This window comes from Lolium perenne, chromosome 4 (genome assembly GCF_019359855.2).
Source record: "Lolium perenne isolate Kyuss_39 chromosome 4, Kyuss_2.0, whole genome shotgun sequence".
Lineage (NCBI taxonomy): Eukaryota > Viridiplantae > Streptophyta > Magnoliopsida > Poales > Poaceae > Lolium > Lolium perenne.
Genome location: NC_067247.2, coordinates 361,950,357 through 362,006,361, shown reverse-complemented (window position 1 = coordinate 362,006,361; position 56,005 = coordinate 361,950,357). Strand labels below are relative to the sequence as shown.

The following is a 56,005-nucleotide window of genomic DNA, read 5'->3' as shown; positions in this document are numbered from 1 at the left end:
ATGGACCTAACCACTTTTCTAAATTCCTAGAAAATATGAGCACATAAAATAATGACATGAATTATACTCTTAACTAAGCAACTAAGTAACAAGAATTCACTTGTAAACAATTTAATTGCAAATATGTACAAGAACAAAACCCTAACTACCCTTGGTAGTTAAAGCTAACCCTCTGGAAAATAATTTGAATACTCCTAGGTCAATATTTTAAAAACTCATATTAGTTGAAGGATAAGTCCCAAAACTCAAATAGAAATTAAGAGTCAAATACGTTAACCCCATATAAAATTATCCTAATATTTCACTATGGAATTTGGAATCACTTGATCACTTTTAGAAGGATTCCAAATAACAGAAATATATAAATCAAAACATAATTTGAATTTTAATTCAAACAAGCAAACATAAAACAGAAAATAAAACAGAAATGGAAAATAGAGAGAGAGGAGTTTACCTATCAGGCCGCAGCAGCCCAAGAACAGCCCAGCACCATCACCACCCTAGTGGCCCAGTCCATCCCACCTTACCGGTTCGATTAATAGAAGAAAAATGACATTGTCGTCTTCTCCATGGTCGATAGCGCGACGGAGAACTCCGACCACGTTCCTCGTCGTCGATAAGATCAACCCGGACGTCGTCAACCCTCCCAAAACAATGCTCTATAATCTCTGCGTCCATCCTATCCTAATTGCACTAAGATTCGTGCCCTAGAACACCTCACCATCGTCAACGCATCCGGGCCACTGCCACCGGTGAAGTGACGATAGAAGCATCACTGAGCTCTATAAATACCACTGGGAGATCCGCCGGGAAACCCTAGTTTCTCTCCACCTCTCCATTCCCTCTCTAACTCACCCAGACTGTCGCCATCGTCCATAACCTATCTCCGGCGTCGAGGAAGAACACGGCGATACAAGCCACCATAGCCTCCGGCGCGTGGTCGAGGAGAAGCGCCTTGGCACATAGGTCATGTGGGAGGAAGCACGCATCAAGGAGAGCTCGGAGCTGGACGAATTTCATCGTTCCCTTCCTCAGTACTTCGCCGATAATGGAGAAATTGAGCTCGTCTCCGTCGCTAATCGATGTTGCCGACCACACCATCATCCTCGGGGTATGAATACGCATCGATAGCACTCTCATTCGCATCATTTGGCTAGCCCTAGGTCGATTTGATGTTTTGGCCGGTCGGCACCGCCGTAGACGGGTTCGCCAGAGTAGCTCCGATGACCTTCAGGTGGTGGCGTTGATGATCACTCACTCAGTATCGCGTCACGGTTCGAATGCGCCTAGCCTCGTAGCCTCTGGAGCCCTGTATCATCATCGATGTCACTCGCCGGCGTTCTCTCCGGTGAGATGACGTGGCTGGTGGGACCCGTTGACCACCTTGACTCGGTCAACTACCAACAAGGCAGCTGACCTAGACCAGACCCCACTAGTCAGTAGCAGTAGCTAGGGTTAGACGGGTACGTTTAGTATTTCTGTTTATTTCAAATTCTAGAAAAATACTAAAAATTTGCAGAAATATATAAATTCATTGCATATCAGAAAAATGCAAATAAGATATCAAAATGCTCAAAAAAATAAAATCTATTCAATAAAAATATAATATGAAAATGTTTGTCAAAATAAAAATTCAATTATTTAACCTTTATTAATTATGCCTTTTCTTTTATCCATAATACAATTTGAATTCAATAATTAGTTAAGTTTCAAAAATAAATAATATATATTCATTAAGTGAAGAAAATATTAATATTAATTTTCTTGATCATATTTTCATTAACTTAAATATTAGTGGTATTTTTTAAAAACCTAATTTGCAACTTTACCATTTACCATTTTCTTTAAATAATAATAAAGCAAGAAAATGTTAAAAGCTAATATTATTTTGGTACTCAAAAGTTGTTCATTTACTTAAAGCTTTTCTAGTTAAAAGTTATTATTTTAAAATTTTAATAACAACTACAAAACACTAATTCCTGAATTAAACCCTAAATAGTATTTATCTTAATTATTAAATCTTTTAAAATAATAAAATGCTAAAACCATTGTAAATTTATTTCAAAGTAGTTAATAACTTCAACTCTATCATAAAGTATTATTTGTATCACAATTTAGAAACCTAGTTCTAATGTAAGTAAGAACCTTGATCTCATTATTCCATGTGATAATCCTAAATTGTTTTCAACTCTAAAATCCTAGTTATTTATAACATGTGATCATATGATTTGCATCATTGCTCATAGAGTCATCCTAATAGAATTGATGCATTCTCATGATCTATTAATATAAAACATGACAAATGGGATGATTCTTATAGAGAAGTGGATATGGCACAATTATTCTCTTTTGCCAAAGACCAAGAACAAAACATGGCATCAGTACAACATGTAAACAGTGATAATATATATGATATGTTTCACCTGCCACTATCTATATTGGCACATCAACATCTCCATACACTATATGAAGAAATTCAGAGTATCCAGATCAATGAGGAAAATGATGACTGGTCACTTAATGGGGGAGCATTATATTATTCAACAAAGAAGGTTTATAATCTGCTTATTGGTGAACATACAGCTCACAAAGCAAGTACTAGCATATGGAAGACATGCAACATTCCCAGACAGAAATTCTTTGCCTGGCTGTTACTACAAGGTAGACTAAATACAAAAGACATGATGAACAGGAAGAACTTCTATGTTGAATTCACAGATTGTGTCCTCTGTGAGGAATGCCCTGAAGAAGACCATATGCATCTATTTTTTGAGTGCTCCTTCAGTATGAGCTTTTGGTGGGCACTGGGTTTGGAATGGAACACTGATCTTTCAATCAGTGATATGATTGCTGAAGCAAAAGAAAGGTATCATATGAATTTCATCATGGAGATTATCATCACAGGATGCTGGAGCATTTGGGATTAAAGAAACGATGCAATCTTCAACGATAATGCACCTAATCTCTCTCGGTGCATGCACAAATTTAAAGATTATGTAAATATCAATATGCACCGAGCCAAGCCTATTCTTAAGGAGGGCATGCAATCTTGGCTAGATACTTTATGAACTCTAGATGATTGGACTCACTTTGTAAATACTGCTTTTTGCTCTCATATATAAATGAAAAATGACACGGGAGGGAGCTCTTTTCCCTAATGTTTTTGTGTAAAAAAAATATAACATGACCAACTCACATGAAGTCATCATTTCATGTCTTCATTTTTTAATAAACCTTATATGATCCACAAGTGTCACCTAGGGTAAACCCTAGCTTGTTGCTCTCATAGTAACACCATTGATCACCATTCCTTAATACCACACCATTGGAATCACCTTGATAATCGTCCTTTGATATGATACCCTATGGGCAACCATAGTAGTAACCATGCATAGTAATTTAATTTGTTGTCCATGTTTAGATTGACCATGCCTATATTTGGTGCATATGGACCCATTCTACCTAAGAACCAACTAGTCCCTATTAGTGAACTAAATGAATCCAATAGTAAACCCTAGAAGTAGATAGCTCCTATTTGTAGTAATTCTTGTTTTTTATTAAACATATTCTTCAAAAGTTATTCTTTTGAAGTCAATATCAAGCAAACCATAGAAGCCAATAGTTCTTACTTGAAATACTTCTTATTTATTATGTAACTTGTTCTTCAAGAGTTATTCTTTTAGTACATAACAAGTAATCATCAACCATGCACTATAGAACTTAATACTGGCAACTACTCTTTACATATTATTCAACTACAATTCATTTGTGTGTATGCTTGTTATGTTGCATTATATAACTTGTTTATGATATTAATATAACCAAACCCTAATAAGAACCTTGTTTGAGAACCATTCTAAAAGTGCAACACACCCTAACGAAATATTTACAACTCACCAATCCTAAATCATCGGGGTTAAGTTACGCTTAGGGTGATTGCATCTCATAATATGCATTATAGCATCTTTGCTAGTTCTTTAAACATTGTCCTTACCGGACAATGATGGTATTTCAGAATTTGGAGTTATCACATATCAAAGCTTTTGCCTGCATAATCTTGCAGTCAAGAAAGGCAAGTTCATCGCTTGCTCATGTCATTTGATTATCTTTATCAAACTATATGCAAAGTACTATACTTATCACTCTTGCATTGAAAAGCAAAATATTATTTTACAATTATGAATATGACTATGTGGTGGGAAATGGAACCATGGTACGTATGTGTTGATGGTGGAGTTTCCATTGCAAGGGTTCTACTCATCTAGGACTAATCACCAATGTCGTCTAGTGATTCTAGCACCGTACATATCGCGTTAACCATAAGATCTAATAATGGCTCCGGGGAAGTCAGCTATATGTTTTTCCTCTCGCATATCAACAGATCAGTAATAAGGGTTGCCTATATCAGTTTATCTATTTGGTAAAGGTGAGGATATCGATCCGTAATAGTCTACCAATAGATATAGGAGATGGCAGACTTGTTAAAGGTCTATGATGGATTGTAAGGGTTTTCCAGGTTAGTCTATCTATAGTGTACAGGACAGGCATGTAAATTGTTCGAAACAACCTACCTTAATGGTAAAGGTGGAATAAATGCCTGGGTCAGTCTACCTATAGATAAAGGACATGATAGACTTACAAAAGGGTGCGTATGTGGGGTCGTGGAGAAGGCGGTGATTGGCTTGGTTCTTATACTGGGCCTCAGACCTAGGAAGTGTGGACGGGAAAGATTTCGCCCGGTTGGCAACAAGGATAAGTTCTCTTGTGGGAAAAGTAACACACCTCTGCAAAGTGTATCAAATTATGGCTGTTACTCCCTGTTCCGTGAAGGGAACTACGAACGCGTCAGGAAAGGAACTCCGTGAAGTTCTGGTCAGCCTGTGAAGACTGACGGGCATAGTTTTCAGAATAAAATAAACCTTTTAATGAAATGTTTACGAAAACTTACATTCGCATATGACTTTCTGGTCTGTGGCTGTAGCTAGTGCATGATACACCTATTTCCTATAATGAACTTGTTGAGTACGCTCGTACTCATCCCTCTTTGAATCCCCTGCTTAGTTATGGAGTCACCGAAGGAGAAACTACCGTGGAACTCGAAGACAAAGGAGTCAACTACAACAAGATGGAGAACCCAATCAAGGAAGTCAGTGAAGTCAACTTCTACGTCAGCGATAGTGGAAACTTAGATTAGTAATAGAAGGAAACATTTCTCCTAGTCCTAGCACCTAAGTAGCTAGAAATCTATAGCAAGCCAAGTATCTCTAGAGGTAGAGTTAGCAATAAGTTAGACTACAAGTCGTTCTTCTGGAGCTTTATTTACAGTTTTACCTCACTGTAAAGTAGGAGACTATGTTGATCTTCTGTAAACAGTTCGTAGACATGCCTTGGACTCGCATATGTTTCTGTTGTACCACTCTAAGGGATGTAATACAAGTGAAACGATTTGCTGGGTCACCGCACGTTTGCACATAGATCCATAATGATTGCCCATACAGGGCAAGAGCGGCTTCATGTCGGACAAGCTCGGCTTCACGTTGGCGGCCATTTTTGTTTTCAAGACATTGTTGACCGGCCACATGACATGGTTGACCACTCTCCACCATTTGGACCGTTTTTGACGTTGCAGATTTTCATCTAGTAGAATATATGGTATTTTTTATTTCCTCTGTCCCAAATCAATCGACGGAGATTTGTCTAGATATGTACGTATCTAGATGCGTTTTAGTGGGTAGATACATGAGGAGAGATAGAAACGATGATCATAGATATTATTTATTTAGACAGATTAGGAGATATTTATTTAGATAGATTACAATATTTATTTGGATATATTGCGATATTAATTTAGATAGATAGAGATGATGATATCCATTTATTACTCGACGTAAGATGGGGGTTGCGTAGAGTAATGTACACAAGAACAACTGACGACGAGCTCAGGGCATGCAGACAGGGAAAGGCGAAGGCAAAGGCTACCCGCATAGACCCACAACGGCGTCGCGTCACACGTGCCACGTGATCGGCGGCAATACGTTGTCCCGTCGGGTCAGAAATAAAAGGGCAGAGGGCTGGCTACGCTCCACTGTGTGCCTTGGAGTAGAAACCGCCATTGTCTCCACCGCTTCCCTCTCCTCCCGGACAACTCATCTCGATTTCCATCTCCCCTCTCCCTTCCCTGCGGCGAGACTAGCCGCGCTCCGCCCCCAAACCCTATCTCCCCCCCCCCCCCCCCGCCCGCCGGTGGTCCGCTGCCACGGGAACAGAGAAGAGGAGCTGGGCCTGCGTCGATCGCCAACCACCGCGCACGCTGCCCTCCCCACCCAACTTCCCCTTCCGCAATAAATTTCCCCTACCAACCTCCTCAGTCACGCGCCGCTCATCCCCGCGGCGTGGCCTCGACGAGCAGCTCATCCGCTCCGAAAAGATATGTCAAGGTCGTCCGAACACATCAACTAGATCCCCCCACCGCTTCCTTAAGAGCACTACAACAGTGCCACTCATGTTAAAACAGGTGGAAATATCAGCTTGACTAAACTTTGAGGTTTTAGTTTTAGAGAGGAAAATTACCTAAGCTTTTGTGGCGACGATCATACAGGTGGCTCATTTTAGGATTGCTAGGCCCCTGCCAATACCTAGACAATTCCATCCTAGAGCCCTGATGGCTCTAGTGCCGCCTTAAAGTCTGGTGCCACTCCTTGTATGTCAGAAGCTGACAAATCTTCATTCAAATGCACCAGCCAGATGGGGCTTGATGCATGGAAAATGCATACATGAACTTTGCACTTTATTGGAACATATTACCACATATTTGTATCTTATACAATGTTTCTCATGTTTTATGATGTTTTAGGGGATTTTCTAAATAATTCCCTCTCCCTCGGTTCTAATTCTATTTGGTAGAAAATGTCTCTTTTAGTGTTTTTGACTTTACAGGAGCTACGGGACTCGAAAAAGGGCAAGGTCAGGGGCCATGCTTCAGAAATTTTGAGACGAACAAGATGGGCTGAAGAGGGACACAAGGACGTCAACAGGCTGGGAAAGAAACCTGGTGGCGCGCCTTCCCTCTCCGGGCGCGCCACCTATGCTCTTTCCCATCTCGAGCGTCCGTTTCGTGTGATCTTTTTGCCCACCAACTTATTTTGACCTAAAAACCACTATATATGACCCCCGGGGGTTTCGGCGAGGCTACGGTGGCATAGATAAAAAAACACATAAACAGAGAGTCAGCAGGTCGCAGCCGGCGGAGATCGAAGGGGGGAAACGCTGCCGAACTCGCCTCTGATAGACTCCACCCCTCCTCCGGTGTGGGCATCATCAGCATCTTCATCATATTCATCACCATCTACAACAACACCATCTTCATCTACCACTTTTAATCTGTTGGCAAACATGATGTGTGAGCCAATATATTGTTTTTCCCATGATCTCTATGTTGATGTTTGAGTAGTGACTTGTAAATGGAAATTGTGAGATAGTTTGTGATGGTTCCATATAAGTATTTGGTGTCTTCTATGATGATGTTTTGTACTGATATATGAGTGCACACATATGTTGTGGGGTGCATAAGGTTGTTCCCGTTGCATGTTGATAGGATGAGGGACATCTGGAGCCTGACAGAAATCATGTGCCAATTCTTAGATGCATGTTGTATTAATTCATGGTTAATCAAACGGGGGGGGGGGGGGGGGGTATAACTATGGGGATCTTTAAACTTACAGCGGTGGTTGAACTTTATGTCTTAATAATTCCTTTATTTGCTCATACATATGGTCTTAGGATCAATCACTAGGGCCGTTGTGGGTATACTTCATAGGTGTACCATCGACAATGCCTAGATCAGGCAAGCCCGGGTGGCCCATAGACGGTGATTGGTGGCACATGGCCCATCGGGCGGCCGAGTTGCTGTAGATCAAGAAGGATGAAGTCCAGCCCGGGAACAGGAAGCCGGATCCACCGACCGACCCTGGAAGTCGGATCCGGTCTGGCCCATCAGGGGTAGCCAGATCCAATACGACGTATAAGGAAAGGCGGATCCTTGACGTACACGGCAATGTAATATACCATATTTAGGCAACTTGTATTCCGGCTAGGACTCTCCATGTAAACCCTAGATCTGTGCGCCTTTATAAGCCAGATCCTGGGAGCCCTAGAGGCACAACCACAACTCATTGTAACAACGCGAAAGCCCCATATAATTCCAGACAAGCAACAGTAGGCCCTATCATCGTGCAGGTGTTACGAAGCTAGGTAAATCGCGTACCACCGTCCCGAGGACTCTCCGCCCGATGGCCCCTACTTCTTCTCCCCCTCATGAGGATCCCTCCTCCGAGGTACCGTCGAATAGGCAACGACAAGGGGTGTATTGGCACATGTATATGGCTTCACCTATCCATGGCTCCTCTCTAGAAGAAACTACAAAACACTATCTTTATGCTTCACTAATTATGACAACCACACAAATGAAGTGGCAATTTGCTAGAACAATTACTCTCTCAAGTTACTCCACTTCACTTCATCTCATTTACTTTATTGCACTTTACTTTTATTGCATTAGTTTTACTCATTCCATTTTAATTTCAGCACTTGTATTTTCATAGTAAAAACCTCTTCACACACACACACCATATCTCCTAACTTTACACAGAAGGCCATATAAGTGGGTTATAGGGCTTTAGAGAATAGATAATTTACCTTCAGTTCCTCGTGGGTTCAACACTCAAATACTTATCAAATTGTACTGCGGTGATCCCATGCACTTGGGGGTTATCAGGGCTACACGGTCCAACGAGGGCATCATGTAGGACTCCAGCTTATGCACCACCCCCTTCGCATTCGAATGGAGAAGTGTGGAGAGCGTGTAGTAGCAGTTGGTCAAATCTAGGATTTTTCCTTATCGACTAGTGAACATATGGAGAAAGTGGGGAGTGCGGGTTGTAGAAGTGCGTGATTTAGGGTTTGAGTGGGAGCCGTGGGACGGACGGAGTGTGAAGTTGGGACTAGGATAAAGGTACATAGGTTTGTCTTATAGGCCCTAGAATAATTGCGGCCAACTATGTTTTAGCGTATTTTGTCTTTTTTAACTACACTAGAGTGAAATTTTAAATCTCTATGTAGAGTTGCAAGCACTATAACTATCTACCGATGAGAGTATATATACAACTATTTTTGTTTGTGTCCTTAGTTCTCCACATTTCCAATTCAAATTTGTACTCCGGTATATCCACATTCGAATCCGAGATGGATCAATATCCGCTCAACGTCTGAATCCAAGAAAAATTATGGTAAAGGATATGGTACGACCAAAATCTGATCCGATCCGTTTACACCCCTATCCGACAAACTCGGCTTCGTGTTGGTGGTCATTCTTGTCTCCAAGACAATGTTGACCGGTCAGCAGAACACAGTTGACCACTCTCCACCATTTGGCCTGCTTTTGACGTTGCAAATTTTCATCTAAAAGATACGACATTTTTTTTTAATATTTCCCCGTTTCAAACTAATCAATGCAGGTTTTTCTAGGCACACATGTATCTAGACGCGTTTTAGTGCGTAGACCTATAATGATCGTCCATAAAGGACAAGCTCCTCGGATTCGTGTTGGTGGCCATTATTGTTTCCAGACGTTGTTGTCCAGTTAGTTAGCATGACACGATTTTCATCCAGAAGAAGTCACAATTTTTGTTATTTCCTACATTTCAAATCAATCGGCGCAGATCTGTTTAGGTACGCATGTATCTAGACGTGTTTCATTGCGTAGATAGAATGGTGAACGGAGTAATTGTTTATATAGATAGATTATTAGAAGATATTTATTTATTTAGATAGATTACGATATTTATTAGGACATATCGCGGCATTAATTTGGATAGATAGAGATGAGGATATCCATTAATTACTCGACGTTAGATGGGGGTTGCGTAGCGTAATGTACGCATGAACAGCTGACGACGAGCTCTCAGGGCAGGCAGGGAAAGGCCAAGGCTAGGGGCATAGACACAGAGCGGCGTCGCGTCACGCGTGCCACCTGATCGGCGGCAGCCGCAGGCCGCCGTCCCGTCGGGTCATAAATAAAAGGGCAGCCAGGCTAGCTGCTCCTCCGCTGCGCTGCCTGCCCCGGAGTAGAAAGAAACCGCCATCGTCTCCCGGACTACTCACCTCGATCCCCCCCTGCCCCGCCGCGAGGCTAGCCGCGCTCCGCCCCCAAAACCCTAGCTCCTCCCCCGCCCCGCCCGCCGGTGCTCCGCCGCCGCGCGAGCAGGGCCTCCGCCGATCCCCAACCACCGCGCGCACCGCCCCACCCAACCTCCGCTCCTGCAATAAATCTCCCCACCACCAACCTCCGCGGCGGCGGCACCGACGCCACCGCGCCGCTCACCCCCGCGGCGCGGCCTCGACGAACAGCTCACCCGCTCCCCCATGGACGGGTCCAAGGCCCCGAGCGCGGCGGAGGAGGCGGGGGACGGGTCCCAGGGGGGCGCTCGCGGGGACACGAGCAAGTCGCCCGCTGCCCAGGACGGCGGCTCCAGCTCCGGCGCCGGGTCCTCGAGGGTGCCCGCCGCCTACGGCTCCTACGACAAGTCGCCGGGGGCCAAGCCCAGGGTCACCTTCCACGATCCCACCATCCCGCGCCCGCAGGATCAGTACAAGATCATGGTCAACAACCACAGCGTGCCCTTCGATCATGTCTGGCTAGACCAAACCGAGGACGGCAGGCCTATCCACCCCTTGGTCAGTGTTTCATCTCGCTTCGCTTCGTTTCGTTTCGTCCGTTAGTTGGTTGGTTTTTCCATGGAATCCGTTAGTTAGTTAGTTATATCTGTCTGTTTCTTTTTTTCTTTGGCTTGGTTTGTTCGGCTTGGAGAACCCTTGGATCCAACTGGGAGTTGAAACTGTAATACCTGGAGAGATTTCTTTGTTGTATCGGTAGTCAGCAGTAATTGGTATCAACAACACGTAATTGTATCTGATCAAACGCTAATGGTCCTTTTCAGTCCCTTGGTTTCTTGTGGTTTAGATTCTGTGGAATGAGCATAAAAGCAGTTCCATCTTGTTTTCAATTTTGGGGGGATGCATCACATATGTACATGGACTCCACAACATGGGGCCATGATAACATGTCTCTTTATTCTAGAGTGGAAGTTCGAGATGCCATTTGCATTCAGAATAGCAGAGATGCATACATTTGCTTATCCTTTTTTGCTGGACAATTCATTACTTAGCTCGAAAAGGACCAAAAAAGTAAGAATCTAGTTTCTTACAAGACAACTTATGTGGCCGTTGGTTTTTGAAAAGGTAAAGGCTCAGGAATCTCCTCAATATAGATTGACCTGTACCACTTAAAAAGTGGTATGGTGTTCTGCTTTTCCAACTCATGCCTGTTTGTTCTGAGTTGTACATTGATTGGCTTGTGTGCATGTACTAAAAACTGATGTAAATATACTTGTCTTGTTGCAGGAAAAACTAAATGCGGAACAGTTTATTGACAGAAATGCTCCTGAAAGTGAACCAGTAAGGCCAGCTGATGTAGAGGATACCCCGTTTACGCTAGTAGAAGACCAGAAAGGCTTGACAGCATTAGTTAACAAGTTGAAGGATGTAAATGAATTTGCTGTAAGCATTTGTAATTAAGTATTGTTTAAATTTCAAATTGATATATATCGTACTTGTTTGCTGCCTACATTGTCCTGTATTAAATTTCAACTTTTCAAGTCTGTAGTCTCGCGTTCCATGCAGTTCTTCTTGGAATTAAAAGAAAATGCTTCTGTTGACATTTGTTCCTGCTGTCAGAATTTATACTATGCTCATAAGCCATGCTGTAATTTTGTCAAAGTAATCCAAGTGGAACATGGCTGAGTTTTTGTCATATGGTAGCTGTTGTGGGCTCTAATTGAGTTTGTCAGGCATATCCACTATTGAGAGAAGTCTTAATCCATTCTACTTTAGAATTCAATGAAATCGATATATTATAGTCTCTTCTTACTTATGCTGGGTAGTTACTTCCATTGGTTCCCTTCCCTGCCTTGTTTTACAGTCGGATTACACTGAACTGTCTTCCTGCCATGAATTACACATCTTAAATATAAACAAAATTCTATTTATGTACTTTTATGCTTGGGTCATTTGGCTTGGAACAAGACAACTTCCAAGGCCTTGGTGACTGCTAGTAACGTAACATTTGCTTCATTTTGTGTGCTGTTTTCAGGTCGATTTGGAGCATAATCAGTATAGATCATTTCAGGGTTTGACCTGCTTGATGCAAATTTCAACAAGAACAGAGGACTTCATTATTGATACCCTTAAGCTACGCATAATAATCGGTCCCTACTTGACAGAACATTTTAAAGATCCAACCAAGAGAAAGGTTTTCTTTGACTATCAGATTATGTCGGTCTTTACGCACGTAAATATCCTTTTAATCCTTTTCCCATTTGTTCTTGGGAAAATAGATAATGCACGGGGCAGATCGTGATATAATGTGGCTCCAACGGGACTTCCGACTATATGTGTGCAATCTTTTTGACACAGGACAGGTACTGGTTAAAATAGGACTGCTAATACCATGATTCTTGATTGTGTGTTTCTGTTTGTCTGTTACTACATTCTCCTCTGAAAGCTATTTTTTGTCATATTAACTTAAGTGTGACTTTCCGGTCCAACACCGATCAGGCTTCAAGGGTCTTAGAGATGGAGCGAAACAGCCTAGAATACCTATTGCGTCACTTTTGTGGAGTCACAGCAAATAAAGCGTACAGCTCATTTACCCATGAATTCTGGACTGATCTTCTTTATTATTTGTTGTGAGATTTGTTTCTGACCAAAGTAAGCATTTTCTTGTAGATATCAAAATGCAGATTGGAGGTTAAGGCCACTCTCTGCTGAAATGATCAAGTATTGTGCATATAAACCATATATTCCATGCCCTTTAGTTTAGTCGTTGTCATTTCTTTCTCACTATTTATGTCTATATATTCATTTGAGATTACCCCTGCACAGGTATGCTAGAGAAGATACACACTTTCTGTTCTATATATATGACTTGATGAGACTTAGACTACAACAGGAGTCTACATCTGAACGGGATCTTCTTCTAGAGGTTAAACTTATGCTCTATTGTTTTCCTTTTGGTTTTGATATGTTGAATTCATATAAATGAGCATTGTTTGATGGTGCTTGCTTCCTTGAATCAACCCTTAATTTAGAACTAACAGAGCTTAAAAATAGGCAAGTTGCCACATGATATGTGGTGTCCTTTGTATTCACACAAATCTGTGATCTGCATTTACTGATGATTCAGAACCAACTTATTTTCATTTTTGGCTGACAACTGTATAGGAACGGGCATTCTGATCTGTAGTTTTTGGTTACCGCAGGTTCAAGAGCGCAGTAATGAAATTTGCTCACAGTTGTATGAAAAGGAGCAGCTGACAGATAAATCTTATCTCCACATATACGGGTTTGTGTGCTGTTACTTTCAATTGCTAAACTTGGTTTCTTTTCAGGGAAATCATTTTTTTATATTCAAAATATGTGCTTCACCTTCATAATGTGTGTGCTTATCCCATTAACTCGAGTGTGTTACTACAGGTTGCAGGATCATGAATTGAATGCAAAGCAGCTGGCTGTTGTTTCTGTAAGAAATTACATTCTTCGTTATGTATCCCTCATTATTATTCTGTTTTGAATAGACTTGGCATGGTAACATATTATGTGGCACTTTCCTTATAGATGGTTTTATAGTTGTCTGGTATCAAATTATCTGTTGATCGACTGCTAGCAAGATTCAATAACTTTTGACCACTTAAGTAATCTGGAGTAGTATGCAATGGAGTATAAAAACTTTGTTTATTCTATCGAGCTAGAATTATTCAATCTGCATTCGCATGAAATGACACTACGGTAACATTCTTTTCATACTCAGGCTCTATATGAATGGAGAGATTTCGTAGCTCGTGAACAAGATGAGAGCACTGGTTATGTATTGCCAAACAAGGCTTTGATTGAGATAGGTATTACTGATTTCTTTGAATCTTGCTGTGCTGCAAAACTTTATGTATTGGCTTGGCTAACTCTTCTTTTAAATTCAAAAGCAAAGAATATGCCTACAACTGCTGAAGATTTGCGAAGAATCGTGAAATCAAAATATCCAGTTGTTGATGCTAATTTCAATCTAATTTTGGAAATCGTATGGGATGCAACTGAAAATTCTAATGCCTTTGAAGCAATAGCTGAGCAATTAAAGAAGGTCCAGCTTGGGCAGGTCAGTTAGGCTGAATTTGTGTATTTTATTTTCTCATTTATGTGTTAAGAGTGATAATGGGTATAACATTGGTGCTTAAGGACTTACTTTGAAATGTATGTAATCTTTTGCAGTTAGACTTGAATAATATACTGGACACTGGTGAAGTTATTGAAATGGCTCCTAGGGGTGCTGATAATGTTAGGATCAGTCTTGATTCAGCTGATCAATATTCCGTAGCTCCTTCATCGACTGCAAATATCAGAGTTACTTCTAACAGTATGGATAATGTTAGGATCAGTTTTGATTCAGCTGATCAATATTCTGTAGCTCCTTCATCGACTGCAAATATCAGAGTTACTTCTAACAGTACGGATAATGTTAGGATCAGTCTCGATTCAGCTGATCAATATTCTGTAGCTCCTTCATCAACTGCAAATATCAGAGTTACTTCTAACAGTACGGATAGTTTTACTACTGATGCTACTTTGACTGGTAGCATGTGGCTACACGACAAGAAGAAAACCATACCATCATCTGAAATTAAGACCTCCAGGACCCTATCAGGCCTGAGTAGACCATTTAGTAAGGAAGCGATGAGCAATAATAAGCAAGTGAGACATATTTTTAGTATCTGTAATTTCTGTATTCTTGTGGGGTATTTGATTATAGATTTTTTTTTTTCCTTTGCAGGAGACTTTTGGAGCTCTGGTAGCCGATCCAATACCTGTCATGCAGACACCTGTCATGCAGACACCTATCATGCAGACAGGTTACTTTGGAGGATATTCAAATGAGCAGGTATATGCTCACAAGCCAGAATAGTGATTTTGGGGTGTTTGTAAATGTTCATTTAAAATACTTAATATTTGCTTATTGATGTATTTTCTTTTGCACTGCTGTGACGAGTTACAGATAGCACATCCTTGGTCTTGTGCCAGTCCGACACTTGGTGCCAATTTTTCTGAATATTTGCCTGTAGTTCTATTGATTATCAATATAGATTTTGCAAAGGAAGCATTCACTGTAGGTTGACTTTAGTATTGATAGGAAAGAATATATGCCCGTACATTTGCAAGTTGCCCTTTCAGTTCTGTTAACTCTTATAAGTATTGGAAATGATTGTGACTTTGTGGCGTTGTGTGGCATTGCAGGCTCAAAGCGATGTTGAGTCTTCAGCTTATTACTACACCCAGTTTCCAGAATATAGCAGTTCTGGTGGGTGGAGCCCTCAGGAGCTTCAGGGCATACCGACCTCTGGGTATCATGATGGTTGTTATTACGGCCATCAACCATCGATAAACCAAAGCAGTACAGGAACAGGTCAGCCTGCTGCTAGAAATAATGCAGGGGGTTTCCAGGACTGGAGGAAGCAACAGTCTTCACCTCATCCGTGGCAACCCAAGTGATACTGCTCCGCCTATAACTGTGGCACATAAAACCCCGCTGATTCATCCTGTTGTGCAGAAAGTAGTTATAGAAAAAGAGATTAGAAAACTGAGCCGGTTGGTTTTCGGGACTAACAGAAATGCGAGAATAGCCTGTAACATTTGAGTCGTTGACTGTATGTAGATGCAGGACATGGAAGCTGTCATCTGAACTGTGTCTGTATGTAACAACTGAGACATGGTGTGGTGTGCCATGGTGGATACTGAACTTGCACAGGTGGTATACTGTAAAACTGGTACAGATAGCAGAGGCTAAAGAGGAAACCAAAACTTTAGATACCATTGCTCTCTTTCTTTGTGTGTTCTTTTGATTGTATTATCATATCATGCCAATTGCTAAAGAAAAAAAGTAGGGTCGAGCTGGTATGAATATGTCTTACCAGAATCTTATTAGTAGTCATCTTGGACGGGAGTGAAGAGTGATTGTCTTGTTTGTTTTGGCAGTAGATAAATTGTATACTATTCAACACAAAAGTTAAACATCTCGTGCCTCGAATGCGCAAATGTGCCTAGCTTGCTCACCAAGAGTTGAGTTTAAAATGGCAGCTAGTAGGCTCTCCGGGTCAAATCGCACCACTCTCAGATTCTCCAAGAAGCAGAGATCGTGTTGGCTACTTGTACTACTGGCAGTCTATTCCGTAGCAGCAACGCCCGTTCTAACAAGGTGCTAGAAAAATACAAGTGGTATGAGTAGTATTTTGCTTCAAATACATTAGTTGTTATCTTTGACGACGGTTGCTGCTGTGGTGCGCTGGTTCTTTAGGACCTTAGCACGACGACTTTTCGTTTTTCTACAACAACAAGCTCTACTACGATAAGTTTTGCCCGACTCTGGTGATGGAGGGGCGAGGACAGCGGCGCGCCTTTGACTCGCGTTAGTGTTTGTAATCGTCGCTAGGTGGTCCAAAGACCTACTTGTAGTTTTTATTACTTTACTATTGATAACTATTAGTAGATCGGTGGAATTTTCACAAAAAATAAATACATTAGCAGCTTCTTTCTCGCAAAACTTTGTTGCACTTCCTTGTAAAGTCACCATTTGTTCCACATCAACAGGTGTGTATAGTCATGCAAAATTATGTCGGAGTTGGGACTATCAGTATTACTTCCTCTATTCCATCAAAAGTGTTTTAATTTTGTTAAAATTTGGATGATATATCTAAAGATGTATGATCCAAATTTTTGAGAGATTGTTGGTGAGAAGGAGGGAGTATTTGACATATTTCTTGCGGCTCTTGATAATTTGGCTGAAAAATATGGCAAATTGCACTCGGAAAACCCCAAACCCCCTTTTTTGAGATTTGAAACAACAATCCTAGGATTTTATTTTTGAAACAACATATACAAACCTCGCTATCATGGCAGCCCAAATTTGCAGTCCCCCTTTCCTTTCAAACTTTAATGGAGTTTTTCCAAAAATAAATGCAGTATATTACAGCCACCGGCACAGTACCACTACTCCACCAACCCTCTGACTCTGACGCCTCTCCCTCTATAGATCTCTCTCCCCCCGTCCCCTGCCGCACCAACCCACCCAAAACCCTCTCCACCATGGCCGCCGCCGCCACCTCCAGCCCCCACTCCATGCTCCTCCACCGCCCCAGCCCGGCCGCCCCCAAGGCCGGCCCCGCCGCCGCCGTCTCCTCCATCCGCCTCCCCGCCCGCGCCGCCAAGATCTCATGCGCCGCCGTCGCCGCGCCCTCAGCCGCCACCTCCCCCTTCGCGGCCGCCGGCGAGCGCGGCGTCTACAACTTCGCGGCGGGCCCGGCCACGCTCCCGCTCGCCGTGCTCCAGAAGGCGCAGGCGGAGCTGGTCGACTACCGCGGCTCCGGGATGAGCATCATGGAGATGAGCCACCGCGGGAAGGAGTTCGACGCCGCCATCAAGAAGGCCGAGGCCGATCTGCGCGCGCTGCTCGCCGTGCCCGACACCCACGAGGTGCTCTTCCTGCAGGGCGGCGCGTCCACCCAGTTCTCCGCCGTGCCGCTCAACCTCTGCGCCTCCCCCGCCGCCCCCGCCGACTTCCTCGTCTCCGGATCCTGGAGCGACAAGGCCTTCAAGGAGGCCAAGAAGTTCTCCGCCGCGTCCCTCGCCTGGTCCGGCAAGGACGGCAAGTACACCTCCCTCCCGCCCCTCACCTCCATCTCCCAGAACCCCGACGCCGCCTTCCTCCACATCTGCTCCAACGAGACCATCCACGGCGTCGAGTTCAAGGACTACCCGGAGCCCACCAACAAGAACGGCCTCCTCGTCGCCGACATGTCCTCCAACTTCTGCTCCAAGCCCGTCGACGTCTCCAAGTTCGGCGTCATCTACGCCGGCGCGCAGAAGAACGTCGGGCCCTCGGGCGTCACCATCGCCATCGTGCGCAAGGACCTCGTCGGCAAGGCGCAGCCCAACACCCCCGTCATGCTCGACTACAAGATCCACGCCGACAACGCATCGCTCTACAACACCCCGCCCTGCTTCGCCATCTACATCTGCGGGCTGGTGTTCGAGGACCTGCTCGCGCAGGGCGGGCTCGCCGAGGTGGAGAAGAAGAACCAGCACAAGGCAGGCATCCTCTACGACGCCATCGACGCCAGCGGCGGGTACTTCGTCTGCCCCGTGGAGAAGTCCGTGCGCTCGCTCATGAACGTGCCCTTCACCATGGCCAAGGGGGCGGACCTCGAGAAGCAGTTCATCGCCGAGGCCGCCAAGGAGAACATGCTGCAGCTCAAGGGGCACAGGTCCGTCGGCGGCGTGCGCGCCTCCATCTACAACGCCATGCCGCTCTCCGGTGTGGAGAAGCTCGTCGCCTTCATGAAGGATTTCCAAGCCAGGAACCCTTGATTGCCCATCATCCCTCTGGTATTGCTTTTGTAGGATGCTCTGTCTGTTGTTCCTAATACCTTAAGTAGGCTCTATGCAAGAGCTGGGTCATATTAGTATATTGGTAGTAACTATTTTGCAATGCTGCTGCATTTTGGTTTTCGTGCTTGTGGAATCTCCTTTTCCATTGCTCACCATTGAGATTGGAACTTGTTGTTTGGGAATAAAGGTAGATGGTCGATTGTCTTGAGAGAGTATTTGATGCTGCTTGCTGACTGCTGTATTCCTGTATTGGTTATGTTGCAGTGGTTTAGTAGGATAGCTTGTTGCTCTTCACAACATAAGCAATTTAGATTTGCTATCCATCTGTTGTATTAGTATGGTTAACTATCTTGCAATGCTGCTGTATTTTTAATTTAGTGTTTGCGGAATCTCCTTTCTATAATTCCATTGAGATTGGAATATGGTCTAGGAATAAAGGTAGAGATGGTCAATTGTCTTATGATAGTAGCTGATGCTGTTCACTGCTTATTCCTGTATCATTCATAGCTTATGTTGCAGTGAGCAACTTCAGGTTTGGCTGCTTTTGCCCTCTTCAAACAAAGCAAGTTTGATTGGTTTTGCTTGTATGCTCTTTGCAACAGGGCGTTGTTGGGGATTATATATCTATTGGATAAGTGTCGCAGCTTTGTGTAGATACGGATGCAGGGACTAGTAGATTGGGAGGTTGGTGAGCACTAAGCAGAGTTTCGTGATGAAGTATGCTTGCTGGTTCTAGTGTCCCTTTCTTGACTCTCTCGTCACTGATTCGATTCGATGAATCACCCAAAGATAAAACATATGTTGGATGTGACAACTGTTTGGTGCAACCAAGAACCAAAAACACTTCTAGCTTTGAAGTTAAAAATAGACACCTTCAGATTTGAAGTTCCAACTCGCAGGTTAGCAAAACAGCTGCTGGGGAACTAGAACAGCAATCTGCCTTTTGAAGTTGTGAGGTTGATATGGCCGGTTGATCTCTCTTTCTGCCGATTCCAAAGCAAAAGTAATGCAGTAGTTCTTCTGTTTGGTATCAGCTTCTGATTTGAGTTCCTGCAGTGAGACTGAGCAGTTCGATCACTCCATGTGAGTGCATTTCAACATTATATTTTTCTATCACATGCTAGTGTGTATATTTTTCAGAGACGTGAAGAACCTGAAGTGCAGAGTACCTTGATTGGCCATGATCTTTTGTTATTGCTCTTGTGCTATTGCTTTAGTAGGATGTTCGTCATAAAATAAGTAGGCTCCGTGTCCTCTGTTGCGTCAGCGATGATGTGATTTTCAGGACATACATGTGGGAGAGGATTATATTCTGCATACATAGTAGATTGAGAGGTTGGTGAGCAGTAGACACTCGAGCATTTGGTGATGTGTTTCTGGTTCTGGTGTACCTGTCTAACTGTCTTACTCTCTCGTCACTGATTCGATACGATGAATCACCAAATAAAATATACTCCTATATTGGATGTCGCAACCAAATAACACTTTCAACTTTAAAGTAGAAAAACACACTTGGCAAACATCCGCAGGGGAAGCAAAACATATGCTACCTTTTAAAGTTGTGAGGTTAATATTGTATGGCCTGTTGATCTCACTTTATGCAAATTCCAAGTAGGCAGAAGTATTGCACGAGTACTTCCTTCATACCAACTTCCGATTTGCGTTCCTCAATTGAAGCCGTGAATTTTGTTTTATCATCACACCATGCGAATGATTTTTTCCCTTCATTATTTTCTATATCGTGTTGAAGATAAAAATGCCAATACATTCGGGCCTGAAAAGGCCGGCCCATCCAATTGAAGCCGACTACTGTCGTTAGCTTACCCCTAAAAAAAACAAATATCCCTGAGCCTGTGAGCCATCACCGCCCCGGCCTTTTCCCGAACGCCGACCACCATGGCCGCCGACCTTAGCTCCGACCTCCCCAATGGGGCCCCGGCCGCCGCCGACCGGAAGAAATCGCGGGAGAATGAGCGCCGCCGCCGCCGCCGGAAGCAGAAGAAGAACAAGGCCCCGTCCGACGTCGCCGCCGCCGCCGCAGATGCCGCCGACGCGGGCGAGGATGACGTGCCCGATTCCAAACCCCCGGTACGTGCAGCGCCTCCTGGTACCCTAGGGTTTGGGTGGGCTTGATTAGCGGCGGTCGTGCTCGCCTGTCGCAGGGGGTCTGACGTCGGGTTATGCTGTGCGCGCGCGCAGGTGGAGATCGAGGTCGAGTACGTGCCGGAGGAGCCGGACCTCGCGGACGGCCTCCTCGCTGACTTCAAGAGCATATTCGAGAAGTTCACCTTCAAGGACTCCCCTGCCGCCGCCGAGGTGTACTAGCGTCTCTCGCCCCCATCATTCTCAGAAGGCGAAACCCTATGAAATTTGTAATTCGGCCGCTTTGCAGTGGAGTCGATTCTCACTAGTTTGTAAGTTGCTGATAGGATGGGGAGAAGAAGGATGAGGCTGGCGCCGACGCGGCGAAGAAGGGGTCAGGGTCGGATTCCGACGATGACGAGCAGGACGGCCAGCAGAAGAAGAAGGAAGGTGGCATCTCCAATAAGAAGAAGAAGGTTTGTATAATTTCTGTCTCTGTCTTTCTGTTGTTAACTTACCTGTTATGATCGTTTCTACTGTGTTGCGAGCTGCTGAAGATAAATTTTGTGTTTGATCTGTGTTTTAAAGCTGGAACAAAGGATGAAGATTGCAGAGCTGAAACAGATATGCAACAGGCCTGACGTCGTTGAAGTAAGCCACCATCCTCTTCATCGGTATCATGCACCTTTAATAGCTTGAATTGGTGTGTTGCTGTTGCATCCTATCACGTTTGTCCATCTAGTGTTTCTTTGCCGAGAGCTTCCAAGGCTAGTATATGGCTAGATCTGAAGTGAATCCACAAATTTGACAAAAATGTACCACTTCGCTCGTAATTAGTTGATAAAACTAAAATTGTGTCGTTGAATTTGTTTTGAAGCCATGAACTAATCTCATCTGGTAATATAGTTACCATTGGCTGCACATTGGGTAACAGAAGACTTTGTTTTGTACTTGGTCTCTAACTGTGAGATGTATTCAGCATTATTCAAGCTTTTTGTTTTATCTGAGTAAATAATGTTTACTAAGTTTCAAGGCAACTTTGAAACTAATGTTAGGGTGAATTGCTGGAAAAATGTATTAGTAACTTGCGCCCCACATAGCTATAAGTAAGCCTATAAGATTAAGATATATTTCTGTTATTAAAGGCTATGATGGCATGCATTGGTGGTGTGAAAAATTAATCATGGTCATAATAAGGTTAACATATACTCCCTCCGTTTTATGAAACTTGTCTGAATTTTATCAAAATTTGGATGTATCTAGACACTATTTAGCATCTAGATACGTCCAAATTTTAACAAAGCTCAGACAAGTTTCATGGGATGGAGGGAAGTATTTCTGTTATTAAAGGCTATGATGGCATGCATTGGCGGTGTGGAAATTTTTTAATCATGTTCATAATAAGAGGATGAAAAAGAAAAGCCTTCACTAAATTATCTGTTTCTCGAACTGCATGCCACGTAAAATTATTTATGGATTGGCTCCAGTTAATGCAACCTTACCTTTTCTGCTAGGTCTGGGATGCAACTGCCTCAGATCCCAAGTTACTTGTCTATCTGAAGTCCTACAGGAACACTGTACCTGTCCCAAGGCACTGGTCTCAAAAGAGGAAATTCTTGCAGGTTCGTAATGCATCTACCATGAATAAGATTACTCTGTTTTACATAATTATTTAAGGAGTACTTGCGTGCACAGCTGAATAATAAGATCGAAACACACTTGTAAAAGTAGTTTCCTGAAATTGTTACAGTAGGGTTGGTTTTGAAATGTGTAACATGCCCAACCCAAAATTCACTCAAAGCTGGGATGGCATTCATGTGTTACTTAGGTTCCGTGTTTCCATTATCCAAATGTTTAAGCTCGGAAACACGACTATTGGGCAAACATGCACTTTACGCTAGTTAGCTCAATTTAAAGTGGCAAAGGGTTAGAGCATCCCCACTCGTTTGGGCTCCCCACGCCCAAATCCGGCGAAATTTAGCGCCGGATGGATGTAGTTTTTGGCCTGGGGAGGCCCATTTTTCCAGCCGCGAGCCCATGGACGCGCACCCACCGCGTGCATAGCGACGGCGCAGTCACCGGGAAGGGCAATCGTCGGAGTTCCCTCGACGCATTGAACCGTCGCGAGGTGGACTGGAGAGCCGAAACGACTCGTCGGGAACGGTCGAAGTGGCCTCGATGCGAGAACCGCCGTAATGGAGCACGAACTCCGCGGAAGAGCAACCGCCGCTCTCTTTCGTCGAGAGACCTACATATACGGTTTTCGACGGGCGACGCCATTCATCTGTTCTCTCGTCACCATCCTCCGTCAACCATCTCCGTCAACCATGAGCGATATCTCTTGGCCATCGGACACCGACAGCGAGGGGAAGCCGCCTGGATGGCGCCATTGGTGGGATCCAGCTGCATCGTCCGGCGACGATTCCCCCCCGCCGGCCAGCGAGGACGAGTGGGATGACGAGGAGGAGGACGAAGAGGCCGTGGAGCAGGCCGAGGAAGAGGCCGAGGAAGAGGAGGAGGAGCAGGAGCAGGAGCAGGAGGAGGAGCAGGAGGAGGAGGACGAAGAGGCTGATGAGGACGACGACGAGGACTCAACTTCCTCCGACGAGGAGGTGACGAGCCGGAAGCGTCGCCGCGACGACGATGAGGCGGGGCCTTCTAAGAAGAAGAAGAAGTAGTTTAGTTTTAAAGTTTTTATATGTAATTTTTATGTTTATTCGAATTATATTCGAAATATATATATAATCTATCTATGTTGCACCACTTGAGAGTTCAAAGCTTTCGTTCGACGAGGGTATTGCCGTAGATCGGGAAGACGAGGGTTTTGCCGTAGATCGGGAAGACGAGGGTTTTGCCGTAGATCGGAGGCCATTGTCGCCGACAAGTTGGGGCCACGCGCGCTTTCGTTTCGTCCGGAGTCCCCGAGCGCTCCCCGGGGGGCCGGGGATGGCGTGGGATCGCCGGATGGATTTAGGCCCAAATCCGGACGAAAACGAGGAACCGGGGGCGCGACTGGGCCGAATTACGCCGTCCGGATGGAAAAAACGCTCGCCGGGGGCCTCGTCGGGGGGACGAGTGTCCGGCGATCCCACGCCATCCCCGGCCCCCCGGGGAGCGCTCGGGGACTCCGGACGAAACGAAAGCGCGCGTGGCCCCAACTTGTCGGCGACAATGGCCTCCGATCTACGGCAAAACCCTCGTCTTCCCGATCTACGGCAATACCCTCGTCGAACGAAAGCTTTGAACTCTCAAGTGGTGCAACATAGATAGATTATATATATATTTCGAATATAATTCGAATAAACATAAAAATTACATATAAAAACTTTAAAACTAAACTACTTCTTCTTCTTCTTAGAAGGCCCCGCCTCATCGTCGTCGCGGCGACGCTTCCGGCTCGTCACCTCCTCGTCGGAGGAAGTTGAGTCCTCCTCGTCGTCGTCCTCATCAGCCTCTTCGTCCTCCTCCTCCTGCTCCTCCTCCTGCTCCTCCTCCTCTTCCTCGGCCTCTTCCTCGGCCTGCTCCACGGCCTCTTCGTCCTCCTCCTCGTCGTCCCACTCGTCCTCGCTGGCCGGCGGGGGGGAATCGTCGCTGCTGGACGATGCAGCTGGATCCCACCAATGGCGCCATCCAGGCGGCTTCCCCTCGCTGTCGGTGTCCGATGGCCAAGAGATATCGCTCATGGTTGACGGAGATGGTTGACGGAGGATGGTGACGAGAGAACAGATGAATGGCGTCGCCCGTCGAAAACCGTATATGTAGGTCTCTCGACGAAAGAGAGCGGCGGTTGCTCTTCCGCGGAGTTCGTGCTCCATTACGGCGGTTCTCGCATCGAGGCCACTTCGACCGTTCCCGACGAGTCGTTTCGGCTCTCCAGTCCACCTCGCGACGGTTCAATGCGTCGAGGGAACTCCGACGATTGCCCTTCCCGGTGACTGCGCCGTCGCTATGCACGCGGTGGGTGCGCGTCCATGGGCTCGCGGCTGGAAAAATGGGCCTCCCCAGGCCAAAAACTACATCCATCCGGCGCTAAATTTCGCCGGATTTGGGCGTGGGGAGCCCAAACGAGTGGGGATGCTCTTACAATGGGGTGGATGTTATTAGAAGGGATGAGGGAAAGTAAAGTCTAAGGTTTTTCCCCTCCCTCTTATACTGATATACAATTCTTGCAGGGATGCTGCAACCTCCTTGGAGCATGGGCTTGATGGTACAGTACTTAAGTGATACTATAGTATAAATCTAAGGTGTTTCAGCTAGTTAATCAACACGAGGCATTTCCTTGAAAGAGATTATGCTCTAGCTAGAATCTGGGCCTTTTGGCCCTCCTTCGTTGCTTGCGCATAGAAGTATATCATTGGCTGATCTCATTGCAATATGCAAATTCATTTTTATACCTTCAGAACCTTAAGTTTAGCTTTTTTTCCATAGTCTATATTATTTATTTCTTGTCAATCAGATTTTACATCGCTATGTTATTTCTTCCAGGGCAAGAGAGGTATTGAGAAACAACCGTTCCAACTTCCTGACTTCATTGCTGCAACTGGAATAGAAAAAATAAGACAGGTAACTGAATATCTTCGTTCTTTGTACCGATGCATGTCCCTTGTCAAGTTGGTAAATATCAGAGCTGTTTGTTATTTGCATATTATTTTATATTTCACAATAGTAAGTGGTTCTCCTAATGCATTCCAGGCATATATCGAGAAAGAGGATAGCAAAAAATTGAAGCAAAAGCAGCGGGAGCGTATGCAGCCAAAAATGGGGAAGATGGATATAGATTATCAGGTCAGAAAGTTCTGGTTGAGACCAATTAAGACGCGTAGAAAGCTCATGCCATATGTACTTTTGTTTTCCCATAATGGGCAAGACAGATGCAAGATGTCTTTGTGACATCGAATAGCATATTTGCTCTGCTTTCTCTGTATTCTGTACATCTATCTACATGCATATTTGGTTTGCGAGGTGTTCTTATAAGCTTCTGTCCTGTAAATATGATGTATGCCACTTATTATGTGCTGTCATTCGTCCCTATATTAAGGCTACTAGCAGAGTAATAGTGATAACGTTCATGTGAAAGTATCCTAACTAATAGGGTACTAATAGAGTAACAGTGATAATGTTCATTTGAAAGTGTCTTTAACTCTTAACTAATATTGGGATGTGTTTATTTTATATGTTCAAATTTCAGACATGTGTTTTCTGGCATGATTCACATGCAGAAAAGCTAAGTCTCACCATAATTTTTTGGTGTGCAGGTTTTGCACGACGCCTTCTTCAAATATCAAACAAAACCAAAATTGAGTAGTCATGGTGACCTGTATTATGAAGGGAAAGAGTTTGAGGTATTTTTGTTTCGTTCTCTTTTGATTTTATGATGTGTCAGAAACAGAGATGTCTGTCTTCAAACGTAGCATACCGAGCATAATGTTATACTTCTGTGCACTCAACAGGTCAAACTTAGAGAAATGAAGCCAGGTATGCTGTCAAGAGAACTTAAAGAAGCTCTTGGCATGCCTGATGGTGCGCCACCTCCATGGCTTATAAACATGCAGGTATTGCTCTTTTTAAAAGAACACCCCAAAGCGGCTGTTCATCTGGTTAACTGCTCTTTTTGTCGCTGGCCAACTGTCAACTCACACCAAATAATTTTGGCAGAGATATGGTCCTCCACCCTCTTATCCTTCGCTGAAGATTCCTGGTCTGAATGCTCCAATTCCTCTTGGTGCTACTTTTGGTTACCGACCTGGGGAATGGGGAAAGCCTCCTGTGGATGAGGTATGCTACATTAAATTGCGTTTTACGGGCTCGGGTGTAGTTAAATGCTTCTCTAACAAACTAATAAATTTATTTTCTGTTCTATTTGCTTGTTTTGACTTACAGCATGGACGCCCCCTCTATGGAGATGTCTTTGGCATCCTACAGCAGGATGAACCTAATTATGATGTGTGTATAACCAGCTATTCTTTCTGTATATTTTCTTTGGTTCGTGTGATTTGATCTGAACTCCTAGTTAGCTGACTGTCGTGCTGCATTGTATTCCAGGAGGAGCCTGTTGATCGCAGCAAGCACTGGGGAGACTTGGAGGAGGAAGAGGAGGAGGAGGAAGAAGAGGAGGAGGAAGAGGAAGATGAACCAATGGAAGATGATGAAATGGAGGAAGGCATTCAGTCTGTCGAAACCATGTCTAGGTGCTACAACAATTCTTTGATGGCTTGATTAAGTCCTTTTTTCTAATGTGCTAACTTATTATGCTTCTTTTTTTGTTAATAGCACTCCCACTGGTATTGAAACACCTGATGCTATAGATCTTCGGAAGCAACAGAGGAAAGAGCCTGAAAGGCAAACCGAAAAACAGCTATACCAGGTCACAGGACTACCCTTCAGTTTTGTGAATTTCAGGCCAATTCTCGTTACAGAGCTTTGGTGTTTCTTTTAGCAGTCTGTAACCTATATTTTGTTCTTTTTCATCTGAAGGTTCTTGAGCAGAAAGAGGAAAGATTTGCAACTGGGGCACTCTATGGATCAAGCCATACGTATGTAACACCAATAAAAACTTAGTTATCTGTACCATGTTTTCTGATGGTTTCATTTATGATTTCAACAATATGCAGAACTCATTTTGTATCTTTGCTGCTTTTACAGGTATGTGGTTGGGGCACAGGATAAAGCTGGCGTTAAAAGGGTGAGCTTTTAAATTTGTTGCACCAAGTATACAAGTACTCCTGAAGTATGCATGCTTTGGTGATTTAATTAAGATTTCTCGTGGTCCTCTTTTGCAGGTTGATCTTCTAAAGAATCAGAAGTCTGACAAAGTGGATGTCACCATACATCCTGAGGAGCTCGAAGATTTGGATGATGTTTTGGCAGCCAAGTAAGAATAGTTTTAGTTACCTGGTGTTTATCGGTCCGTGACTGTCCGAGACATTAACACCTTTCTGTAAAATCCAGGTACGAAGAAGCACGAGAGGAGGAAAAGCTACGGAACCAGAAGGAAGATTTCAGCGACATGGTGGCAGAGGTATCTTTTCACGGTTCTTGCTATGTGGCGGTTCAACTAGAGGCAAGTGCTGATTTTGTTGACCTGTACCTTTTTTTTTCTTGATTTTACAGAACGCGAGCAAGAGGAAGAGGAAGCACGAGAAGGACGGGAAAGCTTCAAAAAAGAAAGACTTCAAGTTCTAGATGTCGCAGTCGGGTTACAATTTTTTTTATTCAGAAGGATGTTTTCCATTTCTTCTTGAAGGCTGTACTTTTAAGATGTATGTATACGTATGCATGTATGAGCTACTACCTCTGGTCTGAATTAATCGACGCGCACTCTGCCTAGCCATTGTTTACTTCTGGCGTTACCCGCGTCGATTAATTAAGAACGGAGGGAGTAGTTGTCTGTCGATCGTCCTAGCAATCAGCCTGTCCGTGGGGCTGGCGATGGAACTAACAGATAGATGATGATGAATATGTATGCGGTTGTAGTCAATAATTCATGTCAACACCTTATTATGCTGAGGTTAATTGTTAGCACAATATAGTTTTGTGGTGAAGAGTAAATCAACTCAGGCCAGTTTTCAGTTGCACGGTTGGTAATTATGGTGCCGGAATTCCTTTTGACTAGTTGAATATCTTTTTAAATCTATCAGTGCTACATGTACAGATATGCTCTACGCAGCTTGTTACCTTCTTCCTTTTTTGGGGGCAATAACTTTGTGATAAGCATCACCTCTGTTCACATTGTAATTGTTATGTATCAAGCCGATCATGTACTCACAAGTCACAACCTTGCCTCAATTTATTGAGGTCCTCATCTAGTCATCTTCCAGTCTGACCTTAATCCGACGAGCCACTCATGGCAATCAAGGAACTCGTGGTTGCTACAGGTCTATTTTAGAGTTCAAATTTTGTGGGATTGTGGGTACATATTGTGTCAAATTGTTAATGGCGATTTTTCTTTGACAAGCATAGAGGAGAAAAGGCTCAGGTGCTAGATAATAATTATAGCAATAGATCCAACAAACTGACATGAGCTTAGCAACTGTTAGGACTTCGGAACAAAAGTTACACTGGTTTTGGGCAACAAGTTTCATGACTAGCGATGAATTTATTTAACTCAAACATAAAATCAGGAACGACCTGTTGCCATGTTGTATTGTAATTTGTAAAATCCCCCCTTTTTTAGTGGTACTCACCGAGGTTGTCCAGCACTTGATAAAAAAGGTTCGCTTCTGCTGGATTCCGTAGTGGACGCCGCACGGGTGAGACTTCGGTATGCGCAGAGAGCTCACTGATGTCGTAGGGCACTTGAACACCTCAGGTGGAATCCTTCGTGGGCGTGAATCTCGCCACTGCAGCACGGTCTCCTCGCCATATGAACAAGGGAGAAAATAATTTAAAAAAGAATCCTGAAAATGAGGCAATCGGGAGCATTTACATCATTCACAGTGCAGAATCTCCTGAAAGGATATGTATTCATTGGCAATCCGGAGCATTTACACCATTCACAGTGCAAGTGACAACACTTTTGAGGCAAACATGTGTAGAGGGGAAGCAAATGAGGATGATCATGAAACTTCCAAGTATTAGAGGCAAACACAGGAAAACCACGGTGAACTTCATACACAGAAACAACCAATACATAAGCATGTCACATACACACCACAAAATCTAATCGAAGTATTGAAGGTCGGCGCGGCAGGGCGCGCGCATGGACCATCTAGTACTCAATCACATGTGGCAGCACAGTAGCAAAAGGCGAAGGGATAGTCCGATTTAATAATCTAAGAAACGAAAGCATGTTTGACTATTATCTCAATCTTCATCAGCATCAAGAATTCCAATGACGCGGGCAATGTGTATCTTCTTTATGATATACTCCTCATAGGACTTCGGCTTTTGAATCTGAAAAAAGGAAATGAATTCACTAGGTAAACTATCCTTTTCAAAAGCACGCCTAAAGCAGACTCGTAAAATTATCACAGTACCCGCTTATTAACTGCATCAGCAATCAACTCCTTAGCTTTATCCTCTTTAACCTGAAGGTAAGCAGACGAGATAACAACCACATATAAGAACATATTCAAGATGGATTCCAATTGTATATCACATGGAAAAGACAGTACTTACTTCTGGGGTAATGGTTGCTGTGCATGTAAGAAACTGAAGGGAAATGAAATTGAAGAGATAAGCAAATATCCACAAAGAAATATATTAAGTACCAACATCAAATTATCTATAAACCAAATAAGCCCACCTCATCTTCCACCATCATCATGGCTTCCTCATGCTCCAGTGCAGCTTTCATCATATGTTGGCGTAACGGAAACATGTTGAGATTATAAACCTCCCCCAGAGCCTTCTCGAAACTCTGAACATTATTCAAGGGAAAAGCCATGCATTGCTAAGCATATATAAAGTGCATGTAAAAAGGAACCACCATAAAAAAGTTGCTTTTGCAGAAGACTGGTGTATATTGCCGAGTACTAACCATTCCCTGAGTGACCCGCCGCCAAATCTCAAAATAGACACCATCATACTCCATAAACCAAAAAATATCATAAGCCATGCTCTCTTTACACTCCTGAATCGAAAGAACGCGACTGTTAGAACACTAAGTAGTAACCATGATAAGCTACATTAAATTAATGTATGTGAGGGATCCTACATAGTAACCAGTGAAAGCTAAACACGAAGTGATCTTGTGAAAGCTAGTAGCAGCAATCTTAATTGCTTGTAAAACTCCGCGGGAAGATATTTTACCCCACTGAACAACAGCAAAGTTATGAGAACACCACAAAAGATATAGAGATAACAAAGTCTTTCCAAGATTATTGTGTGACACATACTTACCTTGACAGATGACCGGTCCATATCTACATAAGGTTCCATCCACTGTTTCCGGAGAAATGAAGTTTTTAGTCCAAAGATATTTCAAAGCATTGTAAAAAGTAAAAATATTTTCATAATATGATCTATGGTGCATACCTTGAGTTGCTTGGATAATTCCTGACAGTACTCCACATACTCTTTTTCCAGCTCATAGCTATGAAGGTATGTGTGGTACTCACTCCACTTGCTGTACCCCTGCATTCAAGGATAGGGAGAAAACTCATTGCTTAGATATCTTTATGTCAGAGTACATAACGTAAGCAACTACATTTTAACTGAAGATATGAAGCTGCAAACAACAATTCTATTTTAACCAGAATAGATGAAGAACTAAAGTAGTGGCTACTATTTATCAGAAAAACAATTCATTTGATTACAAGAAGATCATTACAGGCAGTCAAAGAGTCTACCGGTAAACTGTTATCCTAAAAAAGGAATGTAGTGAGCAGAGCACCAAGCAACAGGTGAAAAGAACGTTTTGATACTGGCACAATATTTGAGTTAGCAATAAGTTACAGCTTCCAGTATGTCAAAATATTATGAACCGATCTGTTTACTAAAGCTCTCTAGTCGTAGCATGAACTCAGTATCTCAGTGTAATTGGTGAAAATCTGGTCTTCATACACTTTTCTGCATTTTTTTTAAAAAAGAGGCCACCCTAATTTTGGGGAATATAATTTGATTGTAGCAGCCATACAGCTGATGTAATACATACAGTTGTGCACAATTGTAAATTGAAGGACTACTCATCCATAAGAACCCATGACTCACATGATTTTTAGGAACTAGGCGTTGGTAGTCATCCAGGAAAGAACATGCCAAGTAATCAGGGTGAAAGCACCAATCAAATCTCCTGTCCTGCTCAAAATGCGTGAAAAACCCCTCTTTCTTAAGGAACTCCTTGTTGCAATCATCCTCAGATATATCAAGAATCCTCTTCAGTTTATCATCACGCAGATCTTCCTTGGATGCTTGTTTTAACTGGAGAGAATTAATGAGATGGCAAATATGATGATCAAATTAGACGCAAACTGGAGCCGGTAAGATAATTCAGCACATGTAGCACAGAACAAGTGAATTGTGGAGTGAACCTTGTGTTTGTAATATCTGAGGCGACAGAGTGCATGGCGATCGTACAGCTTAACAAGTTCCTCGCCTTTCAGCCGGACTTTAAGGTCGATCCAAGGAGGTTGACAGGCCAGACGGTCGAAGTAATGGAGGAACTCCTGCTCGCTGAATGCCTCTCCGATGCTCAATGCGTTAAGCTCCTGGATCAGAAGCTCTGCTTCTTGCACGTCCTTGTCTGGTTCCGTGGTGGCATGTACAGCAGCCTCGTCGGAATTGGATTCTTCAGGGTCCATGGAAGTACCGGCGTCGTCTTTCGCACGGTGCTCCCGCGGCATCTCTTCACCCGAGCACGAGCCCGAGCCCATGGCCGCCGCCCCCTTTCCTCGATTCGGCAACGATGTCTCTAAAAACCCTGATGGATCATCAGTAATCAGCCATGGGAGGGTCCCCGCCTCAAGAGTAGTACAATACAATTGAGCCGCAACCCGCAATTGATGATCGTGGTGGATACGGAGGAACGTGGCAAAAGACTTTGGACACCTTCATCAATAAAACTACAGCTGTACATATACATTTGCAGCAAGGACCTTACAGAAGCGCATAAAAGCAAATGAATCCGTACTGTTTACAAAAAAGACCTTAGAAAGCAAATGAATCAGCCCCCCTGTCACCTCTATCCCACCAGGAGCACGTAGTATGAGTTATAGCCACAAAAATTATACGGAGTACTGCCAGTGGAAACTTCTCTTGAATGTGAACCCAATGGTATAGTTTTCTATATTACTTATATATTGTCGATCCAATTGATGGCCAAAGCTTTTCTTAAACCTTATGCACCATGAGTGAGGGAGTAATATTACTGGGGTAACGGGTACCAGGCTGAGTGTGCAAGTGATCATAAATATTGCTCGAGCTATGGCACAATGCAGTGGACTAAATACTAGACTTACCATGAGCAATTTGAATGTGACAAGAATTGATCATTAGGTTCTTTAGTCCCTGTCTTGATTCGCTATCACCGAGCCAATATGATGAATCACAAAAAAGAAAAAAAAATATGCTGGGACAAAAATACTTTGAACATTTGAAGTTTCAAACCGCACATTGGCTAACAGCTGCTGGGCAAGTAAGCAGGAAGCTGCTGGGCAAGTAAGCAGGAAGCTGCCTTGCGATGGTCTCACTTTCTGCAAATTCCAGCGAGGCAAAAGTGTTACCGTCTTGTCAGCTTATGATCTGAGTTCCTGCAATTCCCCAAGATATTTTTCTATTACATGCTTGTGCGTTCAGTCAGAGGTGTGAAGAAGTTCAAGTGTTCACTTTTCTGAATCAATTTCTATGCTTATGTTGTCCGCTTGAATGTTTCTTTGGAACAGTTATCTATTCAGCTGCGTACACCCGATCATGCCAGTCCTTTGGCATCAAAAGCTTAGTTCTCTTTCTCCCAAGGAAATACAAATCGTAATTTACTAATTGACGAACTATAGACTAGCAAGAAAATCTCTGCCCATGAGAAAAATATATGTTAACCAGTACCATATTTGCTCCTAACCTGCATAATTAATCTAGAGCAGTCTATTGTAGATCACTACCATTTCTGGATATACAATCACACGCAGGCAGCACAGTAGCAAAAGGCTGAGGGGTGGTCCAATTTTATAATCTGGTAAACACTTGTTTGACAATTATCTCATTCTTCAGGATCTTCATCTGGAGGAAGGATTCCAATAATACGAGCAATTTCTATCTTCTTTCTGATATACTGCTCATAGGACTTTGGCTTATTGACCTGAAAAAAGAAATGGGTTTAACTAGGCAGATTGTCTTTCAAAGGCACACATGTAGACGTGATTTCATCTACTCCCTCCGATCCATAGCAAGTGTCCGGGCTTTAGTTCAAATTTGGACTAAATTGAACTAAAGCCCCGACACTTATTATGGATCGGAGGGAGTATCATAGTTTACATACCAGCGTTTGAACAGCCTCTGCAATTAACCTCCGAGCTTTCTCCTCTGTATCCTGGAGCCAAGCAGACCGGATATCACATAAGAGAACATATCCCAAACACTTGCATATCACATACAAAATACAGGTACTTACACCCGATGCAATGTCTTTCGTGCAGGTCTGGTACTGAAGGAAGTAAGATTAAAAGAGATAAGCATATGCACAAAGGAACATCAGGTTACAACTGCAGATTATCTATTAACCAAAACAACCCACCTCCGTTTCCATCCACATCATGGTATAGTCACACTCCAGTGCACCTTCCATTCTATATTGGCGTAACGGAAACCTGTTCAGCTTACAAACCTCCTCTAGAGCGTCCTTGAAGCTGATCTGAACAGTATTCAATCCAAAAGTCATGCGCTGGTAAGCATAGTGTTTGTAAAAACAATGAATCACCAATGAATAGTTGCTTAGTTAAACAGAAGACTGGTGTACAGTGCACATGACTAACCGATTTTTTAGTGACCCGCTGCCAAATCTCAAAATAGAGATCATCGTACTCCTTAAACCAAGTAGCATCATAGCCCATGCTCCGTCGACACTCCTGAACAAAAGATTTCAACTGTTAGATACTGTACTGCATCATAGCCATTGTAAGCTACATTAAATTAATGTATGGAACGAAACCTACATTGTAGCCACTGTAAGCTAAAGACAGATCGATCTCGTGAAAATCAGTAGCAGCGATCCTGATTGCTTGATAAGCTGCCCGGGTAGTTATGTAATCCCACTGAGCAACAATAAAGTTATGCGGGCGTTACAAGATATAGAGATAAAATTGTCATTACATGATATTCGTATTGCCATACTTACCTTCCGAGATGGACAAGTACAAACATAATCTTCCATCCACTGTTGCCAGAGCAAAAGTTTGTTAGTCCAAAGAAATTCAAAGAATTGAACAAAGAAAATAAGATTTCATAAATATGATTTGTGACCTTTAGTTTCTTGGATAACTCTTCACAATACTTGACATACTCCTTTTCAGTCTTATAGCTACGAAGGCAGCTGTGGTATTCACTCCACCTGCCGTACTCAGTACCACCCTACATACAAAAGGATAGGGCGAGATAACCAATTGCTTAGAAAACTTTAGAATGATCGAGTACAAAACGCAAATAACCATAATTTAATTAAAGATCTCAATCGGCAAAAATTGATTTTATTTTAAAGCAGATACAGTAAAGAACTGAACAACGAGGTGAAAGAAAAATTCGTTGGCTGGCACTGGACAGTTTCTAAATTGATATACACAATCCAGTATATAATACTGTGACTGCTTCCTTTAAGACAAATATTACGAAAAAAAACACTAAATATAGCATGAATGCACACGTCCGTGTAATTTATCAATCTGGAGCCTGATATACTTCTTTAAGTTTTATAAAGCACGACAACTTAGAGATTATTTAGCACATATCATGATTTACATTGATCATCGCTCATCAGATCATGGAGACTTCAATGTGATTGTAACAGCCAGACAGTTGACTACAATTGACCAATAATTATAAATTGAAGGACTACTGATGCATCAGAAGTCAGAACATAACTCACATAGTTTCGAAGGACAAGTCGTTGGTAATCAGTCAAGGAAGAACAGAATTCATAATCAGGGTGGATAAACCAATCAAGTGTCATGTCTTTCTCAAAACACCTGAAGAATCCCTCCTCCTCAAGAAATTTCTGATCACAATCATCCTCAGGTTCTTCTCAAGTGATCATCAAGCATGTTTTCCTTGGACGCTTGATGTCGAAACTGTAGATAATGAGATAACCCTTACATCAAATTAAATGTGCAACAGGAGGTTAAACAATGCAGAACATGTAGCATGGAACAAGTAAATGCTAGACACAGAAACACATGTCATGTGAAGACAGATAGTTATTATATACTCCATATACAGATAAGAGTTGTGGACTGAACCTGGTATTTTAAATATCTGAGGCGATACAGTGCATGGAGAACCTCTTGCTTATCCATGGCAGCATCTTCCAGCATGTCACCAAGATAAACCAAAGGAGGACCGCGAGGAAGCCGTTTATAGTAACCAATGAACTCACCACTGCTGATCTGCTCTCCTATGCAGGAAGCATTCATCTCTTCGATCAAACGCTTCACTTGTTCGCGTGTATCTTCTTCCTTGACATGCACAATCTCGTTGTTGGAATCGGATTCTTTGATGCCCTTGCCTGCATCGACCTCCGCTGCGAGGTGCTCGTGCAGCATATCTCCACCCAAGCCTGTGTCAGGCTCCAGCATTGAGCTCTGCTTCTGAAGCATCCCTCCGCTCAAGCCTGTACCAGCCTCGCCTTCACGATCCTGCGCAGTGGTGTTCCCGTGAAGAGCACCCAAGGCGGCAGATCCTCCGCTTGAGGCCGCAGCCTTCTTCTCCATCTACACTCGAGCCCGTGTCCGCCGCCCCCTTCCGGGGATGCGTTGTCGTCGGCCCTCCGCTCGAGACCGCAGCAGCGTTCAGTATCTCCCCGCCGCCGTAGCTTTCTTGTGCACTATCTCCCCACTTGACCCCCTTTCGACGATGCGTCGGCGGCATTCCTCGAACCCCCCAACCTAATCAGCCATGGCCATGGCAGAGCCGTCCAAATTAATCACACCCAAATTCCAAACTGTACACATATTACTCCTTCCTTCGCAATTACCTCAAGTTACGGGTTCAGTTAAAGGTTGACCAAATATTTATGAAAAAATTATCACCATCTAGGACATAAAATCTATTGTGTTAAAATCGTCAAAAAACACATTTTTAAATCACATGCGTTTGATAATTTGAGTGTTATTTTTTTTAGATTTTTGGTAAACTTTACAAAAATTTAAGTAAACCTAGAATGTGATATAGTTATGAATGGAAGGTAGAAACACCATGTTTCGCCCCAAGAAAGATAGGAACACCATATAGTAGTGCTTTTTATGAAAATTCAATTCAATTTGGCTTCCACGTGTATTTGCTCCCTCTACTAAAAATAAATATTTTGAAGTGTCGAATTTTTTTGATAAAAAAAACTGATGCCTGTGTTCCCCAAGTGATGTGGACTAAGTCCAAGGGTGTGCCCGATCTTCACGGATTTGGGTGGAACTCGTGGGGGTAGGTGGATGAACGCGATGAACACGAAGAACGCGAGGGGGAATCGTGGGAATACAACACACACACGCACACAAACCGGTTTTCCCTCGTAGGCCCGATACACCTACTCGATAGAGGTTGCGAGAAAAGACCTTCCGGTAGAAGTCCCGCAAAGAGATCGACAAATCAAAGCTCGCAAGATCTAGAAGGGTGAAAAGACCGGAAGGTTGATAGAAGTGCAAGCAAAAGACCAAATAGGTAGAAGTGCAAGCAAAAGATCAAACAAACGGTAGAAGTCACCAAAGAGATCTTGACAAGTCGATAAGGAGCCCGGGTGGGTACAAGATCATAGATCTAGGTAGGGTTCCCACAAGGGTGAGCTAAGCTCAGGTTTAATTTCACATCAAGTCTAATCTCAGATCTGAGCCAACTAGGCTATTTATAGGTGGGGCGAAGGGATAAGTTACACGCTGAAAAGTGCTGTTGTGCTGAAGTTCGATGGGGCGGAAGTTCCGGTCAACTTGGGCGGAAGTTCCGGTCAGGGGCGGAAGTTCCGGTCTGGAGGGGCGGAAGTTCCGGTCGGGGCGGAAGTTCCGGTCAAGTTCCGGCCTTGTTCCGGAATTGCGCCATTGTCCCGCAGTAACATCCAGTATGGTTTTCGCGGACTTTCGGAACTTGGGCGGAACTTGGGCGGAAGTTCCGGCGGGCGGAAGTTCCGGTCCTCCGAGGCGGAAGTTCCGGTCATGGGCGGAAGTTCCGGCCATCAGGGGCGGAAGTTCCGGCCTGGAGCGTCCAGCTCCTCTTTCTCCTTCTCTTCCATGCTTCCATGACATCGGCCTTGCGTCCTCGGGTCTCCATGGCATCCTCTCTTCTCTCCGTACTTGTCGTCGAGTTCCTATCATCAATATATGTCGGAGTATGAAGTAGTATATCGTCCCAAGTAGGCGATTCGAGGCACGCGTAAAGGAGAAGATTCACCTTAGCGTGCCGTCTTGGCGATGAAGCACATGATGCGGTGAAGACCGAAGGTCGGGCTGCATCATCTCCCCCCACTTGAAAAAGAGTCGTCCTCGACGATAAAGCTTCATGAATGTGTAGAGGAGGTAGATGACACCAACGCTTGAATGTCGCTTCACTTGTCAAGAGCCCTATTAATAGCACAAGAAAAGCCAAACAACACTCAAAGCATAGCCAATGTTCCACGGGTTTTGCAAGAGAGCGCAAGTAGAAGGAGGTCACCTTAGCAAGATGTCGGAGTGCTCTCATTGAAAGATCTTGTGTAGTAGATGTATGTGGTTGAACCCAAACGTTGTTGCTCATCCATATGTCACGTGTACCTTCACACAACAAAGACCAAGCAAAGTATATGTGTGTGTGATAGAGGCGCATATCATCAACGACATGTCCATTCATGTTCACAACACCGTTAGCACAACACAAATTTATCAAGAATAATGCATGTGCAAGGTCAATGTGTAAGAACTCAATATGAACATCTTCCAAATGCGGAAACACAAAAACTCCAAATTGTGAGACGATCATGGTGTCCATCTCATGTAGAAACTCATTTTTATTGTTGCACTCAAGGCATCGGAAAGAGAAAGTGTTCAACATCCTTGAAGCAATAAGAGGAGAATTTGGCAAAATCACATACGGAAGAGTGTCCAAAATATCATCAACGTGTGTGCACACAAACCATTGGAAAGAGAAATTGGTCCTCATATTTGGTGCAACACACAACATATCATCCAAAAAGTTCACCAAGTAGAAATTTGCCCAACCGTGCGTGCCAACAAACCAAATAAAAGAGGAATTGGTCAACTTGTTTGAGGCAACACCCACGGTAAGAATCACATCATCATGCTTGCAAAAGAACCACAAGAAAGAGAAATTGTTCGGCATGTTCAATGCAAAGCATGGGAAAGGTATTAGAGCCGGGTTCGATCTTGAACTTACTTGTATTATGCTCTCTAGAGCTCTCTTTGTCAACTCGTGCTCAATCGAGGTTGACATTGGCATTCTTGTACCTACACACACAATAGGCAAAGCAAAGAACGTGTGTGCATGGTATATGAACACATCATCCATCATGATGGTCCATTTCTTTTGCACATCACCATTAGCGTTAAGCAAAGCATCATAGTTGATATGGTGAGTATGCGGAGCAAACATGGGAACATGCTCAACATGGATATATGCAAAGTCTCCAAAATTTGAGAGAGCTATGGGGGCAATCTCATTCACAAGCATATTAACATCATTGCAAACCAAGCATTGGAAAGAACAATTGTTCAAAATTTTGGTTGCATTAATGGGAGAGTATTGCAAGCATTTAGCACAAAACATGTTCAACATTGTATCATGGTTGTCGACAAACCTAGGGAAAGAGCAATTGTTCATCAAGGTTGTCACAACACAAGAATTGGCATCATTATTTTCATTGCAAGCAATACATGGGAAAGAGCAATTGTTCGACATATTGCAAGCAATAGGAGAGAAAGTGAAACTCTCATAGCATGGCATGGACATATTATCATAAGCAACTACTTCCACATGGTCAACAATGGTGGTATCACAAGTATCACAAGGGAAAGTGAAAGAAGCATATGACATGGAAATAGGATCATCCAACTCATGCAAGCACTCATCAAGCATCATGTTCAACATGTTATCATTGTTGTTGACAAACCTATGGAAAGAGCAATTGTTCGGCAAGGTTTTCACAACACAAGTATTAGCATTCTCATTCTCGTCATTGCAAGCAACACATGGGAAAGAAAAATTGTTCAGCAAGTTGCATGCAATGGAAGATATATTGAAACATTCATCGCATGGCATGATCATATTGTCACAAGCAAGTAATTCCACATGATCAACAATGTTATCAAGCAAAGCATCACATGGAGGAATGAACGAAGCATATGACATAGCAATTGTATCATCATCATCATGCATGAACTCACAAATCATCATGTCCACTAGTGGGATCATGGCATCATCAACACCCATATAGGTACCTTTGTAGTCCGACTCATTTGAAGTGGGTGTTGTGGAAGAGGTAGGCTCCATGTGGCCTCCATGTTCATCTTCAATCAAGCATGGTGTGATAGCATCATCTTCATGCACCATGTACATCTTCTCCATGATCGGGAACTCGTCATCCATGGTACCTAATGAGACACAAGGAAACACACTAGAGGTAGAGGGTAAGTTGTTAGAATTCGAAATGGCCTCACATGACCTATCAACTACCACTCTCATCTCACTCGGTGTATCACTCATATCCTCAAGGTGGAGGCACTTAAGCTCATGTATAGTGGATTCACTCATCTCACATATAGTGGAGTCCCTCATCTCCATGGCCATGACGTCGTCGATGTCCGAGCAACCTAGCAAAGAGGAAGACAACACAAGAGGAGTAGAGGTTAAGTTGTTAGAAATCAAAGCATCCTCACTCAACTCATGTGGTGTGTCACTCTTGCTCTCCAAATGGAAGCACTCAAACTCACATATGGGGTGGGGGTCACTCAACTCACTATCACTCTCACTCAAGTGGGCTAAGTGGCTCTCATTCTCACATGGGATTTGTACCATCTCCTTATTCAAGCATATTGGAGTAGGCTCGATTTTCTCATCTCCATGCGCTTCCATTGGTGAAGGGATCATCCCATGCTCACCATTCTCAACTCCATTCGCCTCCTTGGTTGAAGGGAGAATCCCATGCTCAACCGTCTCAACTCCATCGCCTCCCATGTTGACACCGTTTGATGGCGCTATGGTGTTGTTGAGAGCTAGGCTCGAATCAACGTCACCCTTGACTTGGCCTTCTTGTGCTTCATCTTGAAGTGTGGACTTCATAGTCGTCCTCTTGGCCATTTCCTTGCACCATTCTTTGAAGACAATTGTATCTTGAAGTGTCTTGTTGGTGAATTGGGCATCCAATTGGGCGAAGTAGAGCTTGTGGGCTTGAGATGTGTTGCACTCCCATGTCATGTGCTTGTTGGATGTGCAAACATCACAATGGAGATTGGGGCATTCCCAAAGATGATGACCGTCTTGTGTGCAACGAAGGCATTGGGAGCTACGTGGTCTTGGTGGACAAATCATTGTCATGTTGGCATAAGGATGGGTAGATCGTCCTTCATCTTGAAGTGTAGACTCCATGGTCTTCATCTTGGGGCTTGAGCTTCTTGTAGGCACCATTATGGTGGTGGCGGTAGGAGGGGGAAGCACCATGATATGTGGTCCCTCTTTCTTTGCACTTTGCACCATCTTGCTTGTTGGTGTAGCGCCTTGTCTTGCACCATTGGAGATCTTCTCATGTGTAGGTGGTCTTGGAGATTTCAATGTGGTGGTGGTAGGAGAGGGAAGCACCATAAGATGTGGTTCCTCTTTCTTTGCACTTGGCACCATCTTCCTTGTTGATGTAGTATCTTGTCTCGCACCATTGGAGATCTTCTCATGTGTAGGCGGTCTTGGAGATGCCATTTTGGTGGTGGCGCTAGGCTTTGTGGACACCATATGGTTGGTGTTGTTGTTCTTTGTAGCCTTGGCCGCTTCATGTTGAGGATCTCGTCTTCTTGCATCATCACCATGTCTTGGGGGGTGTCGTCGAAGATCCTTGGTAGGTGTTGGTCGATGGTGAACATGGGGTGACTTGTGTCGGTGACGGTCATGTGGTGATGTATGTCGATGGTGGTCATGAGGTGGTGATGGTCGACGACGATCATGAGGTGACTTGTGTCGGCGATGGTCATGTGGTGATGCATGTCGATGGTGGTCATGAGGTGGTGATGGTCGACGATGATCATGAGGTGACTTATGTCGGCGACGATCATGTGGTGATGCATGTCGATGGTGGTCATGAGGTGGTGATGGTCGACGATGATCATGAGGTGACTTGTGTCGATGACGATCCTCGGCATGCCTAGATGATGGTTCATGAGGCTTGGCACTTTGCTTGTGGCGCCTTCTTGAGCTCGGAGGAGAGTGTCGATAGCGATCACGGTGGTGGCTCTCTTTATGTTCCCTAGGACGAGCTCGGTGTAGATGATCATGTGCATAAGCACTCTCTTGGTTGCGCCGTCTTGGAGGTCCTCTATCTTCATATGTAGTTCCATTGGCCAAGATGGGGAACTTGTAGGCACCGGTCTTGTTCAAGGTGGAGTCGAAGCTAGATTCCACCATGGTGTCGATGTCGTGCTCGAGGTAGTGCTCGGTGCTATGCTCCATCATGGTGTCGTAGTCGTAGTCGAGGTAGTGCTCGGTGCGGTGCTCCATCATGGTGTTGTTGTCGTAGTCGAGGTAGTGCTCCACCATGTCGGCGTGGTCGTAGTCGTGGTCGAGGTAGTGCTCAACCATGTCATCGTGGTCGTAGTCGTGGTCGAGGTAGTGCTCCACCATGTCGTCCATGTTGTAGTCGAGCTCGGAGTGGTGGTCCACCATGTTGTCCATGCTTGGCGAGTCATGGTCGGTGTAGAGATGCTCGATGTCGGTCACGTCGCCAATGCATGTGGAGCCATAGTCGGTGTCGGGCTCCACATGGTCCTCCATATCCGCGGTGCTTGCGGAGCTATCACCCTCATCGGACTCCATGTCGTCCTCCGTAGGTTCATCCTCACTATCCATGTTAGTCTATAGGATTGGTGTATATATGGTGGAAGGAAAACTACCAAAAGGGTCAAAACTTGCAAACCAAAATCGAAAAGGTGTTTCAAGACGGAGGGCAACCGATATGTATGCACACACACAAAAACAAAAACTCTATATGGTGTTAGGTATGGATGTGGAAAGCCAAATGGAAGAACCAAACGAAAAGTCTATTGTCAAAAGTGGGTAAGATCCAAAAGTCACAAGTCAAAGGCGGTGATCACAAAAGGCATACACAATGAGGAACACACGCGTGGGACAAAATGGGGTTAGCGCGACTTGGAAAATGAGCAAGAACAAAATGGTCCTAACGAAGACTACTAGCTCGGTGTCACGCTAACACAAGAGAGACCGTAGCTTGGTTGCAAAATTGAGAAGCAACAAGATTTGCGCAAGACGCCTCTCTTCTCTTTTCTCTCTTTTGCTTAAAAGCTTTGGACTCTTTTGTGTATAGGTGTCACTCACACACTTTTTCTTTTTCTTTTTGTATTTTTCTTTTTCTTTTTCTCACTATGTAAGGATACTACTATCTATGTAAGTATGTCACACTCTTTTGCTTATCTTTTCACACGAGCTTGCTTCGAAGCTTTGCTCAACACACGCACACCCTCACGGTCGGGACGCTTGCGCAATGCTTCGCAACACTAGAAAGCCACTCTCGATAGGAAAGGTACGCAAAAGAGGCTAGGGCTACAAGTTAGGAGCAAGTTATACCACTTGATGATGGTGGCCGACGATCTTGAACTTGCTATGGTGGAGGTGTCAAATGAACCGCTTGAATCCTCGGGGTGCCGTCGTCGTTGTCGATGTTGCGGAAGCTTTGTGGTAGCTGAAATGGCACTCAAACCGAAGTCCAAACACAAGGGGGTTAGTACCAAAACGAAAAACGAAGGTTGCTGTCAAAATTTCGGCCAGGCGGAACTTCCGGTCCTGAGGGGCGGAACTTCCGGTCTGGGGGCGGAACTTCCGGTCCTTCCGGGCGGAACTTCCGGTCACAATCAGATCTGCGGGCTGTTCGTCGATTTGGGCGGAAATCTGGGCCAAAATCCTTCGAATTCGAGGAAAATTTGGCACTAGAAGCTGTGGGAAGGTGGGGGAATTGCAGATCAACACCAAAGGCAAGTTTCTATTGGAGCAAAACCACAAATAACTCAACAAATCGAGAGATCGATCCAAGGACAATTTGGGGCTATTTTTTTTTTTGGGAAATTTTTTGGAAATTTTTTTGGGCGAAATTGGTGGAATTGGGGGATGTGGGGGTCAAATCCGTGGCAACCAAAGAGCTGCTGATACCATATGATGTGGACTAAGTCCAAGGGTGTGCCCGATCTTCACGGATTTGTGTGGAACTCGTGGGGGTAGCTGGATGAACGCGATGAACACGAAGAACGCGAGGGGGAATCGTGGGGATACAACACACACATGCACATAAACCGTTTTTCCCTCGTAGGCCCGATACACCTACTCGATAGAGGTTGCGAGAAAAGACCTTCCGGTAGAAGTCCCGCAAAGAGATCGACAAATCGAAGCTCGCAAGATTTAGAAGGGTGAAAAGACCGGAAGGTTGATAGAAGTGCAAGCAAAAGACCAAATAGGTAGAAGTGCAAGCAAAAGATCAAACAAACGGTAGAAGTCACCAAAGAGATCTTGACAAGTCGATAAGGAGCCCGGGTGGGTACAAGATCATAGATCTAGGTAGGGTTCCCACAAGGGTGAGCTAAGCTCAGGTTTAATTTCACATCAAGTCTAATCTCAGATCTGAGCCAACTAGGCTATTTATAGGTGGGGCGAAGGGATAAGTTACACGCTGAAAAGTGCTGTTGTGCTGAAGTTCGATGGGGCGGAAGTTCCGGTCAACTTGGGCGGAAGTTCCGGTCAGGGGCGGAAGTTCCGGTCTGGAGGGGCGGAAGTTCCGGTCGGGGCGGAAGTTCCGGTCAAGTTCCGGCCTTGTTCCGGAATTGCGCCATTGTCCCGCAGTAACATCCAGTATGGTTTTCGCAGACTTTCGGAACTTGGGCGGAACTTGGGCGGAAGTTCCGGCGGGCGGAAGTTCCGGTCCTCCGAGGCGGAAGTTCCGGTCATGGGCGGAAGTTCCGGCCTGGAGCGTCCAGTTCCTCTTTCTCCTTCTCTTCCATGCTTCCATGACATCGGCCTTGCGTCCTCGCGTCTCCATGGCATCCTCTCTTCTCTCCGTACTTGTCGTCGAGTTCCTATCATCAATATATGTCGGAGTATGAAGTAGTATATCGTCCCAAGTAGGAGATTCGAGGCACGCGTAAAGGAGAAGATTCACCTTAGCGTGTCGTCTTGGCGATGAAGCACATGATGCGGTGAAGACCGAAGGTCGGGCTGCATCACCAAGTTTCGTGAAAACGATATTTTTTATGTTCTATGTTAAAAAGAGAAATTTATCTTGCGAAAAGCTTTATTTTTAACATCGAATTTTGTTTTTTTACACACGCCAGATGACAAGTCGATTTTAAGACTGGATTTTGTACTTACATGGGTGAGGATCTTTTCATCACCGTTCGTTGTGCTTTGAGATTCAGATAAAAAGAAGAAGAGAGAGAGAAAAGAATCTTTTTATCTACCATGGTGAGCACAAATCTTAAAAAATAAATGGACAGTGACGAAAACACGCACACCCATGGATGTAAGTACATACGTATTTTCTATAGATTTTTCATGAAACAACTTTACTGGTGGGTAGCATGTGAAGATGTACGTGCAATTTTTTTATTTCATTTTTTGACATTTCAAAATATATTTAAGATATATTTCAAAATAAAGGGAGCATATGCTCAAAAAAAATGGTATGGCTACTTCTATGTCTACCGAGAAAACTCTAAAATAATTAGATTTATTTCATTATTTGTACATATATACTTATACATGAGTGTACAATTGCGCATCTTTTTTTTTGATTGCACATGAATTGCAAATTAATTGAGTGGCATGACTAAAATTTAAGCTACTTCTAGGTTGATCGAGAACTTGCAGCATAGTAATGATATAGTTAAATAACTCAGATCGGAAAAACTAAAGTACAAATCCATTTTAAAATAGCTACATAGCTACTATTCAATTTGTTTCTTCAGGTAGGAAAACATCAGTTAAAAAATTGTATTACAAACATCTATAATCATCAGACTTGTCTAGAAGGTGCAATCTAGGAATCAAATTAAGAAACATCTCCGTCTAGACCCTCGAGCTTGTTAAAATTGTTTTATATGGCCTTTCGTACATTTCTAGTACATAGAACCACGATATGTTGACCTAGGGGCGACACTAGGGAGAACCCTAACCGCTGCCTCCAGCCAAATCTTCGGTGGCCTCTCCTTTTTTTCATCATCTTATAAACATAAACTATTTTATTGCTCTACATTTCAGTTTTAGTGTTCTATTTTTTTAGTAACCTACTTTACATAATCTATTAGAGATGATCCAGTTGTGTTTTTTTTTTGAGAAGTTGCCTTAAATCGTGTTCAACATAGGAAAGACAAATCAAGATAAAGATGACTATGAGAACCAACCTGTGATTGGATGGGTAAAGGGCAGTGACACCTCTAGCCCACCAGTGTTCAAACCCGGAGTTTGACACTTTGATGCCTCATAAAGGCAAAATATTCTTTAGTGGAAGTCACTTTTCCGTCGACAGCGAGGCGCATGTGGTGACTTCGTCAATCCGAAGACCTATTGGATGAAGTTTAATGGATTCAGTCTCTCAGATGTGCTCATAGGGATATGGTGTATGTGCATGTGTTTATAGGGTGAGTGTATTTGTGTATTTGCGAGCCGTTTACGTATATAGTGTGTTTCACACAAAAAAAGATGACGCCACCTTAAAAAAGAGATAGTTTTTTTGCTGCAGGTAAGGGCGCGTTTGGTTGTCTGGTACGATTTCCTACATCACTGTCATAGCGGGAAGGAGTCCCCTGCGCGTTCAACACGGGCCATGGGCCATAAAAGCGACTTTGTTTGGTGGCATGCACGGAGATTTTTCGACCCCGTGGAGATTTGGGCTCTGGCCGTTTGGTAGGTCGGTTTTCAGGCCTTGTAGCAGCCCAGAACGGCGCCCCTACTGTTTGGTTGCAATCCATAATCCGGTTCTGGTAACCTCTTCCCTTCAGTGGTGAGGTTACCAGCGATCAACAGCACAAGTAAGAACACAATCATAGACGACAGATAACTTAGCAGTGATCATAGACGACACAAGTTCACTGCACAATATTTTGCAGACACGATCATAGTTCTGGACACGGCAAATAGGATCATAGTTCAACACACTAGACACGGCATGGTACCAAGTTAGCTTCAGACATGGTGCTCGGAGACGACGCATCTGGTGTCATCGCCATGGTACGGGCACCTGCTCACCACCTCAGTGTAGGTGTGGTCGAAGATGACCACACTATACTCCAAGGAGGACACCCTTCTGAAGGTGATGAACTGGCCTACCTTGAGCTGATGGGCGACGGCGAAGGCCGTCCATCCCTGGTCGATGAATGCGTCATCGCCTTCTCTCCTCGTAGTCATCCTCCAGTTGCATCTGGTGTTGGTGGTGATGATGATGTTGGAAGGGACTTCTCGGAACCACTTGGCGAAAGCTTTAGGGATCATGAGCCGGCCAAAGGTGGGCTTGAAGATGATTTTGAGGAAGTGGTCCGGCCCTGGCTCGTCGTGGAAATGGCCAGCCTTATCCGGCCTTCCACGACGCTTCTTCGTCGGTCCCTCGCCGGGAACCTCAGTAGGTGAGCAAGCATGATATTCTCAGTCTGCCAGAAGAACACAAGCAATTAGAGGTGTGCCTGCTCACAAATAGTGTAGATGAAAACGAACATTGATAACATTAGTAAGGCCTCATACATTTGCTCACACGGCAGGCATAGGGAGTGGCCACAAACTAAGTGTAGTGTGCAACGAATGTGGCACACATGATTAAGTTTGAGGCCACCACCTAGCTTTCCATTGTGCCTTTATTGAATCATTGGCCAATGCACCAGACATACGAAATCGAGGCCTCATATGTAGGATCACACTGCAGGCAAAGGGACTGTCCCCAAACTAAGTCTAGTGTGCCAGTAATATGGCACACATGACTAAGTTTGAGGGCAGCACCATGCCTGCCGTTGTGCCATAATTGAATCATTGGCCAATGCAGAACTGAATAAGTAGAAACATGCAAAGCAGGGTATCAGAGGCCTCATACAATGAGGATATATGTAGGAGATGCTTGAACAGAACCAATGGCATGGTCATGTTAAGTCATGCCATAGGTTCTGATAAATCATCTCCTCATACTATGATCCCAAATTATAATCATTGGCCTAATTCAATCAAGAAATAACACAATTAGCACTTCAAATTGAGTACATTACGAGTGGTACTTAGGGTACATTACAAACTATACTTAGTCCACATTACAAATTCTCATACAGTACATCTACATCACATTCATCACTTGTCACAAGTAGCCCTGATCCTCTTGAGCTTGTCCTTGATTGCAAAGTTCACTTGAAGCATATCGTATATGTCATACTCTAGTTTTCTCTTTTCAGCCTCCAAAGCCTATTTTTCTGACTCCCATTCCTGTTTCTTAGCCCTCATCACTTGTGCTTGTGTTCTCTGCATATTTGATAACCCACAAGTATAGAGGATCACAACAGTCTTCGAGGGAAGTAAAACCCAAATTTATTGATTCGACACAAGGGGAGGTAAAGAATACTTATAAGCCTTAACAACTGAGTTGTCAATTCAGCTGCACCTGGAAAAGCACTAGTAACAGGGGTGATGTGAAAGCAGCAGTAATATGAGAGCAATAGTAACAGTAACACAACAGTAGTAGCAATAACACAGAGGCGATGGCACCAGAAAATAGTTGATACTACTTCCAATGACATATAGAACGAGTATATGATGATGATAGATGGACCGGGGTTCCCAGCGATCTACAGTAGTGGTAACTCTCCAATAACAAGTGACAAGTGTTGGGTGAACAAATTACAGTTGGGCAATTGATAGGATTGAAATAACATTAAGATAGAACATCAAGATTATTAATCATGTAGGCATGTTTTCCATATATAGTCGTACGTGCTCGCAATGAGAAACTTGCACAACATCTTTTGTCCCACCAGCCGGTGGCAGCCGGGCCTCAAGGGAATCTACTGGCTATTAAGGTACTCCTTTTAATAGAGCACCGGAGCAAAGCATTAACACTTGGTGAAAACATGTGATCCTCATACCTACGCCTTCCCCTCCGGTTATCCCAGTTGCTGTCACTCTGGGGCCTTTGGTTCCGGACATAGACATGTGCATACAACTTGTAGATACAATCTAAGCAATAATTATAGAGCTTAAATCTAAGATCATGCCACTCGGGCCCTAGTGACAAGCATTAAGCATAACAAGATTGCAGCAACAATAACTTCACAAACTTTATAGATAGACTAATCATAATGTATCATCCATCGGATCCCAACAAACACAACACCGATTACATCAGATGGATCTCAATCATGTAAGGCAGCTCATGAGATCATTGTATTGAAGTACATGGGATAGAGAGTACCAACTAGCTACTGCTAGAACCCGTAGTCCATGGGGGAACTACTCACGGGGCATGATGGAGGCGGTGGCGTCGATGGAGATGGCTTCCGGGGGCACTTCCCCGTCCCGGCAGGGCGCCGGAACACAGACTTCTGTCCCCCGAATTGGAGTTTCGCGATGGCGGCGGCGCCCCTGGAGTCTTTCTGGAGTTTCGTCAATTCGTATTGCGTTTTTAGGTCGAAAGGGGTTTTATAGGAGAAGAGGCGGCGCAGGGAGGTGCCTGGGGCCTCCTCACCATAAGCTGGTGCGGCCAGGCCTGGGGCCGCGCCGCCTTATGGTGTGGTGGCCCTCTGGCCCGCCTCCGACTCTCCTTCGGTGTTCTGGGATCTTCCGGGAAAAATAAGATACTGGATCTTTGTTTCGTCGAATTCCGAGAATATTGCCCGAACAGCCTTTCTGGAACCAAAAACAACAGAAAACAGGAACTGGCACTTCGGCATCTTGGTAATAGGTTAGTTCCGGAAAACGCATAAAAACATTATAAAGTGCGAGCAAAACATGTAGGTATTGTCATAAAACAAGCATGGAACATCAGAAATTATAGATACGTTGGAGACGTATCAGCATCCCCAAGCTTAGTTCCTACTCGCCCTCGAGTAGGTAAACGATAAAAAGAATAATTTCGGTAGTGACATGCTACTCACATAATCTTGATCATACTATTGTAAAGCATATGAGATGAATGCAGTGACTCAAGGCAATGATCTATAGTTGCTAATAAATAGATAACATATAGCAAAACTTTTCATGAATAGTACTTTCAAGACAAGCATCAAAAGTCTTGCATAAGAGTTAACTCATAAAGCAATAAATTCAAAGTAAAGGCATCGACGCAACACAAAGGAAGATTTAAGTTTCAGCAGTTGCTTTCAACTTTCAACCTGCATATCTCATGGATAATTGTCAACACAAAGTAATATGATGAATGCAAATAAGCAAGTATGTAAGAATCAATGCACAGTTGACACAAGTGTTTGCTGCTAAGATGGAAGGAAGTAGGTAACTGACTCAACATAAAGTAAAAGAAAGGCCCTTCGCAGAGGGAAGCAGGGATTAAATCATGTGCTAGAGCTTTTCAAGTTTTGAAATCATATAGAGAGCATAAAAGTAAAGTTTTGAGAGGTGTTTGTTGTTGTCAACGAATGGTAGTGGGCACTCTAACCCCCTTTCCAGACAGACCTTCAAAGAGCGGCTCCCTTGATGTAGTTTATTTTTATTTTTGGGTGACACTCCTTCCAACCTTTGCTTTCACAAGCCATGGCTAACCGAATCCTCGGGTGCCTTCCAACAATCACATACCATGAAGGAGTGTCTATTCATTTTAGTTTTATTTAGATGACACTCCTCCCCACCTTTGCTTTCTCAAGCCATGGCTAACCGAATCCTCGGCTGCCTTCCAACATTTCACATACCATGGAGGAGTGTCTATTTGTGATTAATTGGGGCTGGGAACCCCGTTGCCAGCTCTTTTTGCAAAATTATTGGATAAGCGGATGAAGCCACTAGTCCATTGGTGAAAGCTGCCCAACAAGATTGAAAGATAAAACACCACATACTTCCTCATGAGCTATAAAAAATTGACACAAATAAGAGATGATAAATTTTGAATTGTTTAAAGGTAGCACATGAAGTATTTACTTGGAATGGCAGGAAATACCACATAGTAGGTAGGTATGGTGGACACACATGGCATAGGTTTTGGCTCAAGGTTTTGGATGCACGAGAAGCATTCCCTCTCAGTACAAGGCTTTGGCTAGCAAGGTTATTGGAAGCAAACACAAGTATGAACCGGTATAACAAAACTTACATAAAAACATATTGCAAGCATTATAAGACTCTACACTGTCTTCCTTGTTGCTCAAACACTTTTACCAGAAAATATCTAGACCTTAGAGAGACCAATCATGCAAACCAATTTCAACAAGCTCTACGGTAGTTCTCCACTAATAGGTTTAAACTACATGATGCATGAGCTTAATCATGATCTACTTGAGAGCTCAAAACAATTGCCAAGTATCAAATTATCCAAGTCAATATGAGGCATTTTCTGTTTCCAACCAAATAGCAATAAATGCAACAGCTTCCAACTTTTATCATTGAACATTAAAAGTAAAACGAAGAACACAAGTGTTCATATGAAAAAGCGGAGCGTGTATTTCTCCCAAACAAGGATTGCTAGGATCCGATCTTATTCAAACACAAACAAAATTAAAACATACAGACGCTCCAAGTAAAGCACATAAGATGTGACCGAATAAAAATATAGTTTCAATAGAAGAAACCTGAGAAATTGTTGATGAAGAAGGGGATGCCTTGGGCATCCCCAAGCTTAGACGCTTGAGTCTTCTTGAAATATGCAGGGATGAACCACGGGGGCATCCCCAAGCTTAGACTTTTCACTCTTCTTGATCATATATCATCCTCCTCTCTTGACCCTTGAAAACTTCCTTCACACCAAACTTCTCATAAACTTCATTAGAGGGGTTAGTACTCAAAAAAACTTTAATCCACTTTAGTCCTGTAGTGACACATTGCAAGAACTCAATAAAACATTAGCTACAGCTCTCCACGTCTAGAAAGCCTCACTTAAAGTCCACAAGAGACAATGCAAAAAACAGAGACAGAATCTGTCAAAACAGAACAGCCAGTAAAGACGAATTTGTAAGAGGTACTTCCGTTGCTCAAATCAGAAAACTCAAAACTAATGAAAGTTGTGTACATATCTGAGGAACACGCACGTAAATTGGCAGATTTTTCTGAGTTACCTACGGAGATCCCTGCCCAAATTCGTGACAGATAGAAATCTGTTTCTGCGCAGAAATCCAAATCTAGTATCAACCTTCTATTAGAGACTTTACTTGGCACAACAATGAAATAAAAATAAAGATAAGGAGAGGTTTCTACAGTAGTAACAACTTCCAAGTCACAACAAAACAGTAGCAAAATAAAGACATGGGTTATCTCCCAAGAAGTGCTTTCTTTATAGCCATTAAGATGGGCTCAGCAATTTTAATGATGCTCACATAAGAAATAAGAGTTGAAGCAAAAAAGAAGCATCAAGAAGCAATTTCAAAACACATTTAAGTCTAACCCACTTCCTATGCATAGGAATATTGTACACAAATAAATTCATGAAGAACAAAGTGACAAGCATAGAAAGAAAAAACACGAGTAACTTCAAAAGTTTCAGCATATAGAGAGGTGTTTTAGTACCATGCAAATTTCTACCACCATATTTTCCTCTCTCATAATAATTTTCAGTAGCTTCATGAATAAACTCAACAATATAACTATCACATAATGTATGCTTTTCATGATCCATAAACACATAATTTTTATCAAGCTCAAAAATAGTGGGATTAAAACTTTCAAACCCACTTTTATCAATAATATAACAAGGTGATTGATCATTCTCAAGAGATATGGGACTCATAGATAAAGTCAAGACATCTCCAATCCCATTTTCATTAGCAGTACAATTAATATTATCAAGTAACATAGGACCATCATCTAGAGCTTTATCATAAACATTTGCTAACCAAAACTCCTTAGTACCATGCATTTCGACATCAGGCACAAACAAAGCATTATCATAAGATTTATCAAAATAGCATGGATTATCATAGATAACAGTAGCATAATTATTCTCACAAGTTTTACTCATAGAGAATATTTCAAGAGAATCCACAGGAACATAACATTCATCCACCTTCGGTAAGCATGGAGGACAATCAAATAGTGTAAGAGATAAAGAGTTACTCTTAGTAGAAGGTTGGCATGGGTAGCTAATCCATTCTTCCTCCTTTTGTTCATCACTCTCCTCTTCTTTTTCATCCAATGAGCTTTCAGGTTCATCAATTTCTTCTTCCACAGGTTCCTGCAAATTGTGAGTGCATTCTTGTGCATTAATGAGTCTCTCTTTATAATCAATGATATAAGGATTATCACTGTAACTTTCTACGCAAAAATTAAGGATAGAAGAGACATAATATTTAAGGTCCTTACAAACAACACAAGTTTCATAATTTTTAACCATGAAGGATTCAATCTCAGAAGCTCCGATAAATAAGACAAATTGTTCTACTTCTTCGAACCCAAGATGAATATAGTTATTCCAATTATAGTTCTTAATTAAAACTTCTTCACTAAAGCCACATTGGAATTTCAGATGTTTAGTATCCTGTTGAGAGCAACAGTTTATATCATGGCATTTAAGCAAGATTTTAGCAATTGTATTCAATTTTTCTATAACAGCACTCATAACTTTACCTGTTCTTGATTCTCTATAATTCATATATATTTCAATAAGCTCCAAATAGGTTGTGGGTTCTCCCATAACAACAGTTTTTAATTTTTCGGTTTTTCAAATTTTTATGGATTTTTGGGTATGTAAGAAAAATAAAACAAGACAAAAAGAAAGTAAGCAAAAGTAAACTAAGAAAAATAATACTAGACAGAAATAAACTAAGCACAAATAAACTAAACAAAAGTAAACTAAGCAAAACAAAATAAAACAAAATAAAATAAGAGAGAGAGGTAGAGTGTACTCCCCAGGTGAACTTATGAGTAGAGCTATGCCTCCCCGGCAACGGCGCCAGAAAATAGTCTTGATAACCCACAAGTATAGGGGATCGCAACAGTCTACAAGGGAAGTAAAACCCAAATTTATTGATTCGACACAAGGGGAGGTAAAGAATACGTATAAGCCTTAACAACTGAGTTGTCAATTCAGCTGCACCTGGAAAAGCACTAGTAACAGGGGTGATGTGAAAGCAGCAGTAATATGAGAGCAATAGTAATAGTAACACAACAGTAGTAGTAATAACACAGAGGCGATGGCACCAGAAAATAGTTGATACTACTTCCAATGACATATAGAACGAGTATATGATGATGAGAGATGGACCAGGGTTCCCAGCGATCTACACTAGTGGTAACTCTCCAATAACAAGTGACAAGTGTTGGGTGAACAAATTACAGTTGGGCAATTGATAGGATTGAAATAGCATTAAGATAGAACATCAAGATTATTAATCATGTAGGCATGTTTTCCATATATAGTCGTACGTGCTCGCAATGAGAAACTTGCACAACATCTTTTGTCCTACCAGCCGGTGGCAGCCGGGCCTCAAGGGAATCTACTGGCTATTAAGGTACTCCTTTTAATAGAGCACCGGAGCAAAGCATTAACACTTGGTGAAAACATATGATCCTCATACCTACGCCTTCCCCTCCGGTTATTCCGATTCTTTGTCACTCACGGGGCCTTTGGTTCCGGACATAGACATGTGCATACAACTTGTAGATACAATCTAAGCAATAATTATAGAGCTTAAATCTAAGATCATGCCACTCGGGCCCTAGTGACAAGCATTAAGCATAACAAGATTGCAGCAACAATAACTTCACAAACTTTATAGATAGACTAATCACAATGTATCATCCATCGGATCCCAACAAACACAACACCGATTACATCAGATGGATCTCAATCATGTAAGGCAGCTCATGAGATCATTGTATTGAAGTACATGGGATAGAGAGTACCAACTAGCTACTACTAGAACCCGTAGTCCATGGGGGAACTACTCACGGGGCATGATGGAGGCGGTGTCGTCAATGGAGATGGCTTCCGGGGGCACTTCCCCGTCCCGGCAGGGCGCCGGAACAGAGACTTCTGTCCCCCGAATTGGAGTTTCGTGATGGCGGCGGCGCCCCTGGAGTCTTTCTGGAGTTTCGTCAATTCGTATCGCGTTTTTAGGTCGAAAGGGGTCTTATAGGCGAAGAGGCGGCGCAGGGAGGTGCCTGGGGCATCCTCACCATAGGCTGGCGCGGCCAGGCCTGGGGCCGCGCGCGCCGCCTTATGGTGTGGTGGCTGATGTCTACGGGTGCTTCTATTCTTGTAGACAGTGTTGGGCCTCCAAGAGCAGAGGTTTGTAGAACAGCAGCAAGTTTCCCTTAAGTGAATCACCCAAGGTTTATCGAACTCAGGGAGGAAGAGGTCAAAGATATCCCTCTCATGCAACCCTGCAACCACAAAGCAAGAAGTCTCTTGTGTCCCCAACACACCTAATACACTTGTCAGATGTATAGGTGCACTAGTTCGGCGAAGAGATAGTGAAATACAGGTGGTATGAATGAATATGAGCAGTAGTAACGGCGCCAGAAAATACTTGATGCTACAACTGGCGTGTGGTTGATGGTGGTAATATTGTAGGCAGTACAGATGCACTAGAACAGTAAACAAGCAGCGATTTCAGTATTTGGGAACAAGGCCTAGGGATTATACTTTCACTAGTGGACACTCTCAACATTGATCACATAACATAATAAATAGATATATGCTATACTGTACACTCTCTTGTTGGATGATGAACACCACTAATTGTGTAGGATTACACGAACCCTCAATGCCGGAGTTAACAAGCTCCACAATATTCGATATTCATGTTTAAATAACCTTAGAGTGCATGATAGATCATTGCAATTACACCAAGTACTAACATAGCATGCACACTGTCACCATCACACTATGAAGGAGGCATAGATCACATCAATACTATCATAGCAATAATTAACTTCATAATCTACAAGAGATTACAATCATAACCTACGCCAAGTACTACACGATGCACACACTGTCACCTTTACACCATGGAGGAGGAATAGACTACTTTAATAATATCACTAGAGTAGCACATAGATAAATTGTGATACAAAACACATTGCAATCATAAAGGGATATAAATAAGCACTTCACTATGCTATCCATAACATTGAATAAGTATTCTGTGAAATATAGCCTAAGAGACCCACACGGTGCACACACTGTCACCTTTACACACGTGGGACAAGGAGTCTCCGGAGATCACATAAGTAAAATCAACTTGACTAGCATAATGACATCTAGATTACAAGCATCATCATATGAATCTCAATCATGTAAGGCAGCTCATGAGATTATTGTATTGAAGTACATAGGGAGAGAGATGAACCACATAGCTACCGGTACAGCCCTTAGCCTCGATGGAGAACTACTCCCTCCTCATGGGAGATAGCAGCGTTGATGAAGATGGCGGTGGAGATG

General features: G+C 43.3%; 5 protein-coding genes across 8 annotated transcripts; 3 read left to right on the top strand and 2 right to left on the bottom strand.

Moving 5' to 3' along the window:
• The first annotated feature begins 9,984 nt into the window (after positions 1-9,984).
• On the top strand, positions 9,985-15,969 carry LOC127296786 (protein RRP6-like 2). Of its 3 annotated transcripts, XM_051327003.2 has the most exons (14): positions 9,987-10,731; positions 11,458-11,613; positions 12,206-12,364; positions 12,450-12,533; positions 12,670-12,749; positions 12,841-12,891; positions 12,997-13,096; positions 13,374-13,456; positions 13,588-13,633; positions 13,922-14,009; positions 14,091-14,260; positions 14,374-14,853; positions 14,933-15,040; positions 15,394-15,969. In XM_051327003.2, the coding sequence occupies exons 1-14, from the start codon at positions 10,420-10,422 to the stop codon at positions 15,646-15,648; spliced, it is 2,172 nt and encodes a 723-aa protein (XP_051182963.1). In that variant the 5' UTR covers positions 9,987-10,419; the 3' UTR covers positions 15,649-15,969. The 3 variants fall into 3 exon arrangements, with proteins under 3 accessions (XP_051182964.1, XP_071675552.1, XP_051182963.1); XM_051327004.2 differs by lacking the exon at positions 14,374-14,853 and having other exon boundaries at positions 9,985-10,731; XM_071819451.1 differs by lacking the exons at positions 12,670-12,749; positions 12,841-12,891; positions 12,997-13,096 and having other exon boundaries at positions 9,986-10,731.
• Positions 15,970-17,188: 1,219 nt separating this feature from the next.
• On the top strand, positions 17,189-18,755 carry LOC127296789 (phosphoserine aminotransferase 1, chloroplastic). The gene has a single exon (XM_051327007.2). The coding sequence runs from the start codon at positions 17,239-17,241 to the stop codon at positions 18,517-18,519; it is 1,281 nt and encodes a 426-aa protein (XP_051182967.1). The 5' UTR covers positions 17,189-17,238; the 3' UTR covers positions 18,520-18,755.
• A 1,619-nt stretch (positions 18,756-20,374) lies between these two features.
• LOC127296787 (uncharacterized) lies at positions 20,375-28,174 on the top strand. The gene is made up of 18 exons (XM_051327005.2): positions 20,375-20,628; positions 20,740-20,856; positions 20,970-21,098; positions 21,211-21,273; positions 22,137-22,244; positions 25,108-25,185; positions 25,315-25,407; positions 25,878-25,964; positions 26,073-26,174; positions 26,278-26,397; positions 26,503-26,565; positions 26,665-26,810; positions 26,893-26,986; positions 27,097-27,155; positions 27,265-27,304; positions 27,402-27,493; positions 27,571-27,640; positions 27,733-28,174. The coding sequence occupies exons 1-18, from the start codon at positions 20,437-20,439 to the stop codon at positions 27,802-27,804; spliced, it is 1,725 nt and encodes a 574-aa protein (XP_051182965.1). The 5' UTR covers positions 20,375-20,436; the 3' UTR covers positions 27,805-28,174.
• Positions 28,175-29,261: 1,087 nt separating this feature from the next.
• LOC127349175 (uncharacterized) lies at positions 29,262-32,067 on the bottom strand. The gene is made up of 10 exons (XM_051374952.2): positions 31,593-32,067; positions 31,273-31,482; positions 30,598-30,696; positions 30,463-30,504; positions 30,278-30,376; positions 30,101-30,193; positions 29,867-29,980; positions 29,740-29,772; positions 29,598-29,648; positions 29,262-29,514 (listed from the first exon to the last, which is right to left on the bottom strand). Exons 1-10 carry the CDS (start codon positions 31,932-31,934, stop codon positions 29,425-29,427), a joined length of 1,173 nt encoding a protein of 390 aa, XP_051230912.1. The 5' UTR covers positions 31,935-32,067; the 3' UTR covers positions 29,262-29,424.
• Positions 32,068-33,052: 985 nt separating this feature from the next.
• Positions 33,053-36,027, bottom strand: LOC127296790 (uncharacterized). Of its 2 annotated transcripts, XM_051327008.2 has the most exons (10): positions 35,505-36,014; positions 35,135-35,336; positions 34,516-34,623; positions 34,391-34,429; positions 34,209-34,307; positions 34,029-34,121; positions 33,791-33,907; positions 33,668-33,700; positions 33,536-33,586; positions 33,053-33,355 (listed from the first exon to the last, which is right to left on the bottom strand). In XM_051327008.2, the coding sequence occupies exons 2-10, from the start codon at positions 35,216-35,218 to the stop codon at positions 33,257-33,259; spliced, it is 723 nt and encodes a 240-aa protein (XP_051182968.1). In that variant the 5' UTR covers positions 35,219-35,336; positions 35,505-36,014; the 3' UTR covers positions 33,053-33,256. The 2 variants fall into 2 exon arrangements, with proteins under 2 accessions (XP_051182968.1, XP_051182969.1); XM_051327009.2 differs by lacking the exon at positions 33,668-33,700 and having other exon boundaries at positions 35,505-36,027.
• Positions 36,028-56,005: the final 19,978 nt, after the last annotated feature.

Bases quoted from the DNA above. Each gene is read 5' to 3' on its own strand.
- LOC127296790 (XM_051327008.2), bottom strand. From the start codon at position 35,218: ATGACACTTGATTGGTTTATCCACCCTGATTATGAATTCTGTTCTTCC. The intron at 34,624-35,134 runs GTGAGTTATGTT...TTTTGTATGTAG, and splicing joins GACTTGTCCTTCGAAACTAT to GGTGGTACTGAGTACGGCAG. The intron at 34,308-34,390 runs GTAAGTATGGCA...ATTGTTGCTCAG, and splicing joins GTACTTGTCCATCTCGGAAG to TGGGATTACATAACTACCCG.
- LOC127349175 (XM_051374952.2), bottom strand. From the start codon at position 31,934: ATGGGCTCGGGCTCGTGCTCGGGTGAAGAGATGCCGCGGGAGCACCGT. The intron at 30,505-30,597 runs GTATGCACCATA...CTCCGGAAACAG, and splicing joins AATTATCCAAGCAACTCAAG to TGGATGGAACCTTATGTAGA. The intron at 29,773-29,866 runs GTGGGCTTATTT...ATTTCCCTTCAG, and splicing joins TGATGATGGTGGAAGATGAG to TTTCTTACATGCACAGCAAC.
- LOC127296789 (XM_051327007.2), top strand. From the start codon at position 17,239: ATGGCCGCCGCCGCCACCTCCAGCCCCCACTCCATGCTCCTCCACCGC.
- LOC127296787 (XM_051327005.2), top strand. From the start codon at position 20,437: ATGGCCGCCGACCTTAGCTCCGACCTCCCCAATGGGGCCCCGGCCGCC. The intron at 25,965-26,072 runs GTATTTTTGTTT...TGCACTCAACAG, and splicing joins ATGAAGGGAAAGAGTTTGAG to GTCAAACTTAGAGAAATGAA. The intron at 26,398-26,502 runs GTATGCTACATT...TTTGACTTACAG, and splicing joins GAAAGCCTCCTGTGGATGAG to CATGGACGCCCCCTCTATGG.
- LOC127296786 (XM_051327003.2), top strand. From the start codon at position 10,420: ATGGACGGGTCCAAGGCCCCGAGCGCGGCGGAGGAGGCGGGGGACGGG. The intron at 12,365-12,449 runs GTTTTCTTTGAC...TTGGGAAAATAG, and splicing joins AAGATCCAACCAAGAGAAAG to ATAATGCACGGGGCAGATCG. The intron at 14,261-14,373 runs GTCAGTTAGGCT...AATCTTTTGCAG, and splicing joins AGAAGGTCCAGCTTGGGCAG to TTAGACTTGAATAATATACT.